Source organism: Pinus tabuliformis, chromosome 2_2, assembly GCF_031772625.1.
Source record: "Pinus tabuliformis cultivar Carrire ecotype Pingquan chromosome 2_2, CPIR1, whole genome shotgun sequence".
In the NCBI taxonomy this organism is placed as follows: domain Eukaryota; kingdom Viridiplantae; phylum Streptophyta; class Pinopsida; order Pinales; family Pinaceae; genus Pinus; species Pinus tabuliformis.
Window position 1 is genome coordinate 395,465,639 of NC_142300.1, and position 72,089 is coordinate 395,537,727.

Here is a 72,089-nt window from a genome sequence, read left to right on the forward strand (position 1 = left end):
GGATATTTGTGGGGTACACTGATATGCCCCACAACTATCGTGTGTATTTTCCAAACAATGGTAAAACTGTTGTGCGACGGGATATAAAATTTCAGGAGGAGAAAGCCATGAAGTGTTCGCTTGAGAGGGAGCTACACTTGCATGCAGATGAGGAGCTATTAGTTCCTAAGGATGAGCTTCAGGACGTAGATCAACCACAGGACGAGGTTCATGGAGTGGAAGAGACCACTCATGCAGCGCCAACCATCAGAGGGCGAAAGCGCTTGACAAAAGCTGAGCGACTGGCTCAAGATGCAGAGAAAGTTGTAGGACCACCTACAGCCCAACGCAGGTAGAGACAGTCACCTGATCGGTACACTGGATACATGGCTCTTATGAGCAAATGTGTTGTGACTGAGCCATCCTCTTTCGAGGAAGCTGTGGAGGATCCTGCATGGGTAGACACCATGGTGGAAGAGTATGATTCGATTGTCAGAAACAGTGCATGGGAGATTGTTCCTAGACCGGAAGGGAAATCAGTGGTGGGTTCGAGATGGATCTACAAAGTTAAGCAGGCAGCTGACGGGAGTGTGGAGAAGTACAAGGCAAGATTTGTTGCCCGAGGCTTTTCACAGATAGAGGGGATCGATTATGAGGAGACCTTTGCACCTGTCGCAAGGTATTCTTCTATACAGACGATTCTTGCTCTCTCAGCGCAGATGGGATGGCACATTCATCAGATGGATGTGAAGACTGCGTTCCTCAACGGAGTCATTGAGGAGGAGGTGTACATTGAGAAACCCGAAGGTTTTGAGATCTTCAGCATCGAGTCACATGTGTGCAGGCTCAAGAGAGCGCTGTATGGGTTGAAACAAGCACCACGTGCTTGGTACACACGAATAGACAATTATTTCACCGGACTTGGATTCTCCAAGTGTGAGGCGGATCCTAACCTATACCAGATTGTGGTGGAGGGTAAGTTGCTTATCATTGTACTGTATGTAGATGATTTTATTCTAACGGGTGATGAGCTGTTGATACTTTCATGCAAGGATGATCTTGCTAAGGAGTTTGAGATGAAGGACTTGGGCCTCCTTCATTATTTCCTGGGATTGGAAATTTGGCAGCGCAGTGATGGACTATTTGTTTCTCAGGGTAAGTATGCTTGGGAGATACTGGAGAAGTTCAACATGCATGGCTGCAAGCTTGTTGATACTCCCCTTCCTGGAGGTTGGAGGAAGGAGGACGCCACTTCGGGAGAAGAAGTGGATGCCACTGTTTATCGACAGTTGGTGGGGTCGCTTATGTATCTGGTCAATACACGACCCGATATATGCTATGCTGTTAACCAACTTTCACAAGCTATGGTTAAACCTACCAAGCTCTTCTGGAAGGCGGGAAAGCATGTATTGCGTTATTTGAGAGGCGCATCGGGATATGGATTGTGGTACAGATAGGAGGATGAGGTGAAGCTATGTGGCTTCACAGATGCAGATTGGGCGGGGAGCCCAACGGACAGAAAGAGCACATCAGGAGGAGTCTTCAGTATCGGGTCGACAATAGTTTCTTGGTATATTAGGAAGCAGAGATCTATGGCACTCAGTTCAGCAGAGGTCGAGTATATGGCAGCAAGTTTGGCTGCATGCGAGGCTATATGGATGAGGAAGATCCTGGTCAATTTGTTCGGTTCTTACTTGGAGCCTACTGTGATTTACTGTGATAACCAGAGTTGCATTAAACTCTCGGCTAATCTTGTATTTCATGATAGATCTAAGCATATTGACATCAGGTACCATCATATCAGAGACTGTGTGCAGCGGAGAATCATGTTACTTTCATACATTCCAACGGAGGATCAGGATGCTGATATCTTGACGAAGGCGCTCACCAGGAGAAAATTCGAATACCACCGAGGCAGGATAAGGGTTGATGATAATCCATATCTTGTTGAGAGGGAGTGTTGAGAATGCAACAAGATGATGGAGCTTAGTGGAAAGGAGTCGCCTTCACTAAGCGGGCCTGCAGGCAAATTATGGCGCAAAGTATATTTTTAGACTATGTCTATTTTTAGACATATGGATCATGGTCTATGAGCTGCAGAATGTTGTTTATGGATGATTGGTCATGTTGGGAAAAATAGATGGACTTCTATTTTTTGGTTCACAGCAGGAGTGATCAAAGTCTATTTTTAGACTGCCAGGTTAAAAATAGAAAAGTCAAATATTATTGTCTCGTAATAATATTTAGACTATAAAATTTATCTTATCCTCTTGGAGCACTTCAGTTTGAGCTACAGATGTGGCACATGCAACTGTCAGAAGGAAATACGCTTTTCTTATGAGTCAGTTGAGCTATTGCATGCAGGACATCAGTTAGAACTCATGTGGGTGAGTTCTGTGGAGTTGATGGAGTTGTGTTCAGTTTGACTTGGTTAAACTAGTTGTAATTAGTCTAACTGCAAATAGACTTGTGATGAGTTATGTGAATTAATTATTAACTCATAATGCAACTAAAGAATACATCAGTTGACTCAGTGCATGTACAGTTCAACAGGGACAGGTGTTAGAGGTTGAGATTGCTATCAATTGTGACTATAGTTGTGCATGAGACTTTGCACAAGCAATGTATTGAGTATGCCAATGAGTATTGCCCAGCATATGCCCAGTAGAATAGCTTGTGCTCACGTGATTTCCAGTGTGAGTGATTCTTAGCAGGTATTGTGCAATAGAGGTAGGCAAAGCAGCGGAGGAGATTTGAACGTGTGACTTGTTCAGGTATGAGATGGTTTGTGTGTAACAGGTGGAGATAGTGCTGGATACTTGTGAGGAGTATTATACTATGTAATGTTACATTTTCTCAATCATTAATATACAAATAGCGTGGTTTCAGATGTAAGCTTTCCCCGGGATACATACTGTGTTAATGTGTGCATGCTATTGATGTTTCATTGTTTTTGATGCTGCTAAATTGTTGATCAACATAGAGGAGGTTATGTATTATGCATGTATTCTGCAATAGTGTATAATCGGGATAATCTCTGTTGAATATGTGTTTATTATTCAAAATTTCTACACTCTTGAGATGATTAAGGAGGGGGATGGCATGGACTATTCCCCATGCACCATAAATGCGAGGCCATGTTATATTATTTCATGGAGTACTAGGAGATACTGATTTTTATCTCAATCCTTCCATTGGTTAATGGAACAATGCACTATGTAAACGAGTTATGCGGGAAGCACGAGCGAGCACCAAAAACCCCTGTGAGCTTGGGCCTAAGAAATTTTGTTGGAGCAGACATGCAAGCCTGGGAACTTGAATTTGGAAAATTATGTTGGCGAGGAATGCCAAGACTTATCTATTAGTTAATTTTTGAAATTAAGCAGTAGTTTACCACTTTTGGAGCTTGAGTCGAGAGTACTTGGATTGCATATGACACACATGGAGAGATTTTGCGGTCAATGATAGCCCATGTATATTGCACAATTCTTGGAGATGTGTGGTGGGGTTTAAAGTAGTGTTTTGGTGCAGGATTTTTGAAAGGCACATCAAAGTACTCCTGGCATCATTTACAAGTCACCTTGGGCTGTTGGTGCATTCTATTTTGTTTTCATGTTCTAGATGTATTTTGGTTAGTATTGGGACAATTTCCTCAAAGTATGGTAGGGTCAGTGGTTTCTCTGGTTGGATTGCTCTTAGGACTCTATTATGTTTGAATTTACCTTCTCCTCCTAAGGTGGTTTCCATTAGGCCTCCCTATTAGTTGGCGTATCTCTTGGGGTCCTAATGTTGGTACTATTGCCGCTCTTTGATTTTAATATATCCAATTTTCAGTGAAGTGTGGGTTATTATAATATTCTGGTCCAGGGGAATAGAGGTGAGTTTATCTTTGGTTGGTGGTTTGCTTAATCTGTCCAAGTTAAAGGATGATATCTAGAATTGGGGTTGGGGGAGTTGTGGTTTTTACCTTCTTGAGGCTTATGGCTTCTGTGGACCAACTAGAACAATAGGCCTTGAAAACATTGTCGTAGCCAATGTGGTGCTAGGGAGAGAGGTCAGACCAACCAATCCTACACTGAAACTCTGTCCTATAAGGCAAGTGGTGTTTACCATGCAACGACCTCGTCAATATCTCAGAATGAGATTCAATGGTTGGAAATGAATGTTTGTGGGGATAGACAAACATTGTCAAATTCTAAACTTCTTGATGCAGTTTATCAATGGCTCCTAGAACCTGGGCACACCATGAGACAAATAAAACATTATATGCACTATTACTCTTAATTAAGAATGGAATAATATATTGGGGCAATTTATTAAAGAAAAACATGATGAGAAAAAAGAAATAATTTCATTTCTCAATGACCTCGAGAGGAATCAATGCAGAATGCAGGATAACCTCAACAGAGTGGAAGCTTGTATGTTCCATGTGGAAAAGCATATTCAATGTGAATTTAAGCTTCCTAATCCCTTGGGCACAAAACCAAAAAACCCAGCTCTTGTGACCTCATTTGATACTTATAATGACTCTCCTTTTTGGATAGTTCATGATGTTTTTGTGGATATTTGGAGATGTGAAGTTATGGGCAGTGCAATCACTTTTGATGGATGTAAAATTTTTGATATATCACATACCGACTAACGAATCTAGTCAGAGTGAGGTTGGTATAGTTTTGTAAAAATGCCATCAACAATGTGATAATTTTTTTAATGGAAAATCCTCAACCTAGAAAAAAAATATAGAACCGAGCTCTGGGAAAGAAACCCAAATATCAATATGTTGATGGGAAAAAATGACCATATAAACATTTGGAAAATCACTTGGTTGGGGCCCCAATTAGACCCTTTTTCATTTGGGATGGTGATTTCAACCAATATGTGGGCTCGGTTGCCACCTAAAAGATTTGCTCCAAAACTTGGGGACTTTCTAACATGATCTCCTAAAACTAAACTCAATCTAAGCTAACAGTCAAGCAATAAAAGGAAATTTAACCTATCTTGATTAAGTAAAGGAACAATCCCAATCTCAACCAAGAGTAAGCTAAAACGAGAATGTATTGGAATTGAATTGAAGGTTACAATGTGCTAACAAATCATATGATTTCAACAATTAGGGAAAATGTGCATATTTGGTTATCCAATAAATAGTTATCAGAGCATCATAAGCACATACTTAAACTCAAATAATAATAAGTGAATTCAAGATTAGATATGCCATTGTATCATGGAAACAATTCACTTGACACAACACCAACTAAAACAAAGACAAGCATATAATTAGACTGTTAAATATTTATCAACCAACATATCCAAGCCTACTTAAATTCATGATTCGTTTCTAATTTCATTATGACCAACTAAGAGAGGCACCTGTCAATTAGTTTTAAATGATCATGCATTTTCATGAATTAACAATAGTGTATAACTTAGAAACACATACTTATCTAGAACATGAGATAAATCATAAATGATTAGTATCTTTATTCATATCCAACTTTGAGAAGCAGTGCTCATATTAGTTACAAAATAGATATTTTAAGGCTTTACACTAGTCTTCTAACTCTTACGGTAGTGCAATAAATTGGAATATGGCTTCAAGCCTTAGGATACAAGAAATTTCAAGGATAAACTATGATAACATAGATTTTATCCTTGTCTAATATCCTCCCTCAAATCTGGTCCTACAAGCTTCCAATTTCCCTTAAGAAAAATCTCCAACAACAAAATAGCTTCTCTCTTTTCTAGAAATTGGAACCCTCTTCTCTTCTAAAGAACTCTATTATATAATCATAAAATTTAATTCAAAATAGAGGGTTGTTTCAAGGCAGTTCATGAAGATTTGTTTTCTGATTTGGGAATGGGAAAATTCCTCCATTTTCTCTCTGTAGATCCAATCCATAAACCCGAGTCGCTAGGTGGTGATTGCTTATGAAATCTCTACCAAGATATCATAAAATTATCATTAAAAACTATATTAAAATTGAAATAAAAACCGCGATGTAAAAATTATTCAAAACGAATCATTCGAAGAAAACAAAATTCAGTTGAAAATAAATCTCTTAATTTGAGCCCAAATCACTTTCTGCTATTGGATTAGTGATGAATAGACAATCTTAAGATGAGATACCAACAACAAAATGCCCTAGCAAACATACTTTTTCTAAAAATTCACACAAGGATATCTATTTGTTATAATTTTGTAACCCCCTTTTCTGCTAAATTTTTGGAGGGTTTAGATCATAGATTTTCCAAAAAAGGCAATGTTGAAAATAACAACAAGAAATGTTAAAAATAGAATCCATAAATTCCAATTTAATTTGTCCTTGAATTAAATTCTAAATTAAAATTATAATTCTTTTTTCATAGCAACTTGTAAATAGTTAATTAAGTTTTAATTAACTTAATTAGCTTAGGAATTTCAAGTTGGAAGTCTTTCTGTAGTCATGTATATGTTCTCCCTAAGTTTTAGGGGTCCAGGATGAGTTTATTTGAGTTGTAATTAGATTAACTCAGTTCACTGAGTTATGGTCAGTTAAATTAGTTCTAACTGTTTGTGGAACTAATAGAGGACTAATAGTCAGTTGGTGCACTGGTGCATCCACAAATGTTAGTCCAATTAACTGAAGATTCCCTCATGAGAAACTCACGCATGTCAGTTCAGAGAAAGACCCAGTTGAGACTAGAGTGCATGGACAATGTAGAATCAGTTGTATGATTTACTCAATTGTAAATATCATGCATGCAATCAGAGAAGGACCTGTGTTTGGATTGCGTAGTTTTGGAAGCATGAATTCCCTTTAAATACAGACTATTCATCCTAGGAATTTCGTAAGGAAATAGGGGCTTGGCAGGTAGTGGAAATTGGCTAAGTGTTGGCTAATAGCGGACTTGTGAGGTAGAGAGTTGAGCATACTTGTGCAGAATTTTTCTAGTGTGAACAAGATTTGTATCTTCACTAATATTTTTGATTTAATACAATATATATAGGTAGGGTTTTGAGCAATGGATTTCCTCAGGAAAACTTATTGTGTTATGTGCCATTGATTTGTCTTCATCTTGTTCATATTTTTTTCATCGATCTATTGGCTTCCGCTAGTTGAAAGTAGAAGTAGATTCTTGTCCCGTGCTTTAGTAAATTGCATGAGCTTGTGAATCTACAAGAAATTATACAAACAATCCTAGATTTTTTTCTTTGAATTAAGATTTACAACAAGGTATCATGGGCCTAATTTCATGCCCTGAAGCCCGAGATATGACCTCGAGAAGACAGGGTCGTAAAATAGTTCATGTGCATTTTGGTGAACAATTTGCACATTTTGTCAAATGTTTTTAAGTTTAATCCCACATGCATGGGATGGAATAACATTTTGGTCTTTATATATTGTTATTGGTTTAATGTATTGTATGAACATGTGAGGAACACATGGTGTAGGACCCATGCACTAATATTTTGACTTGAAAAACATAGGTAATAAAATATAATTTAACTTGTGAGAAAGTGAGATTAATTTGAAACATAGGTCCATGTGGAGTGTTTTGAGCCTTAGGAGAAGTCTAGGTGTATGTTGAGGTCGAACTTAGGTAGGAACCACGTGTAGGTGTAATTAAATGAATAATATAATTACAACAATAAAAAACATATTTGATCCACCTTTGTGCCATAGCCTCTTCTCGAGATAGACCATTCGATTAACCAAGGTTGAACTAGCCTAAAATATCCTTGGACCACACCCATGTCACAAATGAGATGAAAATGGGTTCGACGCTACAACTGGTGCTAAACCATGGTCAAAACATGGTGCAAGGGTGCTAGACTCTGGTTAAGGTTAACTCATGTCCGATAAACGTAGCACTGATAAACAACGATTAAGGTATAATTAAGGTGGAGCTCACCGCAAGTCTTAGATGGAATGTGAGGTGTAATTAAATTGAATATAGTAATAATCTTTTGGACCATCTAACATATATGTAAGGCGTATGATGAATATGTAAACCATATAACCTATGCTCAGAGCCCACCTACCTAGACCACACCCAAAAAAAAGAGTTAAGACATGAAATTAATTTGGTGTGGTGGGATGGGAAAATTATTGTTTCTCGGGCCCACCAATTTATGGATCTCGGGGCGAAAAATTGTTGTCATCGTCAAGTGCGCCCTTTGTCAATTGTCAGACTTTCCCCACAATCGTGCCATCTTGGCCTGCACCAGAATTTGCTAAATTAGTGAAAACCTGGTGGCCTATCCCATGTTTTGATGTGGTGTCCTCATAGGGGTGCCATGTAGCAGTGACGTGGAAAATAATGCTAATATAGAAACCACATGGAAGCACTATGTAGCATGTGGAAATACATGCTTAGATGCTGATGTGGTCAGGATGCAATGACATGTGGCAGTGATGTGGAGGTGAGACTCGTATATTTTTTTGCTAAGTCAACACTATCATGTTAGCACTGCCACGTCATCTTGCCACATAGGATGCCATGTGTCATGCCACCTCATTAAACTAGTTGAAAAACACAAAACTTTGAATGACTATAAATTTTGATTCGTGAGTTGAAATGAAGAAAAAATTATATCGCTAAAAAGGTATCAATGAGACAAAGATGATAAGTTTATAAAAAAGGACAAAATATGAAACCAAAAGCACTTCAAGGTGATATTTCCAAAATTTATAAGGGGGCCCTCTATTTTCGATAAAAATTAAGGGGAGGTATTGAGACCTCAACAATTGGTGACACACTAGGACGAAGAAGTTATCTTTGGTGTTAATTTAATGGCTTAAATTTATTAAAAATCAAATGATAAGTGTCATAATATCCTTAGATATTTCACCAATTACTATGGGTCCCACATAAGACAAGTAAAATAATATAAATTCATAAAGATTTGAGTACTTGATAGATACTTAATCTTAAACATGAATCCAATTAAAGGGAAATTTGTTTTATAGTTTCCTCATAATATTGTATAGAAGAGGTACAAATCCAAAGTTTTATAGTGAGTACACATTTATTGAATGTATACTTTATTTCTCTTTCCTGACATTGCTTCACTGCCCACGAGCATCCATAGCCTCGATGAAGGTTCCTCAACACCATACAAGAATAGCCTCGCTACTAGCGAGCATCCATAGCCCTGATGAGTTTTCTTGTACTTCCAAACTTTTAGTGCTTTCATCTCTCAGTATGTTGCCAACGATTAGATATAATTAATTAAGAATTGCATTTTTGTAATTCAGTTTAGAGAGCAGGGTGGTGCAAGAGACACTTTTATTTTCATGGCCATATTGATGTAATACTTTGAAATTTGACTCCATCAACCTTCTCCTAAGATACCAAGGTAGAGAATTTAGTGTGGTGGGATAATGGATAGGATTCAAAGAAAATAATAAAGCATACTCTTTCCTTTGTAAATGTGAACTATAATACTTGAAACATATGCTAGTGTTCCTCCAAAGTGATTGACCAATGTAGGAGAAAGTGGAAACTTGAGAAGGACGATATTTAAATAAATGAAACCCATTATAGTGATAGAGTAAATATTTCCTAGGGGCTATCAATAGGTCTAAAATAGTCCTCATATAGACTTTGGAAACATCAAGAAATTAAAATGAAAGCCAAGTAATTGTACAAATTATTGTAAAATCTTAAACTATAAGGAACTTCACGATCTCAAAAGAAAGAAAAGGTATAAAAACAATAAGCCATGAAATAAATAAGACACTAACCATACAAGATGAAAAGAAACATCTTAAAATAAAAATAAAAGATATAGTTAAGTTGATGATGAATTTATTTTATATGGTGGCCATTGATCAAGATTTTATTCGAAAGTAAAACCCTAAACCTAAGGAATAATTATGATTAAAAGTTTAAATACGAGTGTATCATTAGGATGTATTTTTCCTTTCACATATCCTACTTCATGATTAATAATAACATTAAACATTAATTAAATAAGCCTCAATGATCGACTATTAAAGATAACACTTAAAATAAGTATTTAACAAAGTAAATATGAGCAAGACGATAAGTAAAAACTAGGAGAAAAGTTAAACTGATCCCTACTATTAGCTCATTTTCAGTTTGAATGTCTTCATAAAAACTTTATTCAAATAAGTGAAAATAACATAAATAAACTCAACTACTTCTAAACCTAATCTAATTTAACTTGGAAGTTAGAACTAAGTAAATTTAAATTTCTAGTGGAGCCATTCATGCTGCTTAAGACCTGCAAAAGTATGTACATCGAATATTAGTAACATAAATGTAACTAATACTAATCAAAATGAAAAACCTGAACTAAGTGCATGTTGACGGTGCTGGACCCGCCAACAATGAAGGGGATCTCCCCGATAAGAAGTCCAAACTAGACCATAGACCATTTGGAGTAGGAGTCCCAACAATGGGTGGTAATGTAGTGCTTTGACCGCGGTAGCGCGTAGAGGTAAGTATGATAGCTTTGGTCAGAAGGAAGTGTGTGACCTTGCAGCGAGTCAAGTGAGATGCATGGGGGTTCTAACACGTGGAAGGGAAAAGGAAGTGTGCTCCTTAGAAGCCTATAATAGTACACAACTTGAAAGGAACACACAAGCGGAATGACATCACAAGATGGAATGCAGAATACTAGACAAAACAAAGTGATGGGTTAATCCAACAACACACATTCAACAAGATTCATACAATTGCATACACAGTAGTTCATAAGAAAATGCGTAAGTTAAACAACATACATTGCTAAAGCAACCAAAATAGTCCAACTACAATAACGACATTTGCATGAAAGTTTGCTGGCTCAATTATTAATATTATAAGTGAAAGTTCCATCGATACATACACCATTGGAAGCCACTATCCCCAATAGTGGAACATTACATCAAGAACACCTGCTCCTTAAAAGAAGTATACTTTCTCTACACTGTGGAGAAGCTAAGGCTCGTCAGAATACTCCCAAGTCTTCTCTGAGCCTAAGCCTAGCCAAAAGATTGGCTCCCAAAAGACTTTTCTATGAGCTATGAGGTTCTATTTATAACAAAGGGTGGCATGACCCTTGACATTCCCCTTTGAGACTCTTTGACTACCCTCATGACTCTTCAACTTCTTTACAAATAACTCATTACATTACATAGTGACAATTCACATTCCACTAGTGACACTTGGAATTTCACTTACAACATATTTACCATTGATGTACATTTTCCACATGTAGCCATGTGAGACAAAATATGCTAGAGACAACCTAACAAGACAAAACACTATAACTGAGAATTTTGGGGAAAGACCAACTCAGAAACCTCCACTTGATGCTTCTTGGTGATGTATTGATACCAAGCTTGGTATTGTGCTATGGTGTCCCCAAACTGCTTGATGGTGTCTTTCTGATAGTAGACTCTTGCCTCCATAACTTTTGGGTATATGGTCTTGGAACCTTTGTCAACTCATCCTGAAGCATGTGCAACATGGTCTTGACCATGACAGGACTACTAATGTACCTCTGAATGTTTTCTGCAGTCAGCTCTAAGTCATCACTGGTGCCCTCTCACCTTAGCTGCTCCATGTACCTGTTGACCTCTAGCCGAACTTGGTTCTTATGCTTAGCTTTGGGGAGGGAACCGATTGACGAGATCCTATGCGTTCTCACCATGAATTCCAAACTATTATAAAATTGTGCATCTGAAGCCTATATCTTGCTGATGAACAGGGCAAGCTGCTCATCATTCTGGATCAAGATCTGGATCCTTGATTTGTCTATCTCTACCTGTGACCTCATCATCTTATGCAAGTAAAGCAGGGCTCCCTTGTACCTCATTTTCCATTCATTCACATGGGTGATAACAACATGTATGTCATGGAGAGTTTGGACAACCTTTCTGCTTCGTTGCTGAAAAACATATACATGGACAACCATGACAGGACCACCAATGTACTTCTACATTTTTCCTGCGCTCAACTCCAAGTCATCGCTAGTGGCCTCTCGCCTCAACTGCTACATGTACCCGTCGGCCTCTAGCTAGAATTGGTAGTTATGCTTAGCTTTGGTGAGGGAACTAATTGAAGAGATCCCCTGTGTTCTCACCATGACTTCCAAACTCTTATACAACCGTGCATATGAAGCATATATGTTGCTGACGAACGGGAGAGATGCTCATAGTTCTGGATTAATATCCAGATCCTTGCTTTGTATAGCTCTGCCTATGACTTCATCATCTTATGCAAGTAAAGCGGGGTTCCCTTGTACCTCATTGTCCATTCATTCACATGGGCGATAACAACATGTATTTCATGGAGAGTTTGGACAACCTTTCTGCTCCACTGCTGAAAACCATATTAATGGACAACCGCCTTATGTACAGTGACAAATCCATCATAGAGTTTCTGCATGGTGCCTCAAGAGTTAATACTTTAGCAAGTATCACTTTCCTCATCTCAGCCATTGCGGAACCTATGGATTTTTCTGCCTTCTTCCCGACCACTTGCAAGTTCTTTTCCATCTGTTCCTTATGTGCTAACAGGAACTTGACATTTGAGCTTGTGGTTCTTGCATAAGCCATAATGGCATCAACCATGGAAAATGGATTCTTTCTGACATCTGACACTATCACCCTTTCCTTCATAAATATAGGTGACACGTGATCATCTAGGAAATGCTTTCTTCACGCTTGTACAATATTCTGCTACAATTTGTCAAATGATAGATTGTACACATCCATCACTAGATCATCATCAAGGAGAAAAACCTATCCTTTCTAGCTCGAGATCGGTTCTGATACCGGAGGTGGTGGAGATTGAGGGGCAACCTCGGTTGCTCTCGACATGAGGTTGGTATCCCTGTCCTATGAATCCTATCCCAACTCCACGTTCGTTACTTCAGTCATTTTCTCAATCTGCTGAGAATGCTCTCGATCCTACACCTGCTATTTTCTTCTTCAACTACTGGCTGTTCTGACTCCACAAACTATATGGGTGCAGTTTACTCTGTCATCATGCCTTGCCCTTCTTCTTCTTCCTATTTCTTATTCTCTCCTCTCTCTCTCCTTCTTAGCTCTCGTTCTTCCTTCAACTTCCTCTCCGTTTCTTGTAACTTCCTTTCTGCCTCCTCCAACCTTTGCTTTTCTCTCTTCCTTCGCTTTGCTCTCTTTAGCCGCCGTTGCCTCTTTGCCTGCACTGCCAAAGATGATTTCTTAATGAAAGGATCTTCTTTTAACTTGTAACTTTAATCAGCCTCTGGGTTCTCGACAATCTTCATCTTACCATTGTCCTGCACCGGTTTGCTGCTTATTGTTGCTATTGTTGTTGCTTCTTGCGGTGCTACTGCCTACATAGCAACTTTCCATGTTGTGGCTATACTGAATGGTTCATTTATCTTGGAGTAGTTGTAACAATACCTCCAAGGTTCCTCCTATGCCCAAAGACATGTCCCATCGATCCATGGATATTACACCTTTTCACAGTGGTTCTTGCAAATACCATGCGGAACATACGAATTAAAGTCTTTGGCGCCAAACTCGAACTTCACTATCTCCTTAGCTTTGACATACACATCTTTTAACCTCTTAATCTCATACAATCTGATCCGCAAAGGAAGGGTGGGCCATGGTGCCTTCTTCTTCATGTGCAATCCTGTTGATAATCCTGTAAAGAGGTGATATGTGACCTCTTGCATGACCAACTTGTTTGTGGCATACCTTGGTAGAACATGCAGAGGCTTCTCTCTGTCAAACATCTTGATGAAGGTGCCACCGGGTGAGGCATACCAATATGCAATGTTAAGTATTTTCTCCATCGCTTCTTGGGACATGCAAGGTGGATCATGCTCAAAGATCAATTTGTACACCGGATGATGAAATGGTTAGCTACCCTTGCCATAACTTCTTTGTAGCTGCATTTGAAAAGAAACTTGCATAAATTTTGACGACATTCTCTTTTGGTGTCCATGTCCAACCCATGCCATGAAACTGGTGTTGGGCACATATTGCATCAAGTAAATACGTGGACATGTAGAATCTCACTTGCTCATCCTTGGGCGGATTTCGAGCATTAGTCACATGGATTTTCAACTGAAGAGCCAAAAAAACTGACTAATTGAATGGAGTTCCATCATTCACCAATTGGTCCAACACTGTAGGTTTTAACCTCATACAAAAATGACTGCATATGAATTCTAAAAATAGAAAATAAACATTTGCGAGAGCATAAAACATAAAACATATATACATAGAGATTTTGCCCTGAATCCCAAAAATGGGACTACCAGATTGATTTTTTCATTATGTTCCTTTCAATGTTACAATACATATATATATACACGCCGAAGCATCCATAAACCCTAATCCATTAATACTGGATTAGAACATAACTGTAGTTCCCTTGACCGAATCTACAAAATACCATGGATAGAAAATCATCATGCCCAAAACCATGTACGAAATCCATGCACAAAACCATAGGTAGGTCCACACACCTAATATAATGTAGTTGTGGAAAGAATATAACACAACCCAACAAACACAACCACCCAATTTTCTAGAAAGGTCTCTGTTCTCTCTTGATTGTATAATTGACATGCAAAGATGATCAAGAATTGGTAGGCCTTCCTGAGTGACATTGTCTTGTAAACATGAGTGGGTGTCGTTATGAATTTTGACGGCTCTTCCACCCAACGCTTTATAATATCTCTAGTGTTCACACATATGTAGGTGGCATAGAAAAGTGAATCCATGCGGTTCATTGGCAGAGGTAAATGATACATTTGCTGATAGTTCTCCACCCTAAAGTTCGCAAGGTGTGTCACACTGGAACTGCTCAATATTATAGTCTCGGGATCTGTGTGTGAGACAATCCAGTGGATGATGTCCGCACCTGGGAAGACAGTCTACTTGTATGAAACCTTACGTAAGCATAACCGGTGGAATCTAATATGAACATTTCGATCCTATAGATCTTCCTTGAAGTCCCCTGTAAAGATATCCTTGATTTCCTACCATGTTAACTTCATTCCCTTCTCAATGAACAACTGAGTTTTTGCATAAAATGGAAAATTCACTTACACTTGCTCAACTACTTCCCCAGTGCAACTCTCGAAAATGTCCTTTGATGCAACTCTCTTGGAATCCATGTTACCTGTAACTATTCGAGAGTTTCTCAACAACTTCTATAACTGGAGACAAAGAGGACAATCATCGCATGCAAGTGTTAGCTTGAAACCAAAAGCACTACAAGAACAAACCAAGGAAAAAAATGGGCAACTACTGGGAAGGATTGCACAATCTTGGCTCTCAGAGGTGACTTCCTGCCAGTTGTAACTGTACATTGCGCAATGATCACTGCCAGTGGGAGGGCTTGCTGACTGGAGCTGTGCAATGCACGGTTCAATCAGGTTTAGGCCAGGTGAGACTGCACATTGCACAATTCCAGTGGCCAAGGCTCAAGACTCACTCTTGGAACTGCGCAATGCACAGTTGGAGCCAGGCCTTGGTAGCCTCTGCACAATTTCTAGAGCCGAGGCAGAACCTTGAGATCCAAAAATGCACAGTGCATGCCGGGGAGGAGCAAGATCCGTGCCAAGGAATCCTAGATATTCCCAATGGGAGAATGAAAACGAGCAGATCTGAAGGAGGAAATGATGGCGGGTGTAGATCTTAGTGAATGATGATGCATGCAAATAAAATGAGTGTAGGGATCAATCAAACTGAAGAATAATGAAGCATGTGGGGAGAGTCACTGCATTGACGATCGTTACTGCAAAAACTGGGTAATGCATGTGACACTTGGGAAATGCAATGCAAAACTTAAAACAATACTTCTAAAAGATAAAACAAATCAAAACACCATCATTCGTTCAATAAAACGGGTAAAAAAACACTCTCACAAGCCAAACAAACAAAAGCAATAGAAAAAGTAGCAAAAGACTAGAAAAGAAAGACTTACTCGGAAAAACTGCAAACACTGTGCCGAAGATTCCTTGGCCTCCTTGGAATTCTAGAGCTCCAAGATCAAATGTGAAAATGAGCTCTAGCAGCGTCCATTAAATAGGTTTGGTCGATTTAGGGTTTATGACTGGAAGGCCAAAAATCTAGGAAAAATTAACACTTGGTGTCAGTTTCCAACATAACTCAAGTGCCACCTCCAGACATCTAAAATAGATCTCTATTTTCTGGGGATTTTTTTTATAGGAAAACCTAGCATGCATTGCACGGAGAGATTGCGCAGTTCTGGGGAGAACTAGGCAACTCACTAGCTCATGTATCAGGCAACTACTGAGGGAAAAACTTCTGTGAAATTTCTGGGTTGAGTGGCCCTGGATGCCTCTCATGCTCTACGCAGTTTCCAAGCTGAAGATTGGCTGTCAGCTAGTTCTGCGTAATTATGGAGATGAAGGCTCACTACTGGCTTGGACTGTGCAATTCCCGAGAGCAAGGTTGGTTGCCCTTAAGGATTGCGTAGTTCACTAAGGCACGCATAGAACCAGGGTGAAACCAATTCAAGGGATCATCTTGCGGGTTAGACAGTAAACCATGTAAGAAGCACAAGACAAAAAAATGGATAAATCTCAATCAAAGCACAAGCACCTGGGTCAATGCGATATAGTTGTTGTGATTTAGGAGGGAGGATCCAAAAGGAAGCATAGGCAAGATTTTTGAGGGTGGTTGTAGCTGCTACAGCATTGGCGACACACTGGTAGAACTCTCTAGCTCTTTGTATGGACCCAATCTTGTGTAAAGCGAGTCTAACTCTTCGGAAAGTATTGTTTGATTATTTGATTGTCATAACTATTGGAAAATACTGAGGGGGGGGGGGGTGAATAAGTGTTCCTTAGGAATTAACACTTTTAAATATTCTCAGGGAATTAGTTAATCTTCAATTATCATTAATGTTTATGCAGTAACAACAGTGAATAAAAGAACATAGGAGACACAAAAATTTTAGGTGGAAAACTCCCTCCGGGTCAAAAACCACCGAACACTTTTCTAATAATTCTTTAATCTTCAATTCCAATTGAAAAGAAAGCTCCAACTTCCTAGAATCTAGAAAAACATTCTTCTCTAGCTCCCACTGGATGGACTCTCCAATGCCTGAGATTCTTTAGTAGTCAACTGAACGGATGCCCCAACACCCTATGAGCTACAACTCACCCTAGCACCACCCTACCACCCTGAAGTTTTCACAGGCTTGAAATTGTTGGTGACTTCATGCACTAGCCTAGCACCACCCTACCACCCTATGGAAGAATAAAAGAAGAATGGACTCCCGTACCAGGGAAAATGGTCCACTTTACAATGATATAGAATGATGTAGAAGAAGAAGACACACTAGACCATGCCCCCAACTATGACACAACCACCTAATAATGATCCTAGACCTCCCGACACTTCCTCTTCAACTCTCAGCAGATAGACACTTGTACAACTTTTACAATGATGCTTTTACAATGACTCTGTACAATGATACTTTTACAATGATTGTATGCAGTGCTTCCCACTTGGAGACTTCATGTGGTGAACTTATTGCCACTGTTTTGCACATTGATTTTTGCTCTTGTCATGCTACCCTTTCTCACTCTTCAGAACATTAGATTATGCATTGAGTCTTCTCTTGATGAATATATAATACCCATAAAAAGTCTTCAAAGAAATACCCATGACATGATAATAACAAAACTTACCTTATCCTGCAGAACATATGTCAGTGCTAAACAAAAACAACAAATTAGAATACAAATAAACTAATGAAATTAAGAGATGAACATGCATATATAGAATATACTTACCTGTAGCTTACCTCTGCTGCATCATTTTGTTGCACCTTTCTCTTTGCTGCCCTAGAAAGTCTGGTCCTTTGCACCCCTTGACAACACTTGATCTAGTTTTTCTTGCCTTCTAGGAGCACGATATTTAATATGATGTATCTCTATGATTTCAAATCCCCAACATGTGATCTTCAGTCTTGTAGAATCCCTCTGAGTCTTCTTTCCAATGCCATAGGTCTGACCTGATTTGGACTCTTCAAGACAAAGTTATTCCCAATCTCTCACAATGACCTAATTATGGACTAGTTTAGTAGAGCGAACTTGTACGACGTACCACGTGTCATTGTTTCCTCCTTCGACTCTGAAATTGATACAAAAAAAGCTAAAATATGTGCACAATCTACCACTTTTTATAGAATTCCAATCCTATTCTCTGAGAGAGAGTTATGATGATTTTCCCAAGGTCACTTCTTTGAGATGAAATTCGGCAGCATGCAAAAAACCCTAACTTCCACAGATAATATCTCCGAAAATATAGCGAACCAATATCTGAAATTTGGTCACGACGTTCTTCAGGATTGTGAATCAAATGGGTTTTAATTTTAGAATCTAAGACTTCACAGAAATTAAGTTATAGCCAAAATGCCACAATCACTCCATTTGGAGGATATATGAGATTTCTTTTTATAGAGTTGAGAGGGGCTTCTATAGAAAATGTTGGAGGGATTTTAGGAGCTTAAAAAATGATTAATTATTGACTATTCAATGACCAAAACCAATTATGAGTGCCATGCCACAACCCCATAGGGTTTTAGCCCACTAACTGGGGTTACTAACTTCAAACATGAATATCTCTCAAACCTTGTAGAATTACTTGGCGTGCCATATATCAACAGAAACATCTCGACGAGTAGAATCTATCTAGAAGATCCTTGACTTAACATAGAGTAAATTGTCAATTCAAAATTCCCTTGCAAGATCAGGTTAGCCCTTGGTGCTGCTTGGGTTGACATCAATGACATCCTCAAATCATCTTTAGATCAACAATCTCCCCCTTTGGCATTGATGACAACACAAGTACCCCCCCTGCGATCAAGGCACCTCTTCCTACTGCCTTCTCTCCCCCTTTGACATCAATGGCAAAGGGTAACCCCCCCTAAAACACAACCATCCTACGGACCTGTACACACTTCCACTCCCCCTTTATTTTTCTGAATAAGGAAAATCTAATGAGAACTTGGGAGAATCCAAAGCTTCTGGCAAAGATATTCAAATGCTTCATGAGGTAAAGGTTTAGTGAAGATATCAATGATTTGTTCTTTTGTACCAACATATTCAAGTTTGATATTCTTTTCAACGACTTGTTCTCTAACAAAATGATATTTTATCAGAATGTGTTTTGTTTTTGAATGCATGACAGGATTCTTGGAGATGCTGATGGCACTAGTGTTATCACAGAAGATGGGAATAGGCTCACTGAATTGTACTTGAAGATCTTTCAAAGTTTATTTCATCCAAAGGACTTGAGTACAACAAGCTGCCACTGCAATGTATTCTGCTTCCGCTGTAGATAATGAGATTGATGTTTGCTTTTTGCTCAACCATGATACGAGAAAACCACCTCGATAGAATGCTTCTCCACTACTACTCTTACAATCATCAATGATTCCTACCCAATCTGCATCTGTAAAGGCTTGAATAATGATATTGTTTCCCTTAGGATACCAAAAGCCAGATTCTGTTGTGCCCTTTCGATATCGAAGAATTATTTTGACGACAATAATATGTGATTCTTTTGGTGCTGCTTGGAATCTTACTACTTGTTCAACTGCTTGCATAACATCTGGTCAAGAGGCTGTTACATACAGAAGACTACCAATCATAGATATGTACAACCTCTGATCCACATCCTTATATGAGTCTTCTATGCTCAATTTGCAACCTGTTACCATCGGAGTAAGGACGGGTTCGCAATCTTACATTTTGAATTTCTTGAGCATTTCGTTGATGTACTTGGCTTGACACATAAATATTCCTTTCTCTTGTTGAGATATTTGAAGCCCTAAGAAGTATGTTAACTCACCAAGTAAAGACATCTCGAACTCACTTTGCATCTTTGTAGCAAAGTTCTTACTTTGTTGATTAGCATTGCTACCAAAGATTATATCATCCACATATACCTCAACGATTGTTAAATTATCCTTATCTATTTGTACGTAAAGATTGCTATCAACAATACCTTTCTTGAACCCTTGTTGACGTAGATATCCATCAAGATGAGCATACCATGCTCTGGGAGCCTGCTTGAGAACATACAGAGCCTTCTTTAACTAGCTTATCCTTTGAGACAAAACTAAGAAGAAAAGTGGTTAATTTGTCTTCTCAAGAATTAGGTCTGGAAGTCATCAGTGTTCTCAACAAAGGTTTAGGGTTTGTAGTTGCTCCTAAAATCCTATCTATCGATAATATGATCTGTAGCATAGAGGATGGGATTAATAACCTTTCTTTGGAGGATAAGGAAGCATTAATACAAGAGTTTTTGTTCCAGCTTATCCTCTGAGACAAAACTGAGGAGAAAAGTGGTTAATTTGTCTTTTCAAGAATTAGGTCCGGAAGTCATTAGTGTTCTCAAAAAAGTTTTAAGGTTTGCAGTTGCTCCTAAAAACCTACCTATTGAGAATATGATCTGTAGCATAGAGGATGGGATTAATAACCTTTCTTTGGAGGATAAGGAAGCATTAAGACAAGAGTTTTCCCTCATTATGAGAAAGGCCAAAACTCCCAAAAGTAATTTAAGTAAAGAAGAAAAAATTGCCTTTAAATCCCTGCAGAACAATGATAAAATTGTGGTTCTTAAGGCAGATAAGGGAGGGGCAACGGTGATCTTGGATAAAGAAGTTAGTGAAGAAAACCTTCAGGTTGTTCGATGTAAACTTATTCTTCTAATTCTCCATTCAAAAATGCTGACTTAACATCCATTTGGTAGACTTTTATTTTTCTTGAGCATGCATAGGCGAGAAACATCCGAATGGCTTCCATTCTGGAAACTGGTGCAAATGTTTCGTCGAAATCAATTCCTTCAACTTTTGCATAGCCTTTGCAAACCAATCTTGCTTTGTTTCTGGCAACCTGTCCATCTTCATTCAATTTGTTCCTAAACACCCATTTAGTCCCAATGACATTTTTATCTTTTGGTCTTGGAACTAATTCCCAAGTGTTATTTTTCTCGATTTGATCCAATTCTTCATTCATAGCTGCTACCCAATGTTCATTATGGCTGGCTTCCTCAAAACTACTAGGCTCAAATGTTGCTAGAAAAGCAACATGAGCTTGTTGTAATGAACGAAGCTATCAACATTTTCTTGTTCCAATTCCTTCATTTATGTCACCAATGATTTGATTTGATGGATGGTTCTTTTGAATCCATTCTTTTGTTCTCTTTGGAGGAGCTTCTTGTTGTTGTTCCTGTATATCTTGTTGATCATTATTTACTTCTTCCTAGTTGACAGTTGCTTCTTGTTCTAGAATTTTCTCTGTACCGTTTTCAGCCTCTATCTCAAGCTTCAAAGATTCTAGAGATCCTCATCATTATTCGTTAGAACACTATCTTTGTCAAATGTAACATTTATGCTCTCCACTATCTGTTTTCATCTTATATTATCGCATTTATAGGCCTTTCTTTTACGTGAGTAACCAACAAAGATACCCTCATCAACACGTGATTCAAACTTACCCAACTTTTGATCTTCTCTTTTGATATAACATTTGCTTCCGAAGATTCTGAAATATTTTACATTATTCGGTTTTCCTTTCCAGAATTCATATGGGGTCTTATTGCAATTATTTCTAAGAAGACTTATGTTGGTAATGAAGGCTACCGTATCAATTGCTTGAACCGAAAATTTTTCATCCAATTTTGAGTCCTTCAGCATTGTTCTACTCATTTCCTGTACGGTTCAGTTCTTTCTTTTAGCAACTCCATTTTGCTGAGGTGTTCGTACTGTTGAAAATTGTCTTTTTATTCCATTTTCATCACAATATTGCTGAAATAATTTGGAGGTGAATTCTCCGCCATTATCAGATCTTAGAAACTTTATTTTTAAATCAGTTTCATTTTCGACCAACTCCTTGTAGATATTAAAGCACTCAAATGCTTTAGATTTTTTCTTTAGGAAACCGACGACTGTCATCCTGGTATATTCATCTATCATTAGCATGAAATATAATTCTCCATCTAAGCCTTTTGTTCCCTTAGGACCACATAGATCAATATGTATCAATTCTAATGGATGTGATGCAAAGTGTTCTTTTGTTTTAAATTCGCATTTTTTTTGCTTGCCATGTCGATGGGCCTCACATAGTGTGTTGGAAGGTTTTGAGATTTTCGGCATTTCTCGTACTTCTTCCTTTTTGCTTATCCTAATAAGATTGTCAAAGTTTATGTGACCCCTTCGTTTGTGCCATAACCAACTTTCATCTTCTTTAGCTAGTAGACATGCTTTAGTTGCTTCATCCAGAACATATATTTCGTTTGGAGCTCGACTTGATGTAGCCACAATTTTACCATACCTTCCTTTCCTGATTTCAAATTTTGTGTCTTTGAATAGCATTGTGTGTCCTTGATCACACATTTGTCCAACACTGAGCAGATTGTGATTCATGTTTTCAACCAATAGAACATTCTTGGCTAGAGCATCTTTGCTTTCGAGATTGATGGTACCTGATCCTATAACATTTGAAGATCCATCATTCCCAGAGGACACGGTTCCATCCTTCTTCTCTTTCGAAGATACACATTTCTTTCTATCTCTAGTCATATGCGTTGAGCAACCGCTATCAACATACCACACATCTTTGTTGTTTTGAGCCTTGAGAGCTAGAGCACAACTATCAGTGTTCTTCTACTTCCATGTTCGTTCATTCTGTGGCTTCGAAGATTCTTCAGGATGATTTTCAATTCTGCAGTCTCTGGCTATGTGTCCAAAGTTTCAATATTTGTAACATTCAATATTACTTCTTAAATAATCAAATATATTGATGTTTCATTGAACCCTGTGAGGTTCATATTTGACAGATCTCCTAGAATTGTATTGGTTCCTAGGGTATGTGCGACATTCTACAACTTTATGACCAAATTTTCCACATGAATAACAATAGCCATGAAAAATATGTTGGTACCTGGATGGAAATCTTCGTCGGGGAATTGTCTTCCAAGGCTGTTCTTGCAAATGTTGTCCAATTAATTCTACATGCTTGTCAGATCTCATAGGTTCATTGTATTTTGTTGTAGAAGGTCCTACTTCTTCTTCTTTGTAACCGAGGCCAGTTTTGTTGTTGTCAGATCGTTGATTGTTGCTGAGTTCTTCCAATTCCCTTGATCTGTTGGCATAGTTTTGGACAATTTTTCCCTTCTTCACTTCCTTACGCAGTGAGATTACTTTGACTTCTAATGCTTCCCTTTCTCGGTTGCTTTCTTCCAACTTCTTTTGAAGTGACTCTTCAATACATTTGTGTTCTTCAACTTCAATTTTGAGACCTTGAACTTGTTCTTCAAGAGTGTTCGAATGGATCTTCTCAGCCTTGAGTTATTTTATAAGCTTGATTTCCTCCTTAGAAAATTCTTCTATGGTCAACCCTTCTTCTTCATTGTTTGATACCTCTTGTTTATTGCGCTTGGCCATAAACAATACTCTCTCATTTGCTTCTTCCTCACTGTCATTGTCTTCATCGGATGATGAGCTATCTTCTTTGGAGAGAAAGTTCCTTTTGAATCCTTTCTTCTTGCCTTGCTTGTTGAATTTCTTAAAGGCTTTCTTTCCTTTTGAGTTTCCATCACTTCTGTTCGGACATTTTGCTGCGAAATGCCAAACCTCACCACAACTGAAACATATCAATGGAAGTTTACCTTTGAATTTTCCCTTACCAATTTTTAGTTTTCTTGTAAAGTAAGCATATTCGCCATCTAGAAAACCTTCTTCATCATCTTCCTTTACTTCACACTTACAGGTGCAGGTGCAGGTATTTTCCTTTGAATTTTGTTTGTCCTTATTGGTTTTCTTAGATGCAACGAATGCAGTTTCTAGATGCGAAGTGTCCTCTTCTTCATCAAGTCTCATTTCATATGCTATGAGAACTCCATGTAATTCCTCTTTACTGAGTTTGTCCAGATTTGCACTGTATTCTAAGACCGATACCTTTGGGTTGAATCTTCCTGGTAACGTTCTAAGAATATTTCGTATAATAGTCTTCTCGTCAACAGGCTCTCCCAATCCTTCTAGAGTGTTAGTTATTTCATCAACGTGTTGGAAGTGTTCAACAATGTTGTCATCTTCTTTCATTCTGAGTTGCTCAAATTTTTCTCTATAGATTTGAAGCTTTTTTTCTTTGACATTTGAGTCACCTGCATATATATTCTCAAGCTTTTCCCATACATTTTTGGCGGTTTTACAACCTAACACCTTATGATAAGCAGATTCAATAAGTCCACTGTTAATAATATTATTTTCTTTTGCATCATTTACCAAATTCTTCTTACCTTGTTCATCTGCGGTTGGTGTAAAGCCATTTTGAACAGTGTCCCATACTTCGTAACCTTGCGCCAAGAGATAGACCTCCATTCTTCCTTTCCAGAGTGCATAATTATTTTCATTGAATAGAGGTACACCATTCTTGGTATGCTCCATGATCTCCTTCCAGTTGTTAAACTACTATTGAAGGAACCAAGCTCTGATACCAATTGTTGGAAAATACTGAGAGGGGGAGGGGGGAGGGTGAATAATTATTCCTTAGCAATTAGAACTTTTAGATCTTTTCAGAGCATTAGTTAATCTTCAATTATAATTAATGTTTATGTAGTAACAAAAATGAATAAAATAACACAAGAGGCACAAAAATTTTAGGTGGAAAACCCCCTCTGGGTCAAAAACCACCAAACGCTTTTCTAATAATTCTTTAATCTTCAACTCCAATTGAAAAGAAAGCTCCAACTTCCTAGAATCTAGAAAATAATTCTTCTCCAGCTCCCACTGGATGGACACTCTAATGCCTGAGATTCTTCAGTAGTCAATTGAATGGATGCCCCAACACCCAATGAGCTACAACTCACCCTAGCACCACCCTACCACCCTGAAGTTTTCACAGGTTTGAACCTGTTGGTGACTTCATGAACGAGCCTAGCACCACCCTACCACCCTACCACCCTATAGAAGAATAAAAGAAGAATGGACTCCCGTACTAGGGAAGAAAGTCCACTTTACAATGATATAGAATGATGTAGAAGAATACGACACACTAGACCATAACCCCAACTATGACACAACCACCTAATGATGATCCTAGACCTCCCAACACTGCCTCTTCAACTCTTAGCAGATAGACACTTGTACAACTTTTACAATGATGCTTTTACGATGACTCTATACAATGATACTTTTATAATGATTGTATGCAGTGCTTCCCACTTAAAGACTTCATGTGGTGAACTTCTTGCTGCTATTCTGCACCTTGATTGCTACTCTTGTCATGCTACCCTTTCTCACTCTTCAGAACATTAGATTATGCATTGAGTCTTCTCTTGATGAATATATAATAACTGCAAAAAGTCTTCAAAGAAATACCCATGACATGATAATAGCAAAACTTACCTCATCCTGCAAAACATATGTCAGTGCTAAACAAAAACAAAAAATTAGAATACAAAGAAACTAATGAAATTAAGAGATTAACATGCATACATAGAAGATACTTATCTGTAGCTTAACTCTGCTGCATCATTTTGTTGCACCTTGCTCTTTGCTGCCCTAGAAAGTCTAGTCCTTTTCACCCCTTGACAACACTTGATCTAGTTTTTCTTTCCTTCTAGGAGCACGATATTTAATCTAATGTGTCTTTGCGATTTCAGATCCCCAACATGTGATCTTTGGTCCTGTAGAAGCCCTCTAAGTCTTCTTTCCAATTCCATGGGTCTGACCCGATTTGGACTCTTCAATAAAAAGTTATGCCCAATCTCTCACAATGACCTAATTATGGACTAGTTCAGTAGAGCGACCTTGTACGACGTACCACATGTCACTGTTTCCTCCTTCGGCTATGAATTTGAAATATAGAAAAATACAGTCTATGCACAGTCCACCACTTTTTACAGAATTCCAATCTTCTTCTCTGAGAGAGAGTTATGAGAATTGTCTCAAGATCACTTCTTTGAGATGAACTTCGACAACCTGCAAAAACCCTAACTTCCATAGATCATATCTCCGAAAATATAGCGAATCAAGATCTGAAATTTGGTCACGAAGTTCATCTGGATTGTGAATCAAATGAGTTTTAATTTCAGAATCTAAGACTTCGCAGAAAGGAAGTTATAGTGAAAATGCCACAATCATTGCATTTGGAGGATATATGAGATTTCTTTTTATAGAGTTGACAGGGGCTTCTATAAAGAATGTTGGAGGGATTTTAGGAGCTTAAAAAATTATTAATTATTGACTATTCAATGACAAAAACCAATTATGAGTGCCATGCCACAACCCCATAGGGTTTTAGCCCACTAACTGGGGTTACTAACTTCAAACATGAATATCTGTCAAACCGTGAAGAATTACTTGGCGTGCCATATATCAACGGAAACATCTTGACGAGTAGAATCTATCTAGAAGATCCTTGACTCAAAATAGAGTAAGTTTTCAAGTCAAAATTACCTTGAAATTTCAGGGTAGCCCATGGTGATACTTGGGTTGACATCAATGACAACCTCAGATCATCTTTAGATCAACAATAACTTCTTCACTAGCTTGAGTTAAAGATGTAGTCCCTATCATTCTCTTTATCGGCAACACAAAAACCAAGCCAAGTCAACTGAGTTTTTTTGATTGGGGATGAGGGGTATATTGGTTTACAAGTAATATAGATGTCAAAGTTTTAGTTTCATCTATGGTGTTTATCCATTGCTCGCAGGCCTGTACAGTACCCTGACGGAGTCACTTCAGGAACACAGGCATTGCTCCGCTGCCAACGAACATGGACAGTACCCTGACGAAGTTACTTGTTTCACCTATTTGCGTAGGAATCCTTTCTCGATGAATTTACTTGCTTCACCTCTCTGCGTAGGAAGCCTTTCTCTTCTTTCACCTTTTTTTTTTTTTTACATTTCATTTTTCATTTTTCAAAGAACTATGCATAGGCACTTATTTATTTCATGAGGCGGAAGAGGGATCCAAACTTATTAAGATGAGAAGAAGTTGTCCCTAATGAGAAGGATGTGTATATATACCTCTAAAATACTTGTTAAGGTTTCCCCCCTCTCCTTACTCTACTTGACCGAGTTGACAAGGGTTACCAAATATTGAAAAATTATTAGAGTAGGTGGTACTAGTTAAAAGTGCAAGCTTTGTGATTTCACCAAGACTCATTTTGAAAGGAACGTATTTTCCATCAGGGTATCATCAACTCTAAGAAATGAAATATATTCATAAGGAGAGGGAATAGACATATAACCAAATGTTGATAGTTATACAAGTCCTTTTGTATTTCACCCTTCTTGTCTCAAGAAGCCAAACACGATTTCATGCGGAGACTAGTCCTACAAGTACACAAAACAACAAACAATGGAAAGAAGTAAGATGAAGCAAACCAAAATAAGAAAAAGAAATTAGGAAAGCAACACTACTCCTACTCCTAAGCTAAGTAGAGCATGGGCCAACTCATGTGAAGTGATATTTCCAATGCAGACTCCGACACATTGGTTGACCCATGTAAGTGATGGCATGGTTGAGAAACACATATTCAAGAAAACCAATAGACAAGAAAGATAACGCAATGCAAACCAAAATGTTTGAAATTTGAATGCATGCACAGAAAAAATTGAAAGCACATGAAAGGCACTCTGCAGACATATCATGGCGTTGTGTCACATTGCGCGTGGAAGACAAGAATGTACACTCCTTCGAACTTGACAAACAAGCAAACATGAAGAAAGAAAAAAAAAATTGTTTCGCAACAATGCTTGCTATGTATGACTCCTCCAATGCATGAACGATAAGATCGTGTGATTCTGGTGGACGATGTGAAAAATGTAACCTAGATTGATTTTCAATGTGAACAAAAGAGTGATGAGGACTCGAGGAGATTAAATTAACATATTTCTGATCGAAAGTGGAAATGACCTCAAGGCTACGATAACCTGACATAACCATTAGGTCGGACTAAAGTGCATCAACAACTTGAGGGGTTTCCACTTCATCGGAAGATGGCTCATCAAAGGCTGATGGCTTAGAAAGATCAATAGTAGGTGAATCAAAATCATGATCAAATGAATGTGTGAAATGATCATGACAACCACAATTAGAAACTTCATGATAGACATCGACATCCTCATGATCTGACGAATCGTAAAGAGGGGTTGATGCGAAACAAAAATTTTTACCCTCTGAGGTTTTGGAAATGAAAGATGAGAGATTGAGTGGATTAAAGAAGAAATATTTGTCCTCTCTACAATCAAATTAAAACATGACATCTCGCGTGTTCCGTGAATGATCGGAAGTGGAAACATCCGGAGATGAATTTTCACAAGAGGAAACATAAATGGTAGAATCGCAGAAGATTTCAGGATGAAGCGAATGAGGTGAACACTGAAGGAGGTCATCCTTCAACACAACTTCTTGTTCATATTCACACACATACTGATAAAAAATGATAGCGCAGGTTGATTGTTCAACACCAACTCCATCCATAGCTTTATCCTTGTGAACATCACATGTGAAGTCCAGAATGGATGAACACACCACACCAAAATATGGAGGATCAAAGAAACTAGTGGATGAAGGTGGAGGAGATGAGACCACGTGACCACCATAAGGCTTGTAGTCAAAATCTATGAAAAAATCCACAACAGGTGGGGTGGGAGGAGAAGGTGACAGTTCAATAGGGAGGTTTGCAACTTCTCCCATCTTGTCCTATGGAGATAGAGCTATTTGATGAGAAGGGGACAAAGGGTCACTTGGGACAATTACCTTGTCCATCTCGGATTTAGAATATCTAACATTGAGGTATGCTGGGAGGGGTTCGAAATATTCTAACTCATGTGGATTCTCAAAGATGTGAACAAGATACTGAAATCTTTTTTTTTTTTTAGAAATGATCATAAAAGTGTGCAATAGATTCGTCAGGTGCTTTTTGTAAATTTAAAATTTTTCGATTAAGCACTTTACCATCATAAAAGATGAAAGCATGGTCTAACTCTCGAAACATGTGGTTGAAAGAGTGTATAGAGGCTACGGGCAATGTGTGACACCATTTCTTGATGCACTCTTCGAACGTGTAAGTGAATAACCCATAGGCGATGTCTTCCAAGGGGGCTTCATTCCTGTCATATAAACCCAAAAAGGAAACTCCATGAATTAACAGGGATGTTCCACTTTCACCATCATATTTAAGTTTTGACAAGTCATCTATAACATCCACTGGCACATCGAAATCATGAGCATGAGAAAAACATGTTGGGGTTGATATTGTGATGTAAGTCTTGAATGACGTGCAGAGATTCAAAACAAACTTTGAGGGCTTAGCTTGTCATAAAGCCCTCCTTCTAGAACCATAAATGTTGATGGTGCTGGACCCACCAACATTAAAGGGGATATCCCAACTAGACCTCAAACCATTTGGAGAAGGAGTCCTAGCAATGGGTGGTAATGTTAGTGCCTTGACCGCAGTAGTGCACAGAGATAAGTATGATGTATTTGGTCGGAAACAAGTGTGTGACCTTGCAATGAGTGAAATGAGATGCATGGGGGTTCTAACATGTGGAGGGGAAAAGAAAGTGTGCCCCTTAGAAGCCTGTAATAGTACGCATCTTGAAAGGAACACACAAGTGGAATGACATCACAATATGGAATGTGGAATAGTCCAAAAACCGAAGTGATGGGTTAATCCAACAAGACGCATTCAACCAGATTCATACAATTGCATACAAATTTGTTCATAAGAAAACGTGTAAGTTAAACAACATACATTGCTAAAGCAACCAGAATAGTCCAACTACAATAACAAAATATGCATGAAAGCGTGATGGCTAAGTTATTATTATTAAAAGTGAAAGTTCCATCCATACATACACCATTGGTAGCCATTGGCCCCAATAGTGGAACATTATAGTTAAGAAAACCTGCTCCTCCAAAGAAGTATACTCACTCTACGCCGTGGAGAAGCTAAGGCTTGTTACAATACTCCCAAGCCTTCTCTAAGCTTAAGCCTAGCCAAAATATTGGCTCCCAAAATAATTTTCTATGAGTTATGAGGTTATATTTATAACAAAGGGTGGGGTGACCCTTGAAATTCCACTTTGTGACACTTTGACTACCCTCATGACTCTTCAAATTCTTTACAAATAACTCATTACATTACATAGTGACAGTTCACATTCCACTAGTGACTCTTGGAATTTCACTTACAACATATTTACCATTAATATACATTTTCCACATGTAGTCATTTGAGACAAAATATGCTAGAGACAACCTAACAAGACACAACACTATGACTCAGAAGTTTGGGGAAAGACCAACTCGAAAGCCTCCACTTGATGCTTCTTGGTGATGTACTGATACCAAATGTGGTATTGTGCCATGGTGTCCCCAAACTGCTTGATGGTGCCTTTCTAATAACGGACTCTTGCCTCCATAGATTTTGGGTATATGGTCTTGGAACTTTTGTCCAACTCATCCCGAAGAATGTGCAGCATGGACATGACCATGACAGGACCACCAATGTACTTCTGCATTTTTTCTGCGCTCAACTCCAAGTCATCGCTAGTGGCCTCTCGCCTTAGCTGCTACATGTACCCGTCGGCCTCTAGCTAGAATTGGTAGTTATGCTTAGCTTTGGTGAGGGAACTGATTGACGAGATCCTGTGCATTCTCACCATGACTTCCAAACTATTATACAACCATGCATATGAAGCCTATATGTTGCTGACAAACAGGGAGAGATGCTCATAGTTCTGGATCAATATCCAGATCCTTGCTTTGTCTAGCTCTGCCTATGACTTCATCATATTATGCAAGTAAAGCGAGGTTCCCTTGTACCTCATTGTCCATTCATTCACATGGGCGATAACAACATGTATGTTATGGAGAGTTTGGACAACCTTTCTGCTCCACTGCTGAAAACCATATTAATGGACAACCGCCCTATACACAGTGACAAATCCATCATAGAGTTTCTGCATGGTGGCCTCAAGAGTTGATACTTCGGCAAGTATCACTTTCCGCATCTCAGCCATCGCGGAACATACAAATTGTTCTGCCTTTTTCCTGGCCACTTGCAAGTCCTTTGCCATCTGTTGCTTATGTGCTAATGAGAACTTGACAATTGAGCTCATGGGTCCTGCATAAGCCATAATGACATCGACCATGGAAACTGGATGCTTTCTGACATCTGACACCATCACCCTTTCCTTCATAAATGAAGGTGACATGTGATCATCTAGGAAATGCTTTCTCCACGCTTGTACAAAATTCTGTTGCAATTCATCAAATGATAGATTGTACACATCCATCACCACATCATCATCAAGGAGAACAACCTCTCCTTGCTAGCTCAAGACTAGTTCTGATAATGGAGGTGTGGAGACTAAGGGGCGACCTCAGGTGCTCTCGGAATGAGGTCGATATCTTGGTCCTACGACTCTTGTCCCAACTCCATGTTCTTTACTTCAGTCATTTGCTCAATCTATTGAGCAAGCTTCTGATCCTACATTTGCTACTCTCTTCTTCAACTGTTGGCTATTCTGACTCCTCAAACTGTATGGGCTCAATTTACTCTGTCATTGCGCCTTTCCCTTCTTCTTCTTCCTATTTATTCTTCTCTTCTCTCTGTCTCCTTATTAGCTCTCGTTCTTCCTTCAACTTCTTCTTTGTTTCCTGCAACTTCCTTTCTTCCTCTTCCAACCATTTCTTTTCTCTCTTCCTTCGCTCTACTCTCTTTAGCTGCTGCTGCCTCTTTGCCTATGCTACCAAAGGTTCTTTCTTAATGAGAGGATATTCTTTTAACTTGTAGCTTTGCTTAGCCTCTGGGTTCTCAGAAATCTTCTTCTTACCCTTGTCCTACGCTGGTTTGCTGCTTATTTCTGCTATTGTTGTTGCTTCTTGTAGTGCTATTGCCTACATAACAACTTTCCATGTTGTGGCTATACTGGCTGGTTCATAGATCTTGGAGTAGTTGTAACGATACCTCCAAAGGTCCTCCTTTGCCCAATGACATATCTCATGGATCCATGGATAATACACCTTCACACAGTGATTCTTGCAAATACCATGGGGATCATATGGATTGAAGTCTTTGGCGCCAAACTTGAACTTCACTATCTCCTTAGCTTAGACATCCGCATATTTTAAGCTCTTAATATCATACAATCTGATCTGCAAAGGAAGGGCGGGCCATGGTTCCTTCTTCTTCCCATGCAGTCCTGCTGATAACCCTGTGGAGAGGTGATATGCAACCTCTTTCATGACCAACTTGTCCGTGGCATACCTTGATAGAACATGCAGAGGCTTCTCTCTCAAACATCCTAATGAAGGTGCCACCGAGTGAGGCATACCAATCTGCAATGTTAAGTATTACCTCCATATCTTCTTGGGACATGCAATATGGATCATGCTCAAAGATTAATTTGTACACTGGATGATGAGATGGTCAGCTAGCCTCACCATAACTCCTTTGTAGCTGCATTCGAAAAGAAACTTGCAATAAATTTTGACGACATTCTCTTTTGGTGTCCATGTCCAACTCATGCCAGGTAATTGATGTTGGGCACAAATTACATCAAGTAAATACATGGACATGTAAAATCTCGCTTTCTCATCCTTGTGTGGATTCTAGGCATTAGTCACATGGATTTGCAACTGAAGAGATAACAAATTTGACCAGTTGAATGGCCTTCCGTCATTCACCAACTGGTCCAACACAACCACCCAATTTTACGGAAAGGTTTTCATGATCTCTTGACCATATAATCAACATGCAAAGATGATCAAGAACTGGTAGGCCTTCCTGAGTGACTTTGTCTTGTAAACATGAGTGAGTGTCGCTTTTAATTTTTACGGCTCTTTCACCCAACGCTTTATAATATCTTTGGTGTTCACAAAGCTCTGGGTGGCATTGAAAAGAGAATCCATGTGGTTCACTAGATGAGGTAAATGATACATCTGCTGATATTTCTCCAACCTGAAGTTGGCAAGATGTATCCCACTGGCATTTCCCAATTGCATAGTCTCAAGATCTGTCTGTGAGACAATCAAGTGGATGATGTCCGCACATGGGAAGAAGGGGTACCTGCAAGAAACCTTATGTAAGCTTGACTGGTGGACACCGATATAAACCTGCAGTTCCTCCAGATCATCCTTGAAGTCCCATGCAAAGATATCCTTGATTTCTTGCAATGTTAACTTCATGCCCTTCTCAATGAACAACTAAGTGTCTGGATAAATGGGAAAATTCACTGACACCTTCTCAACTGCTTCCCCAATGCTACTCTCAACAATATCATTTGATGCACATCTCTTGGAATCCATGGTACCTGTAACTGCTGGAGAGTTTCTCAACAACTGCTATACCTGGAGATAGAGAGGAAAGTCATGGCATGCAAATGTTAGCTTGAAACCAAAAGCACTTCAAGAATAGACCAAGAAACAAACTGGGAAACTACTGGGAAGGATTGCACAATATTTGCTATTAGAGGTGATTGACTTCTAGTTGGAAGTACACAGTCCCAATTGCGGGCTTGCTGACTGGAACTGCACAATGCACAATTCACTTAGGCTTAGGCCAAGTGAGACTACACATTGTGCAATCCCAGTGGCAAAGGCTTAGGACTAGCTCCTGTAACTGCGCAATGCGTAGTTGGAGCCAGGCCTTGGCAACCTCTGCATAATTTTTGAAGCTAAGGCAGAGCATTGGGATCCAGAAATGTGGAGTGCATGCTAGGGAGGAGCAAAATCTGGGCTAAGGAAGTCCAGACCTGCCTAAAGGGAGCATGAAAATGAGCAAATTTTAAGGAGGAAATGATGGTGGGTGCATATATGAGTGAATGATGATGCATGCAAATAAAATGTGTGCATGAATCAATCAAGTTGAAGAACAATGTAGCCTATGGAGAGAGTCGCCGCAACGATGACTGTTAGTGAAAAAACTGGGTAATGCATGTGACACTTGGGAAAGGCAATGCAAAACTTAAAACAACACTTCTACAAGCTAAAAGATCAAAGCGCCAACCATTGTTCAATAAAACAGGTAAAACAACACTCTCACAAGCCAAACAAACAAAAGCGAGAGAAAAAGCAGAAAAAGACTAGAAAACCAAGACTTAATCGGAAAAGCTGCGACGACTATGCCGAAGGTTCCTCAGCTTCCTTGGGAATGCCATAGCTCTAAGATTGAATGCGAAAATGAGCTATGGAAACATCCATTAAATAGATTTGATCAATTTAGGGTTTATGACGAGAAGGCCAAAAATCTAGGAAAAAGCGACACTTGGCGCTAGTTTACAAAATAAATCAAGTGCCACCTCCATACTGCTAAAAATAGATCCCTATTTTCTAGGGATGCTTTTTCAATTATTTATTTAATTTTTTAAATTTAAATTTTTTATTTTATTTTATGGAAAAGCTACCATGCATTGTGCGGAGATATTGTGCATTTCCAGGGATAAATGGGAAACTCACTGGCTCATGCATCAGGTAGTTGTTGAGGGAAAATATTATGTGCAATTTCTGGGTTGAGTGGCCCTGGATGCCTCTCATGATCTGTGTAGTTTCCCAGCTAAAGGCTAGCTTTTAGCTGGTTCTCCACAATTCTAGAGCTGAAGGCTCGCTGCTAGCTTGGACTGTGCAATTCCTGAGAGAAAGGTTGGTTGCCCTCAAGGATTATGCATTTCACTAAGATAAGCTTGGAACCAGGTTGAAACCAAGTCAAGGGATCAACTTGTGGGTTAGATAGTAAATCATGTAAGAAACAAAATCCATAAAACAAAAGATAAAGCTCAATCCAAGCACAAGTACCTGGGTCAATGCGAGATAAGTTGCTGTGATTTAGGAGGGAGGATCCAAAATGAAGCACATGCAAAATTTTGGAGGGTGGTTGTAGTAGCTACAACATTGGTGACACACTGGTAGAACTCCACCTCTCTGTATGGACCTAGTATTATGTAAAGCGAGTCTAACTCTTCCGAAGTATCGTTTGATTCTTTGATCATCATAAATTCTTCAATAGATTGAGTTAAATATGTTGTCCCTACCATTCTCTTTATCAGACACACACATACCAAGCCAATTCAATGGAGTTTTAATTTCATCTATGGTGTTTCTTTGCTGCCAGTAGGCTTGGGGAGTATCCCGATAGAGTCACTTCAGGAAAATAATCATTGCTCCGTTGCCAACGAGCCTGGACAATAACTCGACAGAGTTAATTACTTCACCTCTCTGTGCATGAAGCATTTCTCTTCTTTCACCTTTATTTTATTTTTTTCATTTCATTTTTCATTTTTCAAAGAACTGTGCATAGGAACTTATTTATTTCATGAGGAAGAGGGATCCCGACTTATTGAGAGTAGAAGAGGTTGTCCTTTTAGAGAAGGATGTGTATATATACCTCTGACATAGTTGTTAAGGTTTTCCCGCTCTCCTTACTCTACTTGACTAAGTTGAAAAGGATTAATCGAATATAGAAAATCGATTAGAGTAGGTGGTACTAGTTAAAAGTGCAAGTGTCGTGATTTCACCAAGACTCATTCTGAAAGGAACGTATTTTACATCAGGGTATCATCGACGAGAAGAAACAAAACATCTTCATTAAGAGACATAATAGACAGATAACCAAGAGTTGATAGCTATAAAAGTCCTTTTGTATTTCATCCTGCTTGTCTCAAGAAGCGAAACACGGTTTCATGCGAAGACTAATCCTACGGGTGCATAAAACAAAAAACAAGAAAAGGAAAGAAGTAAGACGAATCAAAACAAAATAAGCAAAAGAAAATAGGAAATCAACACTACTCCTACTCGTAAGCTAAGAAGAGCATGGCTCGAATCACGTGAAGTGATATTTCCAATGCAACCACTGATGCATTGGTTGACCCATGTAAGTGATGGCATGGTTGATGAAACATATATTCAATCAAACCAATAGACAAGAAAGATAAATCAATGCAAAATAAAATGTTTGAAGTTTGAATGTGTCGACAGAAAAGAAAAAATTGAAAGCACATGAAAGGCACTCTGCAGATGTATCATGGTGTTGTGTCACATTGCGCGTGGAAGACAAGCATGTGCACTCCTTTGAACTTGACAAACAAGCAAACATGAATAAATAAGAAATTTTTTGTTTCGCAACAATGCTTGCTATATGTGACTCCTCCAATGCATGATCGATAAAATCATGTGATTTTGGTGGAGGATGTGAAAACCGTAACCTAGATTGATTTTCAATGTGAACAAGAGAGTGATGAGGAGCTTGGGGAGATTTAACAGATTTCTTATCGGAAGTGGAACTGACCTTAAGGCTACAAAAAGCTTAAGTGCCTCAACAGCTTGAGGGGTTTCCACTTCATCATAAGATGGCTCATCAAATATTGGTGGCTTAGAAAGATCAACAGTAGGTGAATTAGAATCATGATCAAATGAATAAGTGAAAAGAACACGACAACCACAATTAGAAAATTCAGGATGGAAATCGACATCCTCATGATTTGACGAATCGTAAAGAGGAGTTGATGAGAAACAAAATTTTTCACCCTCTGAATTTCTGGAAATGAAAGATGAGAGATCGAGTGAATTCGGGAAGAAAAAATTGTCCTCTCCACAATAAAATGACAGACTAACATCCCATGTGTTCTATGAATGATCGGAAGTGGAAAGATCTAGAGATGAAATTTCACAAGAGGAAACAAAAATGGTAGAATCACTGAAGAAGTCAAGATGAAGCAGACGAGGTGTGGATAGAAGGAGGTCATCCTTCACTGCAACTTCTTGTTCAGATTCCCACACATACTCATAAAAAATGATAGCACAGGTTGACTATTCAACACCAAATCCGTCCATAACTTGATCCTCGTGAACATCACATTTGAAGTCTAGAATGGATGAACACGGGACACCAAAATATGGAGGATCAAAGGAAACAGTGGGCAAAGGTCGAAGGGATGAGACCACATGACCACCATCAGGCTTGCAGTCCAACTCTACACAGAAATCCAAAATAATTGGTGTGGGAGGAGAAGGTGAAAGTTCAACAGGTAGGTTCGCAACTTCTCCCACCTCGTCTTGCGGAGCTAAATGGGAGGAAGGGTCACTTCGGACATCGACCTTGTCTGTCTTGGATTTAGAAGCTCTAACATCGAGGTATGCTAGGAGAGGTTCTAAATATTCTAACTCACATGGATTATCAAAGATGTGAACAAGATAATGATATCCTTCTTTTAGAAATTTCCAGTCAACTTCATCTTCTAGAAATTCAAATCAGTAATGGCGAAAACGATCATAAAAGTGCGAAATAGATTTGTCATTTGCTTTTCATAATTTTAAAATTTTGTGACTAAGTGATTTATGGTCATAAAAGACAAAATCATGACCAAACTCTCAGAACATGCGGTTGAAAGAGTGTATAGAGGTTGTGGGCAATGTGTGACACCATTACTTGACGTTCCCTTCGAATGTGTAAGAGAACAACCCACAGGAAATGTCATCCGAGGGGACTTCATTCCCGTAAAAGAAACCCAAAAGGCAAACTCCTTGAATTAACAAAGATGTTCTGCTTTCACGATCATATTTAAGTTTTGACAAGTCATCTATAACATCCACCAGTGCATTGAAATCATGAGCATGAGAAAAACATGTCAGGGTTGGGATTGTGATGTAAGTCATGAATGATGTGTAGAGATTCAAAATAGACTTTGAGGGCTTAGCTTGTCATCTATCCCTCCTTCTAGCGCCAAAAATGTTGATGGTGCTAGACCCTCCAACATTCAAGGGGATCTTCTCGGTAAAAGTCCCAACTAGATCTCAAACCGTTTGGAGTAGGAGTCCCAACAGTGGGTGGTAATGTAGTGCCTTGACCATGGTAGCACGCAAAGATAAGTATGATGGATTTTGTTGGAAGCAAGTGTGTGACCTTGTAGTGACTCAAGTGATATGCATGGGGGTTCTAACACGCTAAGGGGAAAATGAAGTTTACCCCTTAGAATCCTGTAATAGTACACAACTTGAAAGGAACATATGAGTAGAATGACATCACAAGATAGAATGCGGAATAGTCCACAAACCAAAGTGACAGGTTAATTGAACAACACACATTCAACACGATTCATAAAATTTCATAAAAAGTAGTTCATAAGAAAATGTGTAAGTTAAACAACATACATTTCTAAAGCAACTAGAATAGTCCAACTACAATAACAACATATGCATGAAAGCATGTTGGCTCAATTATTATTACTATTATAAGTGAAAGTTCCATCCATACATACACCATTGACAACCACTAGCCGCAATAGTGGAACATTACAGTCAAGAACAACTACTCCTCCAAAGAAGTATACTCGCTCTACACTGTGGAGATACAATGCTCGTCACAATACTCCCAAACCTTCTCTAATCCTAAGCCTAGCCAAAAGATTGGCTCCCAAAAGACTTTTCTATGAGTTATGAGGCTCTATTTATAAAAAAGGGTGGGTGACCCTTGAAATTTCCCTTTGTGACTCTTTGACTACCCTCATGACTCTTCAACTTCTTTACAAATAACTCATTACATTACATAGTGACTGTTCACATTCGACTAGTGACACTTGAAATTTCACTTACAACATATTTAACGTTAATATACGTTTTCCACATGTAGCCATGTGAGACAAAATAGGCTAGAGACAGCCTAACAAGACAAAACACTATGACTTAGAAGTTTGGGGAAAGACCAACTCGGCAACCTCCACTTGATTCTTCTAAGTGACGTACTGATACCAAGCTTGGTATCGTGTTATGGTGTCCCCAAACTACTTGATGGTGTCTTTTTGATAGAGGACTCTTGCCTCCATAGCTTCTGGGTATATGGTCTTGGAACCTTTATCCAACTCATCCTGAAGCATGTGCAACATGGTATTGACCATGATAGGACCACCAATAGACTTCTTCATGTTTTCTACGCTCATATCCATGTCATCTCTAGTGGCCTCTTGCCTTATTTTCTCCATGTACCTATCAACCTATAGCTGGAATTTTTTCTTATGCTTAGCTTCGGTGAGAGATCCGATTGACGGGATCCTGTGCATTCTCACAATGACTTCCAAACTATTATACAACCATGCATATGAAGCTTGTATTTTGCCGACGAATGGGGTGAACTACTCATAGTTCTGGATCAACACCCAGATCCTTTCTTTGTCTAGCTCTGCCTGCGGCTTCATCATCTTATGCAAGTAAAGCGGGTTTCCTTGTACCTCATTGTCCATTCTTTCACATGGGAGATAACAACAAGTATTTCCTGGAGAGTTTGGACAACCTTTCTGCTTCGCTTCTGAAAATCATATAGATGGACAACCACCATATGCATGATGACAAATACGTCATAGAGTTTTCGCATGGTGGCATCAAGAGTTGATGCTTCAGTAAGTATCTCTTTCCTCATCTCTACCATTACGAAACCCACAAATTTTTCTGCTTTTTGCCTTCTGTTTGACTGCTTGAAATTTCTTTTCCATATGTTCATTCTCTGCTAACAGGAACTTGACATTTGAGCTTGTGTTTCCTGCATAAGCCATAGTGGCATTGACCATAGCAACTGGGTGCTTTCTAACATCTGAAACTATCACCCTTTCCTTCATAAATGCAGGTGACGCGTGATCATCCAGGAAATGATTTCTCTATGCATGTACAATATTCTGCTGCAATTTGTCAAATGATAGATTGTACACATCCATCACCGGGTCATCATCAAGGAGAACAAACACTCCTTGCTCACTTGGGACCGGATCTAATACTGGAGGTGGTGGAGACTAAGGGGTTACCTCAGGTGCTCTCGGAATGAGGTCAATATCTTGGTCCCGCGACTCCTGTCCCAACTCCATGTTCATTACTTCAGTTATTTTCTCAATTTTCTGAGCAAGCTCTTGATCCTGCATTTTCTCACCCTCTTCTTCAATTGCTGGCTGTTTTGATTCCTCAACATGTATGGGTGAAATTTTCTCTATCATTGTACCTTTCCCTTCTTCATCTTCATGTTTCTTCTTCTCTTCTCTCTCTCTCCTTCTTATCCCCTGTTCTTCCTTCAACTTCTTCTCTGTTTTTTGCAACTTCCTTTCTGCCTCCTCGAACCTTTGCTTTTCTCTCTTCCTTCGCTTTGCTCTCTCTAGCCACCAATGCCTCTTTGCCTCCATCGCCAAAGGTTCTTTCTCAATGAGAGGATTTTTTTGAACTTGTGTCTTTGCTCAGCCTCTAGGTTCTCGATAATATTCCTCTTATCCTTGTCTTATGCCGGTTTGTTGCTTATTGCTTCTGTTGTTATTTCTTCTCGTGGTGTTGCTGCATGTAGAGAAGATTTACTGACTGGTTCATTGAGCTTGGATTAGTAATAATACCTCCAAGGGTCCTCCTCTGCCCAATGACATGTCCTGTGGATTCATGGATAATACACCTTCACACAGTGTTTCTTGAAAATACCGTGGGGATCATACATATTGAAGCCTTTGGTTCAGAACTCGAACTTCGGTATCTCCTTAGTTTCGACATCCACATATTTCAAGATCTTAATATCATACAATCCGATCTACAAAGGAAGGGTGGGCTATGGTTCCTTCTTCTTCTTGTGCAATCCTATTGATAACCCTATGGAGAGGTAATATGCGGCCTCTTTCATGACCAACTTTTCCGTGGCATACCTTGGTAGAACATGCGAGGATTCTCTCCGCCAAACATCCTAATTAAGGTTCCACTGGGTGAGGCATACCAATCTGCAATGTTAAGTATTTCCTCCATCGCTTCTTGGGACATGCAAGGTGGATCCTGCTCAAAGATCAACTTGTACACAAGGATGATGAAATGGTCAGCTAGCCTCGCCGTAACTCCTCGGTAGATGCATTCGGAAATCAAATTGCAATAATTTTTGACAAAATTCTCTTTCAGTGTCCTTGTCCAACCCATGCCAGGAAATTGATGTTGGGCACAGATTGAATCAAGTAAATATGTAGACATGTAGAATATCACTTGCTCATCCTTGGGTGGATTCCGGACATTAGTCACATGGATTTTCAACTAAAGATCTAGCATATCTGACCAATTGAATGGCCTTCCATCATTCACCAACTGGTCCAACACAACCACCCAATTTTCTGGAAAGGTCTTCATGCTCTCTTGACTGTATAATCAACATGCAAAGATGATCAAGAACTGGTAGGCCTTCCTGAGTGACTTTGTTTTGTAAACATGAGTGGGTGTCACTCTAAATTTTGACGACACTTTCACCCACCACTTTATAATATCTTTGGTGTTCACAAAGCTGTGGGTGGCATAGAAAAGTGAATCCTTCTGGTTCACCGACTGAGTTAAATGATACATATAATGATAGTTCTCTGCCATGAAGTTGGCAAGTTGTATCCCACTGGCACTGATCAATTTCATAGTCTCGAGATTTGTGTGTGAGACAATCTAGTGGATGATGTCTGCACATGGGAAGGTTGGGTACATGCATGAAACCTTATGTAAGCCTGACCATTGGACACATATAAACCTATCGATCCTCTAGATCTTCCTTGAAGTCCCCTGCAAAGATATCCTTGATTTCCTTTCGTTGCAACTTCATGCCCTTCTCAATGAACAACTGAGTGTCTGCATAAATTTGCAAATTCACAGACACCTGCTCAAATGCTTCCCTAGTCCTACTCTTGACATTATACTTTGATGCATCTCTCTTGGAAGCCATGTTACCTGTAATTGCTAGAGAGTTGCTCAACAACTACTCTACTTGGAGACAAAGAGGACACTCATGGCATGAAAATGCTAGCTTGAAACCAAAAGCACTTCAAGAACAGACCAAGCAATAAACTGGGAAATTGCTAGGAAGTATTACACAATATTGGCTCTCAAAGGTGACTGACTGCCAGTTGGAACCACATTGCACAGTCCCAACTGCTAGTGGGAGGGCTTGCTGACTGGAACTGCTAAATGTGCATTTCAGTGAGGCTTAGGGCAGGTGAGACTGTGCATTGTGCAATCCACTGGCCAAGGCTTAGGACTAGCTCCTGGGACTGCATAATGAATAGTTGGAGCCAAGCCTTGGAAACCTCTACGTAATTTCTAGAGCCAAGGCAGAGCCTTGAGATCCATAAATGTGCAATGCAGGCCGAGATGGAGCAAGATCCGGGACAAGGAAGCCTAGATCTGCTTAATGGGAGCATGAAAACGAGAACATATGAAGGAGGGAATGATGGTGAGTGAATATCTGACTGAATGATGATGCATGCAAATAAAACGAGTGCAAGAATCAATCAAACCGAAGAACAATGAAGCATGTGGAGAGAGTCACCGCAACGACGTCCGTTAATGAAAAAACTGGGTAATGCATGCGAAACTAGGGAAAGGCAATGTAAAACTTAAAACAACACTTCTACAAGCTAAAAAAAGTAAAAAAATATAGTGTTCATTTAATAAAACAGGTAAAAATGCACTCTCACAAGCCAAACAAACAAAAGCAACATAAAAAACAGAAAAAGACTAGAAAATCAAGGCTTACCCGAAAAAGATGCAATGACTGTGCCGAAGGTTTCTTGGCCTCATTGAATGCCAAAGCTCCAAGATCAAATGTGCAAATGAGCTCTAGCAATGTCCATTAAATAGTTTTGGTCGATTTAGGGTTTATGACACGAAGGCCAAAAATCTAGGAAAAAGAGAAACTTGGCGGTAGTTTCCAAAATAACTCAAGTGCCATCTCTAGACTGCTAAAACCAGATCCCTATTTTCTTGGGATGGTTTTTTTTTTTTTTTTTTTTTTTTTTTTTTTGCTTTTTGTTTTTTTGTTTTTGTTTTTTTGTTTTGTTTTTTGTTTTGTTTTTTTGTTTTGTTTTGTTTTGTTTTGTTTTGTTTTGTTTTGTGTTTTGTTTTGTTTTGTTTTTGTTTTTGTTTTGTTTTGTTTTTTTTTTTGGAAAATCTGCCATGCATTTCACGGAGAAATTGCGTAGTTTCGGGGAGAACTAGGAAACCCACTGGCTCATGCATCGAACAACTATTGAGGGAAAAGCTTCAGTGCAATTTCTAGGATGAGTGGCCCTGGATGCCTCTCATTCTCTACTCATTTTCCTAGTTGAAGGCTGGCTATCAGCTGGTTCTGTGCAATTATGGAGTTGAAGGCTCATCACTAGCTTGGACTTTGTAATTCTCGAGAGCAAGGCTGGTTTCCCTTAAGGATTGCACATTTCACTAAGGCAAGCCTAGAACCGGGTTCAAACCAAGTCAAGAGATCATCTTGTGGGTTAGATAGTAAATCATGTAAGAAACACAAGCCATAAAGGAAAATATAAAGCTCAATCAAAGCATAATTACCTGGGTCAGTGCGAGATAAGCTGTTGTGATTTAGGAGGGAGGCTCCAAAACGAAGCATAGGAAAATTTTGGAGGGTGGTTGTAGCTGCTAAAACAATACAATTATATCAAGAATATAAAAAATAATAGGGCACTTATTTATAGGAAACTTTATACTAAATGACTCCTAACCAGGCTTCCATCCTATCATGATATGTACAATGGAATATATCAAAAGATGAAGATAAAAAATCTGTAAGAATACCTTGAAGAATATCATTGTAATTTATTTTAGAGGACATAATAATATCATGAGAACCTACCTCATTTACTTGATAAGTCTCCAAAGGTTTGCATTATAAAGGGCCAACTTCTTCCCATGGAGGATAGTGAAAACCATAATAAAGGAAAGAATAAGTTTCATTATCCACATAAATTTTCATATGTTCATGATCATCTAATTTATTAAATATAAAATCAGTACTAAGGCAACCATAGAGAAAGTGTTTATTTACAAAATTAAAAGTTCTAGTAAGAAAGGAAGGAGATTTGTTTCAAAAATATTTGATCATAACAAGCATCCAATGGAATATTATAATGAGCATTATTGGAAACTTGAAATGAATTCCGTGAAATAAAATCCTAACATCATCAGAACATGCAATTGAAATTTCAGACTTGTGTTTAGATGAAAATGAAGAATGGGAGTTTGAAAATGAATATATGTCACTTTGCATTACTACTATTTTAAATATATCAATATTAATATAATCATCAAAGATGACTTCCTTCTCTTGTTGTTATCACCAAAAAATTGATCATCTAGCCTAATTTACTAGATGGATCGAAGTCCACCATGTAAAGCCAATTTTACCATAGTAAAATTGCTTTCACTGTGAGAAATTACTTAATAAACCACCTTTGTTAAGTAATATATAGTTAAACCCATGATGAATAATTAAAAAAATCACTATTTATTTGATTTTCTTCTAGGAATAATTGATTTAACCATTGTTTTGTTATTATTCCTTGTCATATTTGACCCAATCATGAAAAATAAATAATTATATTATTTTTCTCCAAGAATAATTAATTAATCACTATATAATTATTATTATTTGTCCAATTTGACTAAATCCCTTAGGAATAATTAAATAAATCCTTATTTGTTTATTATTCCTTAACTAATTCCTTGAGATGATAAATAAATAATTTATTTATTTATTATTTCTAAATAAAAGTTTAAATATTTTTTCCCTCCTAACCAAATATAATAAAATATTCCAAGTGGTTATTCCAAGAATGGGATAAATAATATTTTATTATTGCTCATTATTCGAAGATAACTCAATATTTTGTTATAAACAGAAGGGTTTTCCATTCATTATTCATTTTTGATTATTTTCATTGTTGTACTCACTGTTGTAACTCTGATTATTTTCATTGTCGTACACCATATTTTTGCTGGGTTTACACATTATAGAGGAGAGAGACTCTACACAAGCTGAAGACGTTTGAGGATAGCCAAGAAGCCATCCCATAGAGGGGGACTGGTAACATTTATTTGTTCCCTTCATAGGTGTTATAATAAAATTATTCTTCACATATCTGGTTTCCATTGGATGATTGGACTTATTACTCTTTCTTTTCGTTGTTTAACTATGATTGTGGCATAGATTTGGACTTTGGCATATTTTGTTTCTATCATTTGCTGCAGATCTAAAATGTTTAGCAGCCATTTATATTGTTGAGATTGTTTGTCATCCACAATCTTAAGTGGGTTTATTTCATACATCATTGAGAAGAAAACACTACAACAAAATTGGTGACTCCACTGGGGACTTTCTGCTTGTTGCCAATCACAAAATTGGTGACTCCCCTAGGTTTTATACTTTAGATCCAGAAAATTGGGTGACCTTCTATTTTCAACTTAGGGTTTCTTCTTTTTTAAATTCTCTTAATGTTTCCTAGTTTTTTAACCCTAGATATATTAAATTTCTGACTTCTGCAAGCTTTCTGGTATTTTCCAAACGTCATAGGAACCAACCGCGACAAAGGCGACACTTTTTCTGAGATTTGCCGACCGAGATCCACGGAGAAGAAATCACACTTTTTGGCCCAAAAAGTGAGATTTGGAGGCTAGAGCGCACTAAACTACCCAAAAAGTGTGATCCCTACAGAGAAACAGGTCAGTACCTGCGATTTTTGGGTTTTAGGTTTTTTCTCAGATCTGGTTCTGGGTTTTGCAGAGAGCTGTCTGCTAGTTTTTCTGATCTCTGTCTCATCTAGCTTAGGCCTTGAGCCACTCTGATTTACTCATAGAAGTTGAATTTAGCCTCCCCTAGGGCTTCTAGTATGCTTCCACCTTTCTAGGAGGAGTTTAGCTGAGTGAGTAGTCTGAGTTTCTGCAACACTTTCAACCATTTTTTCTAGATCTGTACCCTTTTGTTTCAGATATGTTAAGATAGGTTGTTACCATCCATAGTTTCACATTTAAACTTGTTTGGTCATTTTCCTTAGGGTCCCATCAGTTGCCCTAGGTGTTTCACCCATTTCCCTATCTTTTTGCAGCGATCTTCCTCTCGGGTCTTTTGCTGTTGCTGTACCACTTTCCAGCAGCTTAGTGTCACTTGATCCTAGTCACACTAACATTTAGATCTCTTGACCATTTTAGTGTATTTCCCGTCGATTTAGCCACCAACCAGCACCGTGTTTACAAGCCCAGTTTGGGTGGGCTTTAGTTAATTGTTTTGCTGTTCATTTTATGCTATTAATTTCAGTTTATTTTCAGCAAGATTTTTTCTTTTTTTTTACAAACACGATCTGGTCTTAATCAATTAATACACTTTTACCCACAAGCAAACCTTAAGTGAAGGGCACTTGGTTTACACCTCCAAGACAAGGCTTAACATAATAAATTTATCTCCCCGCATCGAGATAAAGATATATTGTTGATCTCCTTTTACCATTTCCATGTCACGTGTGTCCTACCACCATTGCGCCACCAAGGCATTTTTCACAGAGACTATTAGGCCTTCACCCCTAGTTTCCACTTAGGCATATTACCCCTCCCCATCAGGTTCGAGTTCATAGCCCTTCGAGTCCCCATACCGACTCTTCTCCTGGTCCTTCTGATTCCTCATCTGATTTTGAGCCTCCTTCACCGCATATCGTCACCATGTTTGGACCCACAGCTGGTGCAGGAACCCAACCTGCTATTGGCTCTGGTTCTATCCCAGTGGTCACTTCAAGTAGAACAGTCCCAGGAACCATTCTGGCAGCCCCCATGCTCCTCTTTATGGCTGGGTTAAGTCTACCAGATTTTAACCAATTGATAAATGACCCCATACACCATGATTTTGGTTGTCCCTCTATGCTGACTAAGCTTCCCTCAGACATCCCAAAGTTTGAGGGTAATGCTAGAGAGGATCCTACCAACCATGTTCGATCCTTCCACATGTGGTGTTCATCCAAATCCATAACTGATGACTCCATTCATCTTCGGCTCTTCCAATGCACGCTCACTGGAGATGCTGCAAAATGGTATGTAGACTAGCCCTCTGCATCTCATTCTATTTTCACGACACTTGCTAAAGTGTTCCTTTCATATTTCCAGTTACCTCTCTGGTACAACACTGGTACGGAGCTATTGATCACATTCCATCTGTCCTCCGCCACTCGCCTTTTTGACCATGTTCAAGAGTGGTGTCGAAGGAGGATCACATGTTGTGCCCTGACTTTTGACGACCGTGTTTATCTAGATTGGTTTCTTAGGAGCCTTTTATCTCCCATTGGAAAATATGTCGCATCCCATTTTCCTCAGACTGAGGAAGAAGCTCTCCAAACTGCTCTGAGATATGATCTGATTTATGCACAATCCGTTTATGTATATACTGTCATTCCAGACCTCCCTCGTCTTGGAAGTGCCAATGCACTGAGGGCATCTCATGCCACCGATCATGGTATTGTTGGATCTCTTTCACACTCTTCGCCATATACTTAGCAAAGTTATGGCTACCTGCAGGGGGGCACCAGTTCCTCCAACACTTATGCCCCTCCTGATAGCAACATGTTTCCATGACCCCAACCCATCTACCAAACTGTTGCTCCTCCTTATGCACAGCCTAGCGCTCCAACCCCTCAAGCATTAGTGCTGCAACCTCCCATGCATCCTGAACCCCAGCAACCACTGCCACCTTAGGGTCAAGTGTTTACGTAACAAAGTGCAACCAATCCCAAAAATTTGAAGAAAAATAATAAGGGGAAGGGTAACAAGGGTAATTAAGGTAACCAGCCTAGTGAACCCTAGGGGAACCAACCTAACACCAACAACCAACAATAGGGCGACTAGCCCAAGAAGTACAAGGTTATTCATATGAACAAGCCTTCTGCATGTTGTGGTGTACATGGCCATTATACACATGAGTGTCCTCTTTTACCCCAGATGCACCAAATGAGGGAAGCTTAAGCAACTTCTTGAGGTCAACAATTGCCTCAGAATCCTACGCCATCTCAACCGTCAGTGCTCACAAATCCTTTCCCTTAGCAAGGATTTTTTGTTGCTCAACCTTAGCCAGGTCAAGCAACCCATCTCCTCCAACCTTCTAGTTTCGGTGAATACCAGATCCTTATGATGAACTATGATGAGGTTAAACCCTCCAATATCAACCTACAAACTCGGTCGCGTCAATATGACAAGCCCTCGACTTCTTCTGCTACCAAGTCCACAACCAAAGTATCTTTTGAGCCTCTTACGACACCAAATGGTCCTTTACAGATACCTCAACCTAAGGTTAAGGCCATTCCTAAGATCCCAAAGGGACCATTAAATTGTAATGTGGCTTCTAATAGAGTTTCCCATACATACAGTATAGTAGACGACTTGGTGCAATCACCTGCTGCCATGTAGACGTTGGAAGCACTCCAGTCATGCCCATCCCAAAAGAAATATGTACTAACTGCTTTAGGTGTAGTAGATGCTTTTGACGATTGTTTGATTGTCTTTCCAGTTGATACATTAGAGCATCCCCCATTGCCTTCATCTGTTGCTTTCCAGATACCAGTTAGATTCCGTAATGCTATCATCTCTCGATGCATTATTGATGAAGGCACATCCACCTGTGTGATGTCCGCTGCTGTTTGGAAACAACTTATGCCACCTGAGTTGTCCCCCTCCACCATCACTTTGCGTGATTGGGATGGCCACTCCTGCCAACCCCTTGGCATGTACCACAACTGTCTAGTGATCCTTGCGAGCAATACTATCCCTATCGACATTGAAGTCATTGATGCCCCTTTGGATTACAACATTCTCTTAGGTCGTAGTTACACATATGCCATGTCAGCCGTCACAGCTGCGGTGTTTTGAAAGATGTGCTAGCCCCATGAAGGGAAGATCGTTACCATCGATCAGTTGACTTACTATAAGCCGACATCCATGACCTCCCTCGAGTCCATTATCTTGTCAATGTCTAACAAAAAATCTTCAACTCCTACCACCAGTGTTTCACCTAGATTCTATGAAGATTGTTGGGATCGGGTCCCCTGGGTCAATTTTGGGGAAAAATCCCAAGTTTTATGTAAAGGAATGTAAAGTCTCTGCAAATTGTGGTCACAGAGCGCGTAAATAGTTAAAGAGTCAAAAAGGGTTTTACTGTTCTTTATGTAAGTTAGGTTGGATTTTTAAAGATCTACCCATGGTCCACAGACCATGGGATTGTATAAATAGGTGTGTCTTAGGGATGTCTAAGAAAGGTAATGAGTTTGGTCTATGGAAAGAGTCTAGAGAATTAGCACAGAGAGTGAGAAGGAAGGCTCTGCAGCTGTGTGCGCAGAGGCCTAGAGTAGAGTCCGCAGCTGAGTGCATGGACCCCTACAGTTGAGTGCGCAGGGAAGTCTTGAGTCTGTAAGCTGAACTGAATATTAATAAAGGAGATTATTACAGAAATTCCGTTGCTTTACCTATTTACTTATGTTATGTATGAATGCGCTTTATGCTGTGATGAATGATGGGTTTATGAAATAATGTTGTATTAATGCGTGACATTACTGAATCTATATTGTTATGTGAATGCAATTGACATTAAGGGTTTATGCGAAGATTATATCATTGTACGTTAAAGTTATCAAACAGTTAAGTAGATTTGAGTAAATACTGGGTTAAGAGTAATATTTGATTTGCACAAGTAGTTAATTTACCTATTCAAGGTCCATGAAAGCTAGTCATAGACCTTCACGGAGGTCTAGAGGCTGATTAAAGGAAGTTACATTGATAAGCCATAGAGGCTTATCGATTTGCGTGGAGGTAGATTTAGGGCACAAAAGACATCACGCTGATCTCTGGGTGCAGAAACTTGGTTCCAACATCCCCCCATACTGTTTCAAGTGAGACTCCAGTCCGCACTCTGCAGATTGATACTGAAAGGGCCAATAGTGTAGGGATTTGTTTAGCGCAACTAACTATGAACCTGGGTCAAGACCCACTAAGCCAACAAATGGTTCCGTTTTCGGGAACGGGATCTGCATAAAGAGATGTGTGATGTTGCATCACTGGAATCCAACAAAAAAAGAAATTGAGAAGTGGTTGGATAGAAATATCCACGAATTTGCGGTGCAAGAGAATAAAAATCCATGCCTGACAAAAGAACAATGGTTGGATAGATATTTGTACATAGAGATACGTGAAAGTTTCTTCTGCACCTTTCTGATTGAACTGTACGAGTGGATCACTAAATTGGCAGACGACCAAGGAAGGTAGAGTCTTGATGGTCAAATAGCGTGGACCCCGAGCTAGTGCGGAGGTTGGAAGCTTCTGAAGATAACATCGCGTGCACTGTTGACCACTGGATTGATCGAGTCATAGGAGGATTTGTGATAGAATTCGCGGTTGATACCTCAGTCAGTTACAACAAAGCAGAGCGATGCTTCTTCAAGGGGCCGCGAGGTAAGTACTTAGGATATTTGAATACTTGGATTAAGATGCTCTTGTGTGAAAAGTGGGTTATGCCATTACCTTTATGTTTGGGTCTATGGGAAGCGGATGAAGTTTTAGAAATCAAGGAAGAGCAGGTCCTGAATATAGCCCATTGATAGAACCTCCTTCAAGTGACGACGAGGAGCAGTACAAACCTCACCGCGAAGCGCTGTATAGTTGATAAGACAGAGTTTTCTGCGAATACCTCATCTTCCCACACCATCTCCACCTTCACCTCCACAACATACACCTTCACCCACACTGCCATCACCTCTACTGCTATTCAACATGTCAAATATCATGAAGTTTATCGTTTTCAAGGGCTTGGGAAGTGAGGACCCGGATCAGTTTTGGTTCGTTTTGAAGGCTGTATGGATGACACAAAATATTACAGATGATCATATAAAGAAGGAATAGTTGGTTATTGCTCTACAAGATCGCATGTTGACATGGTACGTGAAGTACTGCACTGATAATCCATTGGAATCGTTAGCAGACACTCAGACTACTCTGAATAAGAAATTTGGTAGGCCTAAGTCTGAAATGCAATCACTAGTGGGGTTCAAGGAAATCATGATGAGGGTCGACGAAACATTCTTGGAGATGGATCATAGGTTGAAGTGTGGGATACGTGAACCTAACATGAGTCTCATAGATAGTCAGCACCGCAATTGGTTTATAGTCGTGCTCCTGCACCACTTAAGGATTGCTTTGTCACAACAAAATATAGGAACTCAGGTGGAAGCACTGGAGATCACAATGAGATTACATGAGACACTTGTCTAGGATGCGTCGTTGGGAGTTAAAAAGATCCATGCAGAGTTGCAAAACCTCTTCTTGGAGTTACAGAGCTTGAAAAAGGAAAAAGTGGCTTGGCCGGAGGTGTGCGAAGAAGTATGGTGCCTAAAGTGTAAAAGCTAGGGGCATTATAAAGATCACTGGCCTGTTTTTGTGAATTATATTATAAGGGGAGGGTCAATGCCCCTGAGGTAGGAGGCTACCACAGGACCAAGTATAGGGCTTGCGCTATGGTGCGCTATTTGTCACGTAGTTGGAAAACATGTAACAGACAATTGTCACTTGTTGCAAAAATTTGTACAGACGCCGCAATAGTTATTCTGCAATTTCTATAAATCGGTGGGCCACGATGAGTGTAACTTCCGTAGATATGAATTGATGATAGAAAGAACACCCGTGTATCAAATGAAAGTGGAAATTTAGCCTCTGGATCAAGGTGCTGGGGGAACACGCGGAGGATATTAGGGGTGTGGATGAGGCCGAGGAGGAGGAGGACCTGGTAGAGATCGAGGGCAAGTTATTTTCTATAATTGCGGAGTGCCAGGACACTACGCATGGGAGCATACGAGCCAGACACACTTGTCATGCTGATATTGTACTTAGTTTGAACACGTGATAGAAGAATGCCCTATATTGATAGCTAAGATGCAGGAGAAGAAGGTGCAACCTTAGCAACCTACCCAAAATTTAGAGATGATGAGGTCCGAGCCTCGCGAGGAGGATCCCAATGTGAATATTCTATTGCAAAGCGGAATGATGACTGGTGATGATAAAGGGAAACAACCTGACGAAAGTGGATGGGTCTGCAAGACTCCAGAAAAGGAGGTTGGGTTTGATCTGGAGTGCATGAAGGAAACATTCATGGAAGCAAAGAAAAGATTCGCTGAGGCCTCTACCTCAGGAAGTCAGGACAAGCTTTCTGAAGAAATTGACTCCTCCATGCTTACTACCTTCTTGGAGACTTGTATGAAGCTGTTGCGAAATAGCAAGACTGTAAAAGGGATAAAATAAATAATAAATAAGTGTGCTGGTAAGGAAGGTGTTCCTGAAGGGCACCATGCAGTCAGAAAGATAGGTAAACATAAGAGAAGAAGATGTCGCGAAATGATGCTCACCGTGCAAATAGGAGACTATGAGATAGATTAGGTTATTTTGGATCTAGGGTTGGATGTGAACGTTTTGCCTAAACAAACATGGGAAAGAATGGGGAGACCCACGCTGTAGTGGTCTCCGATTCAATTAAGGATGGAAAATCAACAAAATATTATCCCTATGGGGTGATTGCATGGAGTGACCGTAGATATAGAAGGAGCGAGCACGCTAGTCGATTTTGAAGTGATAGAAATTGTTGATGATAGTAATCCATACCCCGTGCTCCTGGGAATTAATTGGGCTATCAACATGAATGGGGTAATCAATTTGAAAAATCAGACAATGTCATTTGAAAGAAAATCTCTCCAAGTTATAGTACCATTGGACCCTGCAGAAGGACCGCGCTATACTGAACCGGTCTATGATTATGAGGAAAGCGACGATGATTTGGACTAGATCTATCAAATAACAGTGCGAGATCAATACTAGGTTAATCCGATAGTTGATGGATGAATTGCATGGGACCACGAAAGTTCCTGTACATCAGATTCAAATGAAGAGTTGGAGCATTGGCAGAATAGGTTGCATGAAGTATATATTGTGCTACAATATGATGACTAAGTCGCTGCACTATGTGTCATCAGAGGTAAGAAATATACCTTATTATGATGGTTTAATTAATGTAGATAAGTTCTTGGATGCCTTTGAAAGAGAAGTACCTGAGAAACATCACTTCCAAGCACTGTATTTGGCATTGCACGCTACGCCCGCACGATGGTGGGGTACGCATAAGGAAAATTTTGAAGAATGGTGTAAGTACCAAAGAATGATGAGATTGTGGTTTGGTCGCCCAAAAGTTCAGCTATCCGAGAAATATGATGGGAGAAATGATCTTCACGATCATTTAGTAAATTGGACTAAGGTTTATGGAACGAATTCACATCCATAGTGGGTGCATATATTTTGTCACACTTTGGACATCATTCCTATGAATTGGTACCTAGAAACAGAGCTCTGCCACGACACCGCGGAGTGGGATGTCTTAAGGGAAGGATTTTTTATGACATTCAGCTTTGAGGATGGGTTCGAAAGCATTGATGAGGTGCTACAGGAGGTTAAGGCAGTAATCTTCAGAATACCGTAGGATCCTTTAGAATTGATTCAACCAGATTGGAGCACCCAGCTGTGCCATGTGCTAGAATGCTATAATATGACTACTGAAGGAGATGATGAGGATCCAAGGAATATTAACATTCCAGAGGCAGAAGGCCACCGCGAAGTTGAGGGACCACAGATAGAGAATCCAGACATCACCGTGCCACTGAAAACTAGGCAAGTAAACATTGGCATAGAAGTGGAGCCGAAGTTTGCGAAGATTGGGGATTATTGGGATGATGCCACAGTAGATAAGGTCGCTGAGTTGCTCTGCGAATATCAAGATTTGTTCCCTACAAAATTTTCAGACCTGAAAGGTATCATAGGAGACTTGGGCGTAATGAAGATTACCTTGAAGTCAGATGTGAAGCCAATTAAGCAGAGGCCATATCACCTTAATCCCAAGTATAAAGAAAAGGTCCGCTTAGAGTTGGATAAGATGCTTGAGGCAAGCATTATTGAACCTGTGGAGGAATCTGATTGGGTGAGCCCAATGGTAGTCCAAGAAAAGAAACAAAAAGGATAAATAAGGATCTGTGTAGATCTTAGGAAGCTTAACGATTCCTCCGTTCATGATCCTTTTCCGACACCGTTCACAGATGATGTACTAGATAATGTTGGAGGGCAGGAGGTCTAGTCATTTACTGATGGGTTCCCTAGATACCATCAGATTAAGATCACGTTAGAAGACAAAAGTAAGACCACCTTCACGACAGAGTGGGGATGTTTCCAGTATACAATGATGCCTTTTGGACTTCAGAATGTGCTAATGATCTTCTCCCGCGTAGTCATCACGATATTCAAATAATTTATTCACAAGTTATTGGAGGTATATTTTGATTATTGGACAGTGTTTGGGCTAGTAAAGTGCCATGTAGCCAGTTTACGCTTCATTTTGGATACATGCCGAAGGTATCATATCGCGCTGAACCTGAAGAAATGCTTATTCAACATCCCTTTCAGAATTTTGCTGGGTCATGTGGTGTGCAAGCAAGGACTAAGGGTGGAACCTGCTAAGATAATGGTAATAGTTAATTTGAAGACGCTAAGAAGTGTCAAACGGCTGCGCGCAACACTGGGTCATACTGGATACTATCAGAAATTCATCAAGAGTTATGCCCAGATTACCATGCTTATGGAAAATCTATTGAAGAAGGATGCTAAATTCTGTTGGGATGAATAATTTCAGCGTAGTCTGGATGTATTGAAGGAAAAAATGGCCACCGCATGGATGCTAGTATTCTTGGATTGGAAGAAGGAATTCCACGTGCATTTTGATGCCTCGTGTATTGAGCTAGGAGCAGTGCTAATGCAGGTCGATGAAGGGGATATGGATCATCCTATAGCGTTTGCAAGCATGAAGCTGTCAAAAGATGAAAAGAATTATTTGACCATAGAGTGCGAAGGCTTGGCTATGGTGTATGCACTCCAGAAATTTAGACATTACCTGCTAGGTGGAAATTTCAAGATGTACACAGACCATTCTGCATTGAAGTATCTAGTCAATAAGCCTGTGTTGGGGGAGAAAATATGCAGATGGCTGCTGTTGTTTCAAGAATATGATTTTGAAGTAATTGTGACGCCAAAAATATTGAACGCGGGACTAGACCATCTATCGCGCATTGAAACATGAAAGGAGCCTACGAATTTGGAGGAAGGGTTGCCTGACACACAACTCTTCATGGTACATGTAGCGGATAATCACTTCATGGATATTATCCACTTCTTGAATATAAGGATGGCTCCAGAGGGATATACTATTCAACAAAAGAAATAATTGGTGGCGGGCACAACAAAATTCTCAGTCATTGTGGGTCATTTGTATAAACGGGGATCAGACGAGATACTTCGACGATATGTGCTTGATTTGAATGAACCAGTATCCTCACTGAAGCTCATGGAGGAGTTGTGGGAGGGAATTATGCAGGAAAAGCAATAGCGCAAAAGATTTTACGCATTGGGTTGTGGTGGCCGACGCTGCATAAAGACTAAAGAATATTGTAGGGCATGCGATACATGTCAGAGAACAGGCAGGCCATCGCGGAGGGATGAGCTGTCTCTGAATCCACAGGTGTCATTGTAGCCATTTGAGAAATGGGCAATTGACTTTGTAGGACCTATTCAATCCCCAGGCAAGAAGACAAGTGTGCGGTATATCATCATCGCGACCAAATATTTGACCAGATGGGTGGCGGCATAGCCTGTGAAAGACTGTATAGGGGAAACAACAATTTTTTTTTTGTTTGAATACGTGTTGACTCGGTTCAGTTTCCCAAAGGTTTTGATGAGTGATCGTGGTATGTAGTTTATTAATGAAACGATCAACGCGCTGATAGAAGAGTTCCAAGTTTACCATCAGAAGAGTACACCATATCATCCTCAAGCCAATGGAGTGGTTGAGGCTTTTAATAAGATATCAAAGAATGTGCTGACAAAGGTTTGAAATGTGCAACAGAATGATTGGGATGTGCGTGTACCGACAATGTTATGGGATTATAGAACTACTTGTAAAAAGCTTACTGGTCAAACACCTTTTAGGTTGGTCTATGGCATAGAAGCTGTGATGCCTATGGAGTACATTGTGCCTAGTCTACACATAGTGGCTTTCACAGGAATGGCGGAATGCGGAGCCTTAGAAGAATGACTTGTGCAACTAATGGAGCTCAAGGAAGATAGATTTATGACTTGATTCCATGAGCAGGTTCAAAAGGAACGTGAAAAATCTTGGCAGGAGCATCACATCAAACTGTGCACCTTCAAGGTAAATGATTTGGTTTTATTATATGACAGTAAGTTTGCTGAGTTTCTAGGGAAGTTTTAGATGCACTGGCTGGGACCATATGTCATCAAAGAAATTACAGATGGTGGAGCAATTTAGCTTGCAAAGTTGAATGGAGATACATTTCTAGGAAGGGTAAATGGAAGTCGTTTGAAGCCATACACAGGGGATCTGGTCCAATGACTACATGATGATATCACAGTCTTAGCGCTCTAGGTAGCTGCAAGGGAGCGCAAGTCTATAAAATACACTGCCTGGGCCGTAGAGCTACGCGATAGGGGGGCTGCATGAAAAAGGGAAGTGCCACAATACCAGAAGAGGCGAGAAGGGAGCTGCGTTACAGAGGGAGGTACTGCGCAACACAACTAGAAAGTGACCGTTACAGTCACTGTTCATGATTTGACAGTGAGGCGACGGTTAAGAGGAGCAGGGGGCTGACATTTAAGGTTGAATTTAAGAGTGAAATCCTTGGAGATCTGCCACCAAGCCTTGACAAGGGTGGGAGAGAGAGTTGTTCATATTTTGGGAGACAATATACAAGTGCATGCTTGTGGGGACATGCTGACAAGACCCTTCAAGGAGGCTTATGACATCAAGGCTTCGTACCTTGAGAACCATTGACATTACTGGTGGTCTCTCTCGCGCTTGTTAACGGTTTACATCATTGAACAGTAATCAAGCTATTTTCTAGTGTGCTCGACTTCAGCGCATCTATTCGCATATTAGAATTTTTACCATGATCAGGTTGGGCTTCAAGACCCTGGGCTTAGATTACACAAGTCCAGGTTGCGTGGATTGGTTATGATTGTATACATGACTCTTTTGATTGGATGATCGCGAACATACCTAAATCTTTGATATGGTCCTTTTGATTGGATGCATGTGTCCATACCACATGTCATTTATGTTTATCTTATGGATGGCTTTGCCCATGCCTTATGCATATGTATTTCCTTTCACTATGAGAGATATCAGTTGTACTTGCGTTGTAGGTTCTCCATGATAGTGTTCTATTTCAGTTATGGATTTGTAAAGCATTTCACCCCTCCCACTTTCTCGGCCTTCATGCTTTAGGGGGCATCTGCTACACAATAATTTGTCACCGACCCTGCATTCCTTGATTCCAGACACTGCCAGTCTGTGTTATTGACATCTGCCTTGTGTCATGTTGCAAATTATGTGTCAATGTCTTCCTTGTCATCTCAGGAAGAATATCTCAGTTTACTTCTCCTGGAGCAGACCATTTTTTACTTATGTTTTTGGGTCGTCGTGGGATAGTAGTTGTTCCACCCACAAAGATGGCCAAGATTGCACTAGCCCTAGCGAAGTCTTCGCTCTGTCTCTGTGTTGCACTCACGACAAGCTACTTTTGGCAAGTTTTTTAAACAACTTGTCGAAGCTTCATAGTGTAACAGCTTCATGGGCGGTCCTGGGGTTGGTTATTGGATCAGATGAGCTCGCCTCTCTCCTTTGGGATGGCTGTTCCACCTTTTGTGCAACCTCTCAAAGAGATAATCTCTTTCTCCCATATTTTATGGAAGCTCCTCCTATAAATACCTCCTCCATGACTGAGATCAACTAGCTTCAGAGTCCAAGAATTAAATAGCAAGAGTAGATAATTTTTGCTAGAGTGTGGAAGTAGCCTCTCATGTGACTTAGCTTGGGATTGTTTTGAGTGGAGTTAACTTGATTGTAAAAGTATTCTAGCATTAACCTTTAGGTGAGAGAGAGAGAGTTGTTCATCATTTGGGAGATAGTATATGAGTGAATGCTTGTGGGGACATGCTGATAGGACCCTTCAAGGAGGCTTACGACGTCAAGGCTTGGTTGTAAGTTCTACTTTGATTTATATTAATACAAATCAACAACTTATTTCCTATATTGTATGTATAAATGTGTAATGATAGCTTGAAGCTCCTTGACTCTTTAAGTAGATAGTTTTTGTCGTACTCTATTATGTTCGTGGTTGTGTTCTGTATGTTGATTTTAGGCACAAGTGACTAGAAGAATGAAAGCTGAAGCAACACAATAGGAACTCCATCAAACGATGGTTTGAAGTTAAGCCTTCATGCCATCAACTTTCTAAGGAAATTTGCTTTGGTATTGTCTTTGCTGTGACTAGACCCACTCTAGGGCTAGAGGGGTTTCCTTTGTATGTAGAGGGAACTTGCCTATATTTGAACAACCAAGCCTTGGCGTCGTAAGCCTCCTTGAAGGGTCTTGTCAGCATGTCCCCACAAGAATTCACTCGTATACTGTCTCCCAAAAGATGAATAAATCTCTCTCCCACTCAAAGGCTAATGCTAGAATAATTTTACAATCAAGTTAACTCCACTCAAAACCATCGCAAGCTAAGTTAAGTGAGAGGCTACTTCCACACTCTAGCAAAAACTCTCTACCCTTACTATTGAATTCTTAGACTCTGAAGCTAGCTGATCTTAGTCATGGAGGAAGTATTTATAGGGGGAGGAACTTCCATAAAAGATGGGAGAAAGATCTTATCTCTTTGAGAGGTTGCAAAAAAGGTGTAACAACCATCCCAAAGGAGAGAGGCGAGCTCATTTGATCCAACAACCAACCCTAGGACCATCCATGAAGTTGTTACACTTTGAAGCTTCGATGAGTTATTTAAAAAACTTGCCAAAAGTAGGTCGTCGCGAGTGCAACACAGAGACAGAGTGAAGACTTATCTAGGGCTAGTGAAATCTTGGCCATCTTCACGGGTGGAACAACTGTTGTCCTACGACGACCCAAAAACATAAGTAAAAAAGGGTCTACTCCAGGAGAAGTAAACTAAGATATTCTTCCTGAGATGACAAGGAAGACATTGACACATAATTTGCAACATGACACAAGGCAGATGTCAATAACATGGACTGACAGTGTCCGAAATCAGGGAATGTGGGGTTAGTGACAAATTAATGTGTAATAGATGCCCCCTAAAGCATGAAGGAAAGAGAGTGGGAGGGGTAAAATGCTTTACAATTCCATAACTGAAACAGAACACCATCACAAAGAGCCTACAATGGAAGTACAATTGATATCTCTGATACATGAGTACATAGTGAAAGGAAATACATTTGCATAAGGCATGGGTGCAGCCATCCATAAGATAAACATAAATGACCTGTGGTATGGATGCAACCATCCAATCAAAAGGACCATATGAAATACTTAGGTATGGTCACAACCATCCAATCAAAAGAGTTATGTATACAATCGTAAACCAATCCATGCAACCTGAACTTGTGTAATCTGAGGCCATGGTCTTGAAGCCCAACCTAATCATGGTACAAATTCTAATATGCAAATAGATGCACTGAAGTCGAGCATACTAGAAAATCGCTTGATTACCGATCAATGATGTAAACCGTTAACAAGCGCAAGAGAGACCACCAGTAATGTCAATGGTTCTCAAGGTACTGTTAGTACAATCCACAAAGTATGAAGAATGATCTGAAGTCGAACACCTGTGAAATCACCCGATCAAAGTCCAATGATGAAAGCCTATCGTCAAGTGTGAAGAACTTGCCATTAAGGCATGAAAGCTCCAAGGTGCCAGAAAGGAGTCTCTAGATCAACTTCGCGGATAATGAGCTGAAGTTGACAGGAAGCGATCGGTCGAAGGAGGGCCATAATGTTTCCTACATCATCGATGCGAGACAAAGGAACAAGATGAATGTGGATGAGATAGAGATTTGGAGGAAGGTGGGTAAGGATGCAAACTACAGAACGATTAAGCTCTTGAACATATCGGCGACACGACTCTAGAGTTTGGAAAAATTTTGGTAGCAAGGGATCAAAGATCATGATGATGCAACAGGGATTAGATGGAATGAGACAAAATGGATAACCCAAAACCCAAAAGGCCAACGATAAAAGTGAGGATATCCCAACCCGACACGAAGCAGAAAGAGTGTCGATGTTCAAGAGCGACAAGCTGTCATAATAATCAACAGAATACTTCCAAAATTCCCCCACCATTTCTAGCGAGTACCCCAATTATTTTTGAAACACAAGCTTGAAGGGGATAGTGTATGCTTGTAATGTAAGTTTGTACTTCGAACAAATACGACCTAGTAAGTTTTAATGAGCCCTAGGAAGGAGAAGCTCAGTCTCGTCATGATGACAAATCCAATGTCATCAGGGTTTAACGAGTCCGACATAGGCAAAACTCGGAGTCTTTTTCATATTTAGAGAGTTTGAAAAAGACACGGAAAAGAAAACTCCAAAGGTCCCTTTTCGTAAATTTATCCCTCGAATCCGAAAAGGTAGAAAACAATACTCAAGGGAACCTATTGACCATGATAGATCAACATATACCTTTTTCATAAATAATATATCCCAGTCCATAAAAGGGGTAAACTTATACTGGGTAGATGACACTTCACAGCCTTTAACGAGTTCAAAGCGACAAGATCTTGGCAATATTTTCGTTTGGAAAGGGTTGGAAAAGAGTTGAAAGCAAACCTACCATTTTCATTCTCTTTAATGAGTCAAAAAGGAAAAATACTCGGCAATCTTTTAATCTTTTACGAGTCAGAAAAGAGCTTAAAGGTGACTCCTCCTAGAGGAATGAGTTGTATAAAATGTAGCAACTGGTTCCGGCAATGGTGGAACTGCTCAAAACATGTAATGGTCAAGAGGCTGGAAAATAAAACCACTCATCACTGCGGTCCCTTAGGAAAGGGAAAACAACCAAGTGAAAGCATATGATCGACCAAAGATATGGTGGCGATGGAATGAAACAACCAAGACTCATCTAGCAGAAATTAGCTGATTAAAATGGCAATCACGAGATGTGAATCAGGTGTGGGTTCATTTTTACACAAGCTTGAACCATGGAGAACCATGCTGGGATTCGGTTTCATGTTTACACAAGCTTGAAACGAAAAACTACACTTGCTATAAGTTCGCATGCCCCCATCATAATGACTCAAATCAAGGTACATGCCCCCCAAGCTTCATTTCATTCAACTCCATGGATGGAATGAAGGTTCACTGGAGAGATCTTGGAAAGACTCGACTGGGATTTTACGAGATCTTAATCAAAGACTTGATTTGGAGAAGGGAGTTTTTTGATTTTTTAATGAGGTTGACACAGTGAAAGAACTATCCTTGTAACCCTTGTTTCATTTTTTAATGAGCTCGACACAAGACAAGGAACTATGCTCAGGAACCTTGTTTCATTTTTTAATGAGCTTGACACAAGACAAAAACTATGCTCACACCCTTTGTTTCATTTTTTAACGAGATTGACACAAGACAAGGAACTCTCCTCATCTCTTGTTTCATTTTTAACGAGGTTGACACAAGAAAAGGAATCATCCTCATTGAAACTGTTCATGGATCATACATGGCTCCCAAGAGGTATTCACTAGACGGAAGGACCATGCTCCAGGAGGAATACATGTTATTGGGTACCAATGATAGATTGGGTTCCAATGTCCCAAGTACATAATGTACTATACCATCTGCGTGATCATCAGCAGATGCGGAGATGGAACAGGTAGCCACATAATTGACCTATGGAAGGGAAGGTAATTCTTGCAAACAAGAGCCGATAGGGGATGATGGTTGCAAGAGAGGCGCCTGGTGACCAATGAATGACAATTGATCAATAGTCACAATTCTCCCTTCATGCAGAAAACAAACCACACGAAAAAGCGAAGAAACAAGAGCTCCCATGACATAAACATAGTCGCGTCCAAGGAGAAGATTGAAATCTAATGGACCTTGGACTACCATCACGTCTATATAGATGGTCTTTCCTCCCAAAGTAACAGGGAACTTCAGAAGGATCCTTAAGGGTTGACTAGTTCCTCTGTTGAAAGCCAACAGATTCTGGGTGACATGCACAAGATGTGGGGAGCCCAAAGCTTGCCAAGTAGCAGAAGACATGATGCTAACAGACACACCTTCATCTAATAGAGTTCTAGGTACTACCATATTAAAGGCTTGTACTGTGATCTAGAAAGGCACATAATATGGGAGGCGGAAAGCAGTCAAGTGACTCCAATCGAAAGAAACGACATAACTACTTGGTGGGGGTATCATATGATTGCCCCCATGCTTCACAGGAATAGAAGATGGACTCTCCTAAATAGCCGGGATGGTAGGGTCACTCTTCGATTCATGAGAATCCGAGAGATGAGAAGAACATGAGCAGTATGATCACCACTCTCTTCCAGAACAGAGTGAGCAATTGGTGGTGAAACCAAGCCGACACTCTTTTCAATCAATGGTTGGTCAGGAACAAGCACAACAAAGTTAGGCTCAGGAAGAGTAGGATGGGCAAGAGATGAATCAAAGTCAATCTATTTACCAATCGGGGGAGGGTTAGAAGAAAGCCTTTGATAACCAGCAAGAAGTTGGGGTTGAGGAACTGCAAGGTTTTCCAAAATTTTGGAAGCTTTATCCATAAGAGGAAAAAGGTGAAGAAGATGCTCTCCTTCACATAACCTACAGGGAAACCTAATCTTCCCTTTCTTCTTACCATTGCTAGTCAAGAGTGCAACATCGACATGATCTCCAGAGGTTGATGGGTATGGTCAATCCAGATTTTGAGACCATACCTCCAAGACTCTGGGAATGCCGGGGCAGTCTCGGAGGAGATGGTCACCCTTACACAATCTGCAAGGGATTTTGGCCTTCCATGGAGGATCAGAAAGTTTTCTAATAGGAGGTGCATTTGGAGTAACAGCCACACGGTCGGCCCCTCACTTAGATGACTTCTTCTTCTTCATCTTCTTCTTAGCTCCTGGTTATTAGATTTAAAACTTTCACTAGGCGAAGTTGAAGAGGAAGGTGAAAAAATAGGGGAAGAAGGTGAGGGGTCAATCGTAGAATCATCATGTTGTGATTTGAATGAAGGAGACATCGGGGCAGGAGTTGAGACACTCGGGATCACTGAGGTCGAAAATAACCAGATATGTAAACCAATGGCTAACCCAGGGAGGGACAACATTGCCATATAAGGAGCACCAACATTTCCAAAGGAAGGAAAAGGACCAGGATTCACTTCCAAGGGGAACCATTTACTGGTAGACTCTGGAAATGTTGCCATTGGAATCAACTCTAAAGAATTACTAAGGAAGTCAACTTTTACGAGGAATATTTTGTGGGAAGTTAATTTTAGGACACTGAAACAAAACTTTGCCTTTTCATGTTTTGAGTTGAGAAAAGGAAGAAAGGTGACTCTATCACTTTTTATTGGAAACGATCTCGAAAGGACAAGTGCTCGGATGATCCTTTTACTTTTAAAGAGTCGAAAAGGAATGGAAGTGACTGCTCTGGAACTCTACCAAAAAGGTCTACCAGACAACCGTGAACTGCAGAATACCTCCCGACGAACCAAGAAGTACGAGCAGGCAATCTCCCCGAATGTTGTGTTCGGTGTATCACGTTTGCAAGGCGGTTGACTCGGTTTCCTATGGATAACAGGATTGCAACCTAGTAGAGTCTCCCATCATATACGTGACGGTACAGGGAGCACAAGTCTATACTAGCACTTATCGAATCACAAAAGGAGGAATCACCCAACCTTAGTGAAAACAACAGCCACTAGGTTTAACGACGCCGGAACACGTCTCTAGCCTAGACCTCTAGATGTGAGCGTTAAGTTTCAATGCTTCCTTAGGTTAATTCAATAAATTTTAATAGTTTATCTTGAATTAAATTTCAGTTTCAAGGCCCTACCGAATGTATCTTCAAAAACTCCTAGAATGCAACTATATGAGAAAAGAAACCATTTCTTTTCAATGAACAACTAACTAAAGAAAAGTGAGGTTCATTTCAAAGCAATCGAAGCAATAGGCAAGCAAATGCAAGAATGGTACTTTTCATCATTTCTCAAGCAAACCAATCAAGAGGAAAGAATTATGATTCTATCTTTCATTAACTTGTAAGTAATCTAATTAAGAAAATGAACAACACATCCTTCACTTTTCAATTTCTAAATGCAAGGACTTACTAATGCAAAATATTGTTCGTATTTCCTAACACAAGATGAATGCAATATTTTGATTTTTCAAATAAATGACAAGCAACCAAATGAAAAACTCAAAACCATACTAGTTTTAAGCCTTTTTCGAATGAAATCACTCAATGAATGAAGAGAAATATTCTACTCTAAAATGAATCAAAGACTCAAAACGAAGAAGATGTTTCTTTTTGCAAAATTGGAAAGCTTTTCTCACTGAACAGGAAGCAATGTGATTTATGACAAGTGAAGGAAGGAAACAAAACAAACAAGCCATGATAGCTTTGGTAACCAAACGTCACATACCAATCAGGAAGATAAAAACAAATTAATAAAGAGAAGCCTCAAACAAAGAAAGGGATCGTGCGAAACACAACCCAAAAATCAAACAAACAAGTAACCCAAGAAAAACTAATGTTTCAAGAAACCCTAAGGTAAACAGGTCACACAGTTCAAAAGGAGAAGTTTCAAGGGAATGAAACCCGGGATCAGATATTCTAGCAATCAACAATTTGACACATAGTAAAAGGCAGAAGAGAAGCTCAAAAGGATAGGACACACTGGCCAATCAGCAAGCAAAACCTCAAAATTGAAACCTACAGGAATCTTCGCGAGCATAAAACTGACAACATGAGCGACAATAAAACGTCGCACCTCCCTAACTAGCAACTTTGTGACGTCATCGCTGAAGTACACTAGTTAATAGCATCGAGCCGATTTCAAAGCTCTTCGTGACTATGAGGCGATTTAATCGCACCAAACAACAGAAGGCGCAACTAAGCAGATAGCATAGGCACGACTATCTTCGCGACTGTCATAAAATAAACTACGATGAACCTAATTCAAAGAAAAAAATCAAAATCAAGCTGAAGGAAGGCCAAACCTATCACTCGTGACAGAGGGAAGACTACCATGAGTAGTCAAAACAACCCATAACATGAAAAATTCATCCCAAGTGTAAAGGAGACAATAAATAAGTTAAACAAACTTAAAATAAATCAAAAGACAAAAGACAAAGGCTCCTCAGTATGGTCACCAACTTGTGACACAGGAAAGTTCCCTCTATGGACAGAGGAAACCCCTCTAGCCCTAGAGTGGGTCTAGTCACAGTAAAGACAATACCGAAGAAAATTTTCTTAGAAAGTTGATGCCATGAAGGCTTACCTTCAAACCGTCGTTCGATGGAGTTCCTTTTGTGTTGCTCTAGCTTTCGTTCTTCTAGTCACTTGTACCTAAAATCAACATAGAGAACACAACCGCGAACATAATAGAGTACGACAAAAACTATCTACTTAAGAGTCAAGGAGCTTCAAGCTATCATTATGCATTTAGACATACGATATAGGAAATAAGCTGTTTATTTGTATTAATATAAATCAAAGTAGAACTTACAACCAAGCCTTGACGTTGTAAGCCTCCTTGAAGGGTCCTGTCAGCATGTCCCCACAAGAATTCACTCATATATTGTCTCCCAAAAGATGAACAACTCTCTCTCCCACCCAAAGGATAATGCTAGAATACTTTTACAATCAAGTTAACTCCACTCAAAACCATCCCAAGCTAAGTTTCATGAAAGGCTACTTCCACACTCTAGCAAAAACTCTCTACTCTTACTATTGAATTCTTGGACTCTGAAGCTAGCTGATCTTAGTCATGGAGGAAGTATTTATAGGAGGAGGAGATTCCATAAAAGATGGGAGAAAGAGCTTATGTCTTTGAGAGGTTGCACAAAAGGTGGAACAACCATCCCAATGGAGAGAGGCGAGCTCATCTGATCCAACAACTAAACCTAGGACCACCCATGAAGCTATTACACTTCGAAGCTTCGATGACTTGTTTAAAAAACTTGCCAAAAGTAGCTCGCCATGAGTGCAACATAGAGACAGAGTGAAGACTTCGCTAAGGCTAGTGAAATCTTGGCCATTTTCGTAGTGGAACAACTGCTGTCCCGCGACGACCCAAAAAACATAAGTAAAAAAGGGTCTGCTCCAGGAGAAGTAAAATGAGATATTATTCCTGAGATGACAAGGAAGACATTGACACATAATTTGCAACATGACACAAGGCAGATGTCAATAATTTGCAAACTGTCGCGAGGCTCAAGACGAGATAAAAGCATTCCACTATGCATGGTTTTTTCTCTCCATTGTGTTCTTCGCTTGGGATCTGCTGGAGGACAATCAGTTCCCCCCATGGAAAAGGGATTTCTAGAGGCTGCACAGTTTGAATCCCTCTAGGTAACAAAGGATGCAACGCGCGTCATAGAGACCAAAGTCTTCTGGGTGTTGATGGAGGTGAGCTTGCGCATGGCCATCAACTAGAAGCCACGGTTGTCACCAAATTTCTTTGAACAGTTATCAAAATACGCAGAGTTTAAAGAAGACTTCTACAATGTGTACATTAGGGCACGGAAGGATCCACAACAAAAATGGTTTGATCTGCCTTACTTGGCCATAGATGACGGTATCTAGGAAATTATCAAGCACTGGCTGGCAGATTGGAATACTCCATCCGATCTAGCCGTGGGCACTAGCAAATCTATAGAGAATAAAAAGAAGGAAGCAACAAAGTAGAAGGTCCAACAGTTGGCTGAGAAGCACATAAAAGAGGCTGAGGAGAAGGCCCAGGTGGAAGAGGAGTGCGCCACAAAGCAGCAGACCAAACAAGAAGAATGCGACTCTGAGCGGAGTGGTAATTCCCCTTTGTTCGAAATAGAGGAAGAAGAGAAGTCAAAGCAAGGTGGTGGCAGTCAGGAGGAGTAGAGAACTCCCTTCCAGATTAAAAGTTACAAGGATTAGCAGAAAGAAGGTCCCCGAAGAAATCGAAAGCATCAAACCCATCACTCGATCCAATCACTCTAACAGAAGGCGACCTTGATGAGATTGGAGATAAGGTGCACGATACTACAATGGAACTGCTCCACTAGTTTGAGAAACAACAACATCAGGCGCTAAGTACCATTCAGAAGGATCGACACGAATTGCAGATCCAGACCAGTAGGATCTAGGTAGGCGTCGGGCAGGTAAGCACTGCACCAACGAGCTTGGCACTAGGGACCTGTTAGGCAGCAGAGATGGTCTGATCACTGGATCTCCGGGTAGTCGTGCTACGGGATGGATCACTGAGCGTGGAGGTGGCCGATGACAAGGTCATTATGAGTTCTCTAAAGAACATCAGCCTCAACCTCGCTGCACTCCCCAATGAGTATCTCCACACGCTATAGGCATGTGTGATGACAGATTTCAAAGCACGGGAGAAGTGCGCGATCAGCCTTATTAGTGAATATAGAGTGAACAATGAACAAATGTTCATTGAGAAGATAGAGGTGTTGAAGGCAAAGGAGACCATCCAGGTGCATAGCACTCAGTTAGTGGTTGTGGTAGCAGAAGCATGCAAAACGGTGCCAAAATTGCATATCCTTGAGGAGGCACCACTGGATGCAAAAATCAGAAAACATGCTGTAGGCGTGCGCAATGCCAAGGTAGAGGTGGCAAGAGTTCAGTTCGAGCTGAACATGAAGATAATATAACTAGAGATGAAATCACAGCCTTCAACCCCGCCAGAGGTTAGGGAACAACGCGAAGCCACTATTAAAGATGGAGTTGCTATAGTGGATGCCGCGGTGGTGGACTGCACCACACTGTTTGAGCATGCTATGGAAGTAGTGACGAGCTTGTAGGAAGATCCCACCTTGCAGGTACTGAATACAGAAGTCCGCAAGCTCCAGAAGCAATACGATGAAGTGAGGGCGTGACGCACACCATTTCTACAACAAAACGCCTTGACAAGCTGGAGGAGGCTAAGTAGCTTCTTACATAGGCAGAAGCAGCATAGTAGAAAGAGGCAGTCCTTAAGGCCAGGTTGGGACCTTGGTTGGATGAGGCCTACATAGTCTCCGCCAATATACAAGAAAAGTTGGTGAACTTGCAAAGTATGGATCATTAGATTAAGTAGGATAGTGCAAAACTAACCACATAGCAACTAGCAAAACAGATCAAGCAAGCAACCATGCAGAGTGCGGCTGAAGTAGCAGTTGCACAAGTGGAGCTGGGGGATCTTCATAGCAATATCTCTGCGCCAGATGAGTGAATTGAGGGCGAGTCACGATATTTGTGTTGGAGGTCTATTGGGATGGGGTCCCCTGGGTCAATTTAGGGGCAAAAACCCAAGTTTTATGTAAAGGAATGTAAAGTCTCCACAAATTATGGTCGCGGAGCACATAGATAGTTAAAGAGTCAAAAAGGGTTTTACCCTTCTTTATGTAAGCTAGGTCGGCTTTCTAAAGATCTACCCATGGTCTGTGAACCATGTGATTGTATAAATAGGTGTGTCTTAGGTATGTCTAAGAAAGGTAATGAATTTGGTCTATGGAAAGAGTTCAGAGAATTAGCATAGAGAGTAAGGAGGAAGGCTCTGTAGCTATGTGCATAGAGGCCTAGAGTAGAGTCCGCAGATAAGTGCGTGGACCCCTACAGCTGAGTGCGCAGGGAAATCTTGAGTCTGTAAGCTGAACTGAATATTAATAAAGGAGATTAATAAAGAAATTCTTGTGTTTTACCTATTTACTTATGTTATATATGAATTTGCTTTATGCTGTGATGAATTATGGGTTTATGAAATAATTGTTGTATTGATGCGAATTTATTGAATATATTGTTATGTGAACACAATCTTTGATGCACATAAGAAGTTAATTTACGTATTCAGGGTATGTGAAAGCTAGTTTTAGACCTTCGCGGGGGTCTAGAGGTTGATTAAAGGAAGTTACATTAATAATCCATAGAGGCATATCGATCTGCACGGAGGCAGATTTAGGGCACAAATGACATCACACTGATCTCTGGGTGCGAAAACTTGGTTCCAGCATCCCCCCCATACTACTTCGGGTGAGACTTCAGTCCGCACTCCATGGATTTATGCCAAAAGGGCTAGTAGTGTAGGGATTTGTTTGGCGCAACTAACTCTAAACCTGGGTCAGGACCCACTAAGCCAACCAAGATTCCTCATTATTGGGTGCTTTCCCTGGTCCTCCCCCTCCCATCTCGGATCCTAACTCTATGAGTTTTTCATTTTACAAGCGTCATGGGCTGCCCTTAAGCAGTTCGGTACACCTGATCAACAACCAACTCCTCAACACGCTGTTATTTCTCTTCCAGCTAAGCCCTCTAGATCCACCCCCCAGGACCTACTTTGTTTATGGGCGCCTCTCCTATGTTTCCACCAGGAACTGTTCCTCTAAGTCTCAACTATGCAGGAACTATTCCACCATAACATTACCCTAGATCCTAGGTCTCAACATCTATAGATCCTCCATCTACTAGCTAGTCGTCTACCATTCCAGATGATGCATATGCAAACCTTTTTTCTCAGGTTGATGCACCAAGTAATGCCTGCCACATCATGTAGTCAGTCTTCCTCCCATCTGCCCATCTTGCCCTTTGATGAGGACATCATGGAAGCTATGACTACCCCTGACTACCCTTGGGATGATATGCACCACCGTGCATACTTCCTTCCACAACAGTCCCATGACCAATATGTTGTGAAACCAAAAGACTTCATCCATAGCATAGTCGATTGGTTTCAAAATCCCATACCTGCCCTAGATGCTTTCGAAGAAGGGAACATGGGCAACATATCTCCTACTATCAAAATTAACATTTCAGATAAAAGAGGGGTCGAAGAAAACATTACCTTGGGGGCACGGTGCACCCCGGAAGAAATTGAAGCTTACACCAAGCTCTTCAAATAAATTCATGATGTTTTTGTCTGGTCCTACTTTGAGATGCCTAGACTTGATCCTGTAATTGTTGAACACCATATCGAAACATGGCCCAATGCCACTCCTGTCTGTCAAAAGATGAGGCCCATCCACCCTTCTCAATGTGAGGCCATAAAAGCCGAAATCGACAAGCTCAAGAAGGCTGATTTCACCTATCCCATTGAGTATACCACATGGGTATCCAACCCGGTTCCTATTCTCAAGAAGCAAGGCACCATTCGTGTCTACACGGATTTTTGTGACCTGAACAAATATTGTCTCAAAGACAACTTTCCTGTACCCTTTATTGACCATATCATTGATGAGTGTGTGGGGCACGAGGTTCTATCCTTTATGGATGGATTCTCTGGGTACAACCAGATCATTCTCCGGGTACAACCAGATCAGTATCCATCATGTCGATCAGTTAAAGACAACGTTCATTAGTCCGTGGGGAACCTTTGCATATCGGGTCATGCCATTTGGCTTAAAAAATGTTGGAGCCACATTTCAGTGGGCCATGTCATACTACTTTCATGACTTGGCGCACCTTATCCTTGCTTACCTTGATGATCTCACCGCTCGTTCTAGGTCTCAGGTGCAACATATTCATGATTTGCGCACCATTTTTCTCCGATGTTGCAAGTATAACATTCGTCTTAATCCATTGAAATGTGTCTTTTGTGTTCCTACCGACCATCTATTAGGCTTCATTGTGTCGAAAGATGGTATCACTCTTGACCCCTTGAAAGTTCAAGCCATTCTTGAACTGCCACCTCCCCGTACCTTGTGCCAGTTACAAAACCTTCAAGGCAAAGCCAACTTTCTTTGCAGGTTTGTGCCTGACTAGGCGACCATCGCGCATGGGTTTCTAGGACTCCTTTCCTCCACCATTCCATTTTTTTGGGATGACCATGCTCAACAATATTTTTATTCCCTGAAGCATACTCTCACTTCCACACCCTTGATCAATCCCCCTGACTTCACCAAGGACTTCATCTTATACATCTCGTCTTTCGCTTATTCAGTTGCCAGGGTCCTTATTCAAGAATATGAGGATCAAAATGAGCATGTTATATTTTATGTCAATAAGAACTTAGTAGGTCCCCCTGTGAACTACTCCCATGAAGAGAAGTTGACATTGGCTGTTGTGTTCTTCGTCCAAAAGATCCGTCACTATATCCTCACACATACCACCAGGGTTGTAACAAACTACAACCCCATGGCCTTCCTATTGAGTCGACGGATCATCAATGGGAAGTATGCACGTTGGATCATCATACTCAAGAGATTCAATCTTGAGTTTGTTACACCTAAGAGTAAGAAAGGTTTAGCCCTTTCCAAACTCATTTCCAAATTATCCACTGGTGCATGTGTTTTGCTGGTTAACGACGAGCTCCCGGATGAGCACTTGTTTGTCATCACTTCAGACGATCCTTGGTACAAAGATATTCTTACATATTTGCGAACCCAAAAATTTTCTCCCCATCTTACCCATGATGATCAACAATGGAATCGATACCAGGCCCCTCGCTACCTCCTCATCGGTGACAACCTTTATCGTCACAGTGTGGATTCTATCCTTCATCGTTGTCTCACCCATCCTGAAGCAGAGAAAGTGCTCAATGTCTGTCACAATGGTGCTTGTGGTGGTCACCTCTTTGGTATGACCACTGACTAGAAAGTCATGTGTGTTGGTTGCTTTTGGATTTATCTCTTCAGTGATTACATTGAGACAGTCAAACATTGCCCCAATTTTCAACATTTTGCCCCAAAGGCAAGAGCCCCACTGGCTCCCCTCCATCTTGTCATCGCTGTTGGTCCTTTCTGTAAATGGGTCATTGACTTTATGGAGTTTCGAACATCATCTGTTAATAACCATAAGTATATTATCGTGGCAGTTGATTATTTTACCAAATGCGTTGAGGCCATGCCAACGTTCAATAACACGACACCTACTGTGGTCCTTTTATTTTTTAACCATGTTATCGCTCAATTTGGGGTTCCAAAACAATAGGTCTTTGAATATGGCTGACATTTTGAAGATGAGGTATGGCATGAACTATCCTCACTATTGGGCTTCCAGCACCAATACTCGTCATCTTATTACCCCCAAGGTAATGGACAAGTTGAAGCAGTCAACAAGATTCTCAAGAAAATGCTTCAGCGGATAGTGAACAAGCACAAGACCAACTAGAACCTTATGCTCTTCCCAGCTTTATGGGCCTATAGAACTTCTGTTAAAATCACCACCGGGTTTACTCCTTTCCACCTTGTCTTTG